Source organism: Pinus tabuliformis, chromosome J (assembly GCF_031772625.1).
Source record: "Pinus tabuliformis cultivar Carrire ecotype Pingquan chromosome J, CPIR1, whole genome shotgun sequence".
In the NCBI taxonomy this organism is placed as follows: Eukaryota; Viridiplantae; Streptophyta; class Pinopsida; order Pinales; family Pinaceae; genus Pinus; species Pinus tabuliformis.
The window spans coordinates 1,520,773,049-1,520,845,137 of NC_142295.1; the positions used below are offsets into that span (position 1 = coordinate 1,520,773,049).

The 72,089-nt window shown below is 38.7% G+C and overlaps 1 protein-coding gene across 1 annotated transcript; it reads right to left on the reverse strand.

Moving 5' to 3' along the window:
- Positions 1-42,711: 42,711 nt before the first annotated feature.
- Positions 42,712-48,142, reverse strand: LOC149233283 (uncharacterized). Its single transcript, XM_089379719.1, has 8 exons — positions 47,580-48,142; positions 46,280-46,352; positions 45,905-46,160; positions 44,236-44,394; positions 43,889-44,083; positions 43,662-43,799; positions 43,319-43,551; positions 42,712-43,211 (listed from the first exon to the last, which is right to left on the reverse strand). Exons 1-8 carry the CDS (start codon positions 47,737-47,739, stop codon positions 43,040-43,042), a joined length of 1,386 nt encoding a protein of 461 aa, XP_089235845.1. The 5' UTR covers positions 47,740-48,142; the 3' UTR covers positions 42,712-43,039.
- Positions 48,143-72,089: the final 23,947 nt, after the last annotated feature.

Here is a 72,089-nt window from a genome sequence, read left to right on the forward strand (position 1 = left end):
GCAAAAACATCTTGGATCATATATGGTCATTTTTGTGTGGTCTGTAGTTCTCTATAGCAGGGCTAGCACAAGGCTTTCCCTAGGGTGTGGTTCAAAAAATTCCCTATCATTCTCTCATAACAATTTCAAAGGTAGGATCCCCAATCCCTTATCCAAGCCATAAGACTCTTCACTCCCTCTCTCAAGTTTATCTTGGAATTCTAACCATGGTCCAACCATTTTAATTTTATCTATGGCCTCCCATTCTCGTTTTAAGTGACAGGATATGTTTTTTCAATGAGTACGAGTTCACCAGGTTGTGGCTTATTAATAGGAGTGTGGATGAACTAGGGCCCAATTGGGAGCAGAAATCTCAATGGATAGGTTTCAGGGACTGACCCCACAACCCATTCAAGAACTGACTCAAGTGGAACAATAATTGGTAGATGAGTGGTGCACCCTGACTAACTTTGAAGTGTTATTTGAGGTGGCAAAGTAGTCACCTAACACTAGTCACACCAGGGGAAGATACAACCAATATATGTACACTGTGGACATCTAATAGCACCATAAATTCCTTCTTGGCATGGTTCTCCTTGATAGAAATGCAACCAAGGAATACATGTTTCTACACCGGGATCGCATGGGAAGGAAAATGGAAGCCATGGATAGATTGGGCACATTAAAAGACTCATGGGCCTCCCTCTAAAACCAGGTCGTTCTCTTGTTCACAATAAGGAGCCCATGCAAGTAGAATCTATTGACTCTGATAACTCCTTTTTATGGTTTTCTCTGTTAGACTTCTATTAGTCTTTATGCATCATTTTTGTTTGTATCAGTTTATTATAAGCCCTCGAGGCCTTAGAATTATTATTTTTATATTTATAGATATAGCTAACAAGGTTAGATTTTGGGCTAAAACTCTTTTGAAAATTTTGAATTTTTGTATTTGGTCGGGGCTGTCCAATGGAAGAGTGTATTTATACTAGATTGTAACCCTCTATTAGTAGGAAATGCAAATTTTAACTTGACAATTATATATATATATATATATATGAATGAATGAAAGAGAAAACAAAAGGAAATGAGAAAGTTTAAAGGAAGTCAAAATAAACAAATGTAATGGCTTCTTTTTGGTTGTAGGGTCCAAACACCAACAAAATCAATATGTTCCATGTTCAATCAATATGTTCCATGTTCTTTTTGGACTTCGTTTAAACGTTTTTTTTTCAATTCCTTTTATTATTTAATTTTTTCCATATTTTTTATTTAAATTTTATATTAAAAAAGGTTTTTTTTTGTAACTTAATATTATATTTATTTATCACGAACTTACAAAGATCCTTGATATGATATCTATCTCTATCCTGCCACTGGGGAAAGTGTACCAAAGACAAAATAACTATTTGTCAAGCAAACTCCAAAATTGAGCCAAGAGTAGAAACATAAAACAGAAAAAGATGAGTTGCCCTTGTTATTATGGAAATTTCTGGAAGGTGTACCAAAAGTCTCCAATTTAGCTTTTGGTGACAAATAGCCCTAATAACCATGAAAATAAAAGGAAAAGTTGCTAATGTGCTTCAGATCTGCAAAAACACTATTAGAAACCCTGCAAAAGATGATCTGCAAATATTGAAAAATACCTAACAATTGATAAGACAATAAAACCCAATGGAAATAAAACATTTTTTACTATTATAAATGATACACGTGTTGGAGAAGAATGTAGACTTGGGTCTAAAGCATCCCCCTCCGTGGGATGGGTTCTTTTGTTCCCTATGCCTTAGTATATGATCTCTCTCTCGTTGTTTGCAATGAGCGGAATGGATGGTGAATATGAGAACTCAAAGTGGGAATTTGAATGATTTTAGATGGTAGCGACGACAATGAAATGGTCACGTGTAAAGAGTGAGGAAAAACCTCTCTATTTATAATAAAATGCTACGATAGATCTAGATCTAGAAAAATAATAAAATATTATTAGACTAAATTAAGTTCTAGCCATTAGAAATATTTTATTATATTTAATAGAAAAGTATTTTTGAAATGGTCAAAAAATATTTATTTAGTAAATTAACTCAAAAAATAATAATTTATTGAGTTAATTAAGGAAAATAGTTAAACTAATTAATAAATAAAAATGATTTATTAATTACTTTAAGGAGATATGATCAAAGTGATTTAGAAATAATTATTTAATCATTATTTCACAGGAGAGATATGTAATGATTAAGGAATAATAAATAAATAATGATTTATTTAATTATTCCTATGGATGAGTGAAAATATTTTAATTATTTTCACTAAATGGGTAAATATGAAAATAACATGAAATTAATTAAATGAATTTCTGGGTTATTTTCAAGTGGGTAAATAGAAATAATTTAGGAAAAGTGGTTCTCTAAATTATTTCCTAAGGTGAAAGTGGATTTTTATGTGTAAAACCTATACTACATGGCACATTTCAATCATCCTAGTGGAAAATGACTAGGTGATCACTTTTTAGGCGATAACAGCCCCAATGGTAGGAAAATTAGTTGTTATTATATAAATCAATCTAGTATGACGACAAAGTAACACAAAGAAGATAGTCGTTGCATATTTGGGAAAAACCAACCAAACCAATAGTAACTATAGGAATAGGAAATTTAAACATCATCATATATTTGAAAGCAAATAGTGAAACATGGTAGTATCCCTCGCCTCTTATTTGTCAACTAGTGCTTTTCCCTAGAGAAACTTGATGTGATATTATAAGTCCATTATGTGCAATTAATGATTTGGTTTGTATTTTGTATTCTCCATGTCAAGGATCTAGGATGTGAGGCCATGCAACACCTCAAAGTCCAATATACCATATCTCTCTTGTCAAACCTTGTGCTTAGTTGCATGTATCAATGATTGTATCTCAGGGGGTGCATGGGATTAACAATGCCATATAGAGGCCTCAACCCAAAACTAAGCTCGTGAAACCCCCATATTATCATGTCCTTCACTACCATGATATTTTTCTCTCCGATGAATCATGACTATCAAAGGGAGAGAGAAGCGAGTAGGAAAGAGATTCCACAATATTGAAGGACAAAGGAAATGCAAGACAAAGAAAATGCTAATTCCCTCCTATAAGATGAAGGTTGGGTCGAAGAGCATTGTTGAGATCCATATGCTTGTTTTCAACATAGATAAAGGGATGAGGAAAGTTGAAGCAATATAACTAAGCAAGGATGAATTGCAATTGAAAGTCATGGTGGGAAAAGGAAACAGGAAAAGGATGGTTGTCAATATGAGAATAGCAAGCATTACCACAAGTCGAGAGATGGAGACCACCTCAATGGCTTTGGAGGGGCCTTCCACATAATTGAAATCAATGTGGAGAGACATGCAGATTGGCGGGCATCCCCTTCAAGACACCATTTAATGCTACATCAGTCAAGGTTTCGAGATAGAGCAATATATGACCTGAGAAAGCGATACATCATACAACATCCCATTACATGCCCCCGTAGGTCACCTCATCAAGGAATTTTTTTTATTATTTATTATATATATATATATATATATATATATATATATATATATATATATATATATATATATATATATTTTTTTTTTAGAGTTTGTAGGTTTCTGTGGTGAGGATTTTGTTTTTGAGATTTCAGAGCATCCACGATATTCATTTTTAATTCGACGTTTCGAGTCAATACCATGATTCATCATCAGGAAAAAAGTTGCAAAGAAGACAAGCGAAAGGATGAGATAAATATAGAAGGAAAGATGAGAAGAAGGAAAAGAGCTGACCAAAAGACCTAAGACAAAATTATTATTTTTATTCTTTTTATTATTATTTCCAATTATTATTATTTTTAATTGCTATATGTATTACAATTATCATTTTAAGGTCAATAATATTAAGGTTGATTCAACAATATAAATAAATTAAGTTAATTTATAAAATTAATTTTGGTTGGTTTAAAAAATGGAATTTTATAATAGGATAATTGGATGTATTTCATTTCATTTTTATTTTCATTTATTATTATTTTAATTACAATTTTATAGCTACAAATAATTTAAAATTATAATTTATTGTTATATTTAATTACCAATTATAATTTTGAGGTCATAAAGTTTATTTAAAATATAAGTTGATTAAGTTAATTTATAAATTTACTTGGTTTATTTAAAGAATGAAATTTTAGTAAGTTAATTAGAATATTAAGGATATATTTTATTTAATATAATATTTTATTAAGAATAAAAATAGCCTAAAGTTTAATAATAATATTGTATTATTAGTATTAATTATAATGTTAATAGTAATAATGTTTATTACTACTATTGACAAAATAATTAATGTTACTAATAAAACTATTATTATTAATCTATGGAAACCACATAAATTTGATTAGCAGAATGATAAGGGAGGGCTAAAAAGTAAGTGGAATAAATGAAAGTGGACCATAAGGAGGGGGAGAGGGTGATGAAAATTAAAGGGCAAAGATTGATTATACGAGGGGGATGATGGAAAAGTTATAGAAGAAAACTAACAGAGGTAGGAGGAAAAAGGTGTCAAGAGAAAATGAAAGTGAAACGGTAAGGGGAGAGGTCAGGCGAGGGGAGACATGAAGGTTAATGGGTAGAAGGAGATGACGAAGTATGTTCCTGAGAGAGTAAGGGAATCCAGTTCCTGCTTACTTCCCAACCCCCATCCCTATTGATATTGTGAGGATGTTTTATAATTCCAAGGACTTCCAGTATTTTTCGTTTATATTTATGGTTTTCATTGGAGATAACATTGGTGTTTTCAAGACATATATTGTGACAATTTTTTTTTTGAATGCTCTATCAGGGCTGAGGATCGATTTCTTCCATTTCTGATGTCTACGCCATGTTCTTTTAGTCTAACCTTGAAAGATCTTCCTATCTCACCAATGTAACACTTTCCATAGGAACATATGACTTTATAGACTCCCTTCTGTTGGAGGTGATCAGGGATGTCTTTGACAAATCTCATTCTTTGTCTAATGGTTAACAATGGTTTAAAAGAGGTTTCAATGTCCTTCTTTTTTAGAACCCTAGCCAACTTGTCAGTGACTCCTTGAATGTACAAAAGATATGTCCTCTTGCTCATAACTTGTGTGTTTGTCATAGTTTGCTTGTCTTTATTTCTAGATCTAGCTTTACTAATGTTTTTAATGATGTCCAACTTTTTGTATCCAATGCTTTCAAAGACCTTCTTTAAATATTTGATTTCTTCTTCTGTATGTGAGGTGTCAGATAAAAATGAAATAAAATATATCTAATTATCCTATTATAAAATTCCATTCTTTAAACAAACCAAAATTAATTTTATAAATTAACTTAATCTATTTATATTGTTGAATCAACTTTAATATTATTGACCTTAAAATGATAATTGTAATATATATAACCATTAAAAATAATAATAATTGCAAATTAAAATAATAATAAATTAAAATAATATTTTTGTCTTAGATCTGGTGGTCAGCGCTTTTCCTTCTTCCCATCTTTCCTTCTATATTTATCTCATCCTTTCGCTTGTCTTATTTACAAGTTTTTTCTTGATGATGAGTTATGGTATTGACTTAAAATGTCGAATTAAAAAATGAATATTGTGCATGCTCCAAAATCTCAAAAACAATAATTATATTATTATTCATTTTTTAATTGATTTTTTTTTTTTTTTAATTTAAGTGTGCTTTTAACATTTTGTTTACTAATATTTTTTCATTATTTTTTCCATTATTGTATTTTGTTTTATATGTGTATATTAGTTTAAAAAGTATATTGGCTTTTTCCATAAGTTGTCTTTAATTATTTCTTTTAATTTTCAAGATTTTTTCATATAAGAAAAAATTAAAGATTATTTCCTATAGTTTTTACCTTAAATAATTTTATTTTTTAATTTAAATGCTTATTTTTAACTTTTATTTAAAAATAAAATTATAAATTTTTCTATTTCAAAATTTCCCTTCTTGTTTTTTCTTTTTATATTTTATATTTTATATTTTTTTATTTTGACAATATTTGTTGCAATGTTGTAAGATTTTTTAGCCATGGTTTATAAAATACAACTTTAAATCCCCACAAAAGGAAAGTGCTACTAATAATACTTTTCATTTTCACGATGGAACTTAATATTTTGGTTTTACATGTATTGGTCGTCAAGGCCACAATTTAAAAAATCTTATAGTTTTATTTCTAGGAAAAAAGGGCTACTATTTGGAGTACCGACTTTTGATTCAATAATTGATTTTAAGGTTCTTGTTAGAACAATGCCAATTGCTAAGTCTAGAAATTTCGAAGAAGTTAGAATTTGTGTAACAACCCTTGTGAAAATTCCTTATAAAAATATATAAATACCACGGATGATGGGACACGTATTCCAAACTGAATGGTAGGCAAGACATCCTAGTGCTGTTCATTTGGTTGTTTATGGTTAAGGAAATTGGCAAAGGCAGTGGCTAAGGCATTAAATAGGCAAAAAGGCATTTTGACACATTTATTTATGAAAATAATGGAAATTAAGAGAAAAGGGAGGTGAAAGGTCACAGGTTGCATGTGAGGAGGAAAATGAAGGAAAATAATGGAAAATGAAGAAAATAGAGGCTTCATTAATAAAAATGCTTTTGAGTATCAGTTGGCAAGCTTCTTCCTTTCAGTGTGAACCCTTTGTTTGTTCAATTTTGGAACTCTCTCATTATTCTCTCTCTCTCATACTCTTGGAGACTTAGAGTTTTCTTGGAGCACTCTTGGTGGGTGTGGCATACTTGGATTCTTGGAGCAAGAAGGCAAAGGAAGAGCAGGACAGCGCGTAAGGCAATGGCATCAGTAGCTACATCGTATTTTTTTGCAGGTACCGAGTTGCATGTATGATTTCTTCACTAGTTTTGGAATGTATGGCACATGCATGTGGTTTCTTGGTTGTGACCTATCATTGGCATGGAGGATTGCTTGGATTGATAGTGGATTTCTTAGCTTTGCCATTTCCTGGATAGCCATGGTGATTGTGGGTTTACTTTCATTGGGTTGGTTCTCATGTTTCCTTAGCCTGGGTTGAGTTATTAGTCTTGGAAGCCCTGGTTGAACAAACACTTTGGAATCCCTGTAACAACTTCGGTTGAGTTACTAATCCTGGAAGCGGCTCTAAAAGCCCTTGGTGGGTTGAGTTACTAGTCCTGGAAGCCTTGGTTGGACAAACGTGTTGGAATCCCTGTATAAGTTGTGGGTTGAGTTACTAGTTCTAGAAGCCTTGGTTGGACAAATTCTCTGGAAGTCCTGGAAGGCTTGGATGGAGGCCAATCTGATGATGTTTTTTTGGTGATGTCCGACCGTGAGGCGGAATCACAGTTTGATGGGTTGACGAGGGTGGATTATGGAAGCCCTGGATGAGTTTCGATTGATGTGTTCTATGAGATCCACTTTCTTGCTTGGAATATGGCACAAGGGCGATTGGATGAAGAGAGACTTAGCTCGGCCAATCTATGGTCAGGTGGAACATGGTAGTCCCATCACCGGTTGATTCATTGCATTTATTAATGAAAAAAATCCATTCCCTTGATCTTCATGTGCAAATGTACTGATGTGTGTGTGTGTATATATATATATATATATGGTTGATATGTTTATTGTATTTCTGTTCATGTTATGTTGTTTATATGCACATTTACCCTGGAAGGTGTTACAATTTTAATTTTGAAAATAAAAAATAGTAATGATTTAATGTCACTTCCTAATTTGGGGTTGATTTTAATGTTTTTTTCAAGAACTTTATGACATTAAGGTCATGGTTACAAAATATAGTAAGTTTAACCCTAAAAAAAATGAGAGTGTTACTAGTAGCACCACTTTTCAAAACAAGGATAAAACTAACCACTAAATGCAACCTTTAAAAAAATGAGAACTTTGTAAGGTTGTTGTTTGGTTGGTAAGTATACCTTTGTGGAATTTTGTCTTTGATCTCTCACCCATTTTAATATAGAGATCTCTATCTGAAAAAAGGCTACTAGGCCTCTACACTCAGTGAAGACTTTGCTTTAGAAATATTATTTGGCTCATTTATTTGTGTAACTTGGATATGAGAAAATAGATGAAAAGTGGAAATGGAAATTCTCTGATTCTGGACCAACCAATGGCATGTTTCCAACTTTGTAGGACATTGAGTGTTCTACTTCCATAAATGATTCTCTGGCATTTTTGTTAAGAATGTAATACTAAATGCAACTTCTCTACTCAGTATTATCCTTAAGGCACATGAGGTTGGTTTTTTTGCAGTGACAAGGTCAAATACCATCCAATTTATGGTGTATGAAAGGCTTCAAGGTTTAAGTTCTTTATGGTACCTTGTGTTTTCCATTCTTTTTCAATTTGGTACCAACAAAGGGACACACACTCCAACTCTATATGTGCAAAATTGTTGTAACAACCCTGGTGAAAATTCCATGTAATAAAAGTTAGAAACGATAACCACGGATGATGGGACACTTATTCCAAGCTGAACGTTGGGCAAGACATCCTAGGGGTGTTCATTTGGTTGTTTATGGCTAAGGAAATTGGCAAAGGCAATGGCTAAGGCTTTGGAAAGGAATAATGACATTTTTGGCACAATTATTTTTGAAAATAATGGAAATTAGGAGAAAGGGAGGTAAAAGGTCACAGGTTGCCTGTGAGGAGGAAAATGAAGGAAAATAATGGAAAATGAAGAAAATAGAGGCCTCACCCATAAAAAGGCTTCTGAGGATCAGTTGGTAACCTTTTGTCAGTTCAGTGTTGGAGCTCTCTCTAAAAATCTTGGACACTTAGAGTTTTCTTGGAGCACTCTTGGAGGGTGTGGCATACTTGGATTCTTGGAGCAAGAAGGCAAAGGAAAAGAGGGAAAGTGCAAGGAGGCATCAAGATCAACAACTACATCATATTTTCTTGTAGGTACCGAGTTTCATGTATGTTTCCTTCACTATTTTTGGCATGCATGGCACATGCATGTGTTCTTGGTTGTGATCTATCATTGGCATGGAGGATTACCTGGATTGAAAGTGGATTACCTATCCTTGACATTTTCTGGATAGCCATGGTGATTGTAGGTTTATTTTCATTGTTTTTTTTTTGTTGGTTCTCATGTTTCCTTAGCTTGGGTTGAGTTATTAGTTCCTGGAATCCCTATAACAACTTGGGTTGAGTTACTAGTCCTAGAAGCCCTGGTTGGACAAATGCTCTGGAAGCCCTTGGTGGGTTGAGTTACTAGTCCTGGAAGCCTTGGTTGGAAAAATACTCTGGAAGCCTCGTGACAGCTATGGGTTGAGTCACTAGTCCTAAAATCCTTTGTTGGAACAAATGCTCTGGAAGCCCTAGAAGGCTCAGATGGAGACCAATCTGATGATGGTTTTATGATGTCTGACTGTGAGGTGGAAAAACTATTTGATGGGTTGAGGTGGATGGCCTTTGGAAACCCTCGATGATTTTTTATTGATGTGTTCTATGAGATCCCACATTCATGCTTGGAATATGGCATGGGGGTGAATGGTTGAAGAGAGATTTGGCTCAGCCATTCTATGGTCGGGAGGAACGTGGAAGTCCCATCCCAGGTTTGGATTTTGCATCATTAATGAATGGTTATTTCTCCTTGTATTTATATGAGCATTTTGATGGATTATATGTGGTCTATATGAATGTACTTTCATGAGTATTTTCTGCGGCTATTATGTTGGTTAGGTATGTGTTTTATGATAGCAGTCATGTGTGGCTTTCATCATGTTTTTACTTATAATTGGATGATTAATGTATATATGACCTAATGGATGGAACGACAATTGATGCATTGAGGCATCAATGGTTCTTAGCTATTCTCAGCTAAGTATGAGACCCCTATGCTCAGAACTGTGAATTACACCTATAGATTACACATTTTCAATATGTTTAATGAAATGCATGTCATGGCTAGTAGGGGTCCAGTCAAGGTATTGAACAAATATTTTCTTTATTATTGTCATTTCCATGTTATCTTACTGATTTGAAGAGATGGATCCATTCTGGGCAGTGACCTGGGATCTGAGCCTGAAAAAGTGGCTTAAATCCTGAGGTCGCTGGCACAACACTGACAATTCTGGTCCACAGTAGCTGGGAGGCAGGCTTGTGAGAGCGACTTTAGGTTGTTGGTCGTTCCCTTTCCCATAGCATGAGAGTGAATATGGCCCAAGAGACCTAAAACAACAGCGAGACCCAGGGACAGATTGTCTGAGTGGTTGACTTATCCTTTGATGGTTTTGTTGATGATGTTGGATGTATGTATGGTGTGTTTCTATCGGTTCCTCTTCCTCAGTGTGACTTAGGAGGTTGAATAATATCATAGTGGCCTCTCGTCCCATGTTTACCCTAGTTAGACGGTTGCTTGGGTAGATGTGGAAGGAGAGTGTTATAGAGTGGTATAAGAGCATGGTTCACCCCTTGGACTATATGAGTTATGTGTTGGTCATGCATGCATGTCAGTTGCATGTGTGTCTCTCACACTTGCATTCCATGTGCTTGTTTCATTTGCATGATGTTGTTCATGGTTGTAGTGATGTCGTCATGTGAAATTTGAGGTGTTCTTGTGGAATGCATCATTGTGAGTGTATGAATGGTTACATGTCGATTTATGTCGCTTACATGTATCATTTCAGTATGCTTGGTTACATTCTTGCATGTTTGGTTACATTCTTGTATGCTTGGTTGCATGTATCATTCTTGTAGGTTTGATTTCAAATATTATTCATTCATGCTTGGTCATATGTGTTTATGCATATGTGTGGATGGTTATGCATCACTTATGCGTGTTCATGTTTTCATGTGGTCAAGTGTATAGTGATGTAATGATGGTGGTTGTCATGCATGAGGTCGTGGTGTGTGTTGTTGTTGAGGTCATGCATTGATGACTAGACCCTAGCTAGAATGGCAGTTGCATGGTTATATGCTTATGTACTATTTTTATATATCATTATGATTATGTTATGCATGTATCATGCTAATCTTTTTATCTTGCAGACAAGGTATCCTCCTCAAGCCATACTAAGGTACATTGGTTTATTGTGATTAGCTGACATGATATGCCTTGCAGGAAGAAACATCAAATGGCTAGAAAGATGGTTGACTATAGAGACTCTCCCTATGAATCCGAAGAGCAGTATGGTGTTGGGAACTCTTTCGATTTGGCAGTGACACTGAAAAGCTTAAAGGAAGAGATAAGGAGTTGTAAGGCAGATAATGATAGAATCATACAGTCACAAGAAAAGTTAGTAGAGGTAAATTCAATCATACTTCAGAGCTTGTCAGATTTGGACCGACAGGGATCGCTTCGGATCAGTCATGAGAAGGAGAAGAAAACTAATGGGGCATATGGCAGTAGATCGCATGGTAGTCACTGACCAGATATAGAGGACACGACTTGAGATGGCAGATTGTTGGACACTCCAGAGAGGAGAAGGGACATACACAAGTATGATTCTAGTTTTGATTCAAATAGGCACTATGATCGTCATCAGTATCATCCTTACGAGAGGAGTGATAGGGGATACTTTCCAGATGAATTTAAGAAAGTGAAGCCACCTACTTTTGATGGGGAAATGAAGAAACCACAGGATGCAGAGGCATGGTTGCTTGGCATGAGGAAGTTCTTCAGGTTGCATGATTATTCAGAGAACATGAAAGCTAGAGTAGCTACCTTCAATCTTAAGGGTAAAGTGGACATTTGGTGAGAAGATGTGAAGAATTTCAGATGTATTCATGAAGAATATTTGTCTTGGTTTGAGCGACTATTTAAGAAGAATTACTTGTCAGAAAGTTACTTTGATGATAGGGAAAAAGAATTTTATGAACTTAAGATGGGTTCCATGACAGATGACGAGTACACTAGTAAATTCTTGGAGTTACTGAGATATGTGCCTTACCTCACAGAGGAGAAGGCCAAGATTCAAAGGTTCATTAGTGGGTTACCAATTGCATTAAAAGACATAATTGAGTTCGATGATCCTAGATATTTGGAGGAGGCAATTCAAAAGTTGAAGCATTTCTATGAACAATTGAAGCGCAACATTGAAACTAAGATAAGTTGGTGAGGTAATGTAAAGAACATATGAAAATGGGATAACAAGAGAGCAAGGCCACAGGATTCGAGTAATAAGGAGAATGTTGCACCACCTAAGAGGTTCAATGCATCAGATAGAGGACAGGGACATCGATCTGAAGAAAAGAATAAGGAAGGAGGCTAGAATCCTATAAACTGTTAGACTTGTGGAAAAGATCATTTCAGGAGAGATTGTCCACAGAATTAGGGTGGTAGACCTCAGATATATGGTGCACAAGAGGCGCATATTTTTGGAGACGTGGGTCAAATTATTCCACGTATCTATGCAATCTTGGATAAAACACATGCAGAGCATCAGGCATCTATCATCGAGATGGACAGTAAGCTTTGTGATCAAGTTATTTTTATTTTGATTAACCCTGGATCTAATTATAGCTATGTTAGTCCCGACTTGGTGGATAAGTGTGGTTTGAATAAGGAGTTGCATGCAGAGTCTTGGTTAGTTCAGTTGGCTACAAGTACAAAGAAGCGAGTGCATCATTGGGTAAGAGATTGCACATTTTACTTAAATGGTATGCCTACCGCAACACACTTGAATGTATTACCATTGGGTTCATACAGTATATTAGTTGGCATGGATTGTTTGTATCTACATAGAACCAAGGCAGACTGCTATGAAAAAGCTATTGAGTGTGTTGATGACAATGGAGAACCAAAAGTCTTACAAGGCAAGAAGAAGGCCACATCAGTTAGGATGGTGAAAACTATGCAAGCAAAGTGTATCTGCATGAAAGGGTGCAAGCTATTCGCAGTGCACATTTCTAGTGATAAGGGTAAGGAGGTTGAGAATGCAAATGTGTTGAAAAAGTACTCGGTTTTACAACAGTTCAGGGATGTATTTCCTGAGGACATTATAGAGTTGTCACCTCACAAGGAGGTATAATTTTCTATTGAGTTAGTGCCAGGGGAAACTCCAACATCAAAAGAACCTTATAGGATGAACACACCTGAGTTGGTTGAGTTAAAATTGCAGTTGAAGGAAATGTTGGACAAGGGATACATTAGGCCAAGTGTATCACCTTAGGGCGCACCGATATTGTTTGTCAAGACGAAAGATTGTACTTTCAAATTATGCATTGACTACATGCAATTGAACAAAGTGACTATCAAGAATAGGTACCCTTTTCCGAGGATTGATGACTTGTTCGATCAGCCAAAGGGAGCAATAGTGTTCTTGAAGATTGAATTGAGATCTAGATATCATTAGGTACACATCTAGGAAGAAGACATTTACAAGATTGCGTTCAGGACCAAGTATGGGCATTATGAGTTTGTTGTAGTTCCATTTGGATTAACTAATTCTCCAGCTACATTCATGTGCTTGATGAATAATGTATTGTGTCCATATTTGGATAAGTTCGTTATTGTGTTCATTGATCATATATTAATATATTCTAAAAATGAAAAAGAGAATGTTGAAAATTTAGCAGCAGCGTTGAAATTGTTGAGGGAGCATCAGTTGTATGCTAAGCTTAGCAAATGCAGCTTCTTTCAGACAAAGGTACATTACTTGGGGCATGTCGTCTCCAAGGAAGGCATTGTAGTAAATCCAGAAACGATAAGAGCCATCATGAAGTGGGTAGCTCCTAAGAATGTGGATGAGGTGAGATCCTTCATGGGTTTGGCAGGTTACTACAGGAGGTTCATCAAGAACTTCTCACAAATTTCTTATCCTATCATGTCTTTACAAAGAAAAAGTAAGAAGTTTGAATGGACAGAGGAATGTGAGGCTAGTTTTTAGCAACTCAAGCAGTTGTTAACACATGCACCAGTGTTGAAGATTGAAGACCTAGACATATGAATGCAGGAAAGGACTTGGTGGAGTCCTTATTTAGGATGGATAGGTAGTATGTTATGAGTCACAGAAAATGAATGAGCACGAGCAAAACTATCCCATGCATGATCTTGAGTTGGCAACAATTATACATGCACTGAAGATGTGGAGACACTATCTTCTAGGCAGGAGGTTCACATTGATGAATGATCATAGTGGGTTGGGGTATCTATTTGGCCAACCAAATCTGAATGGTAGATAGGCTCAGTGGTTGGCCACAATAAGCGAGTTCGACTTTGAGATCAGATACATCAAAGGAAAGGAGAATAGAGTGGCAGATGCTCTTAGCAGGCAAGTACAAGTGAATCACTTAGTAGCTATGAGCTCTTATGGGACAAATTTACAGTTAATGATTTTGTAGGCAGGACAAAAGGATGTCAAATAGATGGAGAATGTGCACAAATTGAAACAGAGTATTGGTACAGGTACAGGTACAGGTGACGGTATAGCTACAGGTATAGGTAGTGGTACAAGTACAGGTGCAGGTGCATAGGACTTGGACTATTGTCTTACAACAGATGGATTGGTCAGGTTTCGAGACAGGATATATGTGTTGAATGACAGTGATCTCAAGAAGGTGATCTTGAGGGAGTTTCATGTGAAACCATATTCATGTCACCTAGGTTACCAGAAGATACTGACAACAGTGATGATATCTTACTATTGGCCGAATTTGAAGAGGGATGTAGCAGAGTTTGTGGCGATATGCTTTGATGATCAACGAGTGAAGGCAGAGTGTAAACATCCAAGTGGATTGCTACAGTTGATCGCGATTCTAGAATGGAAATGGGAGGTCATTTCCATGGACTTCATCACAAGGTTTCCAAAGACAGTAAAACAATATGATTCCATCATGGTCATTGTGGACAAGTTGACAAAGGTTGCACACGTCATTCTGGTGAAGTATACATTCTCAACTAGTGATGTGGCACAAATATCCATCAGATATTTGGTTAGAATCCATGGTGTTCCAAAGAAGATTGTATCAGACATGGATGCAAAGTTCACTTCCAAGTTTTGGAAGGAGTTATTTGCATATTTGGGCACAGAGTTGGCCTTCAACACAGCCTATCATCCACAGACAGATGGACAAACAAAGAGGGTCAACAGGATATTGGAGGACATGTTGAGGATGTATGTGATGCATCAATAGCGGAAGTGGGAAGAGTATCTCCCCTTGGTACAGTTCACATACAACAACGGTTATCAGGAGTCATCACATCAACCTTGTTTACACAAAGAATAATAAGATTTTGTGTGTAGTTCTTTTGATTCATCACATTGAGAGATTTGGGTCAACATATCAAACTAGCCAGTGTGGTTCATCATTAGAACAATGATGAGAAAAATTGTCTAGACTCGGGGAATAAATAGGGCAGAGATGCAAGAAAAAAATAAAACAAGAAAAATTAAAAAAATCAAAACAACCAAGGTCAAAGGTCAAAATGGAACATTAGGAGAAAATAAAAAACACTACTCCCAAATTACTAATATATTTATTTTTATTTTTTATTTTTGTTTACAAAATCGGTTGCTTTATATATTCAAAAAAGGATGGAGGAGACTTATCTCTGAGTTTACAAAAGATGAAGTCACAATAGAAGCTTGAGACTGTATTTCAGTGTGGCAGTACACATAAATGCCTTTGTTGTTCACAGACAAGTTCCTAGAGCAGGTATAGATTCTTATGAACTGAGACAACAACAAGTTGGTTTTACAGAACATCTAGTCAATGGTGATATGGCTGATATGACGGGCGTTGGAGGCCTCAGGCTGGTTGTCTACTGCTATAGGTCTGGTGCTGGAGGAGCTGGTGCTTGGTCCATGTGCACTGTTAATCTTGTCCACCATGAACCTGAGGATCTCAACTGACTCTTGAATATGAGCGCAGGTGTTGGAGAGGGCGTTGAATTGCTCCTGTAAAGAAGAAACACGATGAAGAAACAGATTAAGATCAGCTTCATATTTAGCTGTGAGTATCCTTGTGGCAGCATCGATTTTTTCATCTAACAGGCGTTGGTGAGTTCTGACTTGCTCGAGCTCGGCTTGGAGGTCCCTGCAATGTAAGCAGTCTTCGCTTCTGTCCATGAGGAAGGCTTCAACTCTCGCTTGAAGCGGCTTGGGAAGGAGGCACGCTCTTACAGCCGTGAGATGGATGAAGACAGCACAGAGAGGGCAAACAGCCTGAGGATCAGGCGCTAAAACAGTAACGAGAAATCCGCAGCAGTGAGAAACAGGAGGAAAAAAGGGACAAGGAACTTGGAAATCTGAAATGGAGCGAGGGAAGCAGACCAAGGGAAGTCTGAGAGAACATTCGGGGCTCAGCTGATCCACAAAATTACTAATATATTTATTAATAAGTAAATACTCAAGTAATAAACCACATCATATAACTATAACGTATCAAGATTTAATATTAATTAGATAATAATTTAATTTCTTATCTTAATAACTAAATTTAATTTATTATAATAATTATATATTCATGATGAGATTGCCTTTCAGATTAATCACATCATTGAGATTTGGTTGATGTTTCGAACCATCTAATGTGGTTCATCCTCAAAACAAAGGTCAACCAAATCTCAATAATGTGATTAATCTGAAATACAATCTCATTATCAATATAGATCACAAAAGTCTGAAATCTAGAACTGTATATTCAATTAATAAATCAAATATTAAAATATAAATTATATTTAATAATCTAATATCAATATATCAACAAAATAAAGTTATTTAATAAACGATACAACCGTGAAATAAGGGAAAGAAATCGAACCCATACAAATGAATATAAAACTAAAAAAGTGAAAAGCTTAGGTAAAATAAAAGAAAACTAATAAATATATAGGCAGGCATATATATATATATATATATATATAATATTATACATGTATATGTATTTATAATGTATATAATAAGAAAAGAAATCAAACAAATACAAATGAATATAAAACTAAAAATGCGAAAAGTTAAGTTCAAATAAAAAAAACTATAAAAATATATAACTAATAAATAAATATATAAATATTTAATAATATTATATATAATATTATACATGTATCTCTAATCTATAGAACATATATTATAATAAGTAATACATACTAATGAATAAACATAAATATATTATAAGTATATAATCAAACATACGTATTATGTTCATTTATAATACTACATATATTTTATTTTATATATATATATAAAAGTTATTTGTTTTTAGTTTTTTTTCTCTTGATTTTTTATTTGCAATTTGACTTTAGCTTTTTATTCTATTAGTATTAGTTTTATATTCATTTGTTTTATTTCCTTATTCAATTAATAAATTGATATTAGACTATCGCATATAGTTTATATTTTAATATTTGATTTTTTAATTGAATATATAGTTATTATAATAAATTAAATTTAATTATTAAGATAAGACATCAAATTAATATGTAATTAATATTATATCTTACATTATAGTTATATGGCGTGGTTTGTTTTTTTAGTATTTATTTATTAATAAATGTGTTAGTAATTTGGGGTTGTGTTTTTTCAATGACAAGATGGTTTAAGAGGAGGAGAGGAGGAGCGATGGCGGCGCCTTGAGGTTAGGGTTTCTGGGCACTGTTACAGACACAGAGCTGGAAGCAAATAGATCGAGGCTAGCGGTTTTGCTCATAAGGGGACAAAATCTGACCCTACAGATGGTCAACGAGGGGTCCATTGGGACCCCTTCTTTCAAACAAATAGTCATGCAGAAGCAGAAACTAACAGCGCAGGAAGGAGTCAGAATTTCAGGATACGAGAGACTCAAGCAGAATAGCGGGAAAAACAAGGAGAAAAAACAAGAAGAGGGCAGAGGACCCAGCAGCAACCCTCAAATCAATGAAAAAGAAGTTGAGGGACTGGTGAATAATGGAAAAAATACCACAACAGGACAAAGACTCGCGGATCATAATGAGAAGCAGTCAAAGGAGAAGGGGGAACAAAAGGAAGACCCCCAGGGGAAAGAAGGAACGGAAGGTGAAACCAGCTCGAACCCCAGCAACCACCCAACAGCGAGCGGAACCTGCAAACCTAAAAAAGCAGAGACCCTAAGAGTTGTCATAGTAGATCCGGAGATCCAAGCTTATCGAGAACACATGGCAGAGCATGCAGTCATTTGCAAGTTTATGGGTTTATGGCCATCTGAAAGAGCTCTATGCCAATGGATACGACAACACTGGAAACCCAAGGGCGATGTGAAACTACACTTAGGAGCAAAAGGCTTCTTTACTGTAGTTTTTACCAACCTAGAGGACAAGGACAGAATTTTTTATGGAGGCCCGTATTTCTTAGCTTCAGCGGGTCTCTACATGCGGCCATGGAAACCAAATTTTGTTCCAGAAAGGGAAACTTTCACTCAGGTACCAGTATGGATAAGGTTGTTTTCTCTGCCCATTGACTACTGGGGTATCTCAGCACTGAAACAAATTGGGGATCGGCTGGGTACTTTTGTCAAGGCCTCAGAAGCGACCATACAAAGAAAATACACCTCATGTGCAAGAATATGTGTGGAAATGGACGTCTCCGGTGCTCTACATGAGGGTCTATGGCTAGAATACATGGATGAGGATTACTTCCAAGCAATAGATTATGAACAAATTCCTTTTCACTGCCGAAAATGTCATGAGCATGGACATCTAATGAGGGAATGTCATCTGAACAAACAAGAAGAAGTCATTAAAACAGAGCAAGCAGACAGAGGCAGAGATAACTTTGTAAAACCCAAGATAAGACAAAGAGCCAACCGAAGAAGAGCAAACAGAATAGAAACAGAACGAGGATACCACAGGAATACCTTTGAAGTCTTAGAGTTAGACACAGACTCAGAGGATCCGAATAAAGCTCTCACCTCCAATGGTGGGCCAATCGATAGTACAGGGCAAACTACAAAAGAAACAGAAGAAAACATGATAAGCACCGAAGTCCAAATGAAGGAGCAAACAGAAGAACCTGAGGAGGATGCAGATATGCTCACCAGCGATGGAGGAAGCGATGATTTAGAACTGGAGGAAGTTCTAGCAAAGGAAGGAATGAACCTACCAGTCATGGCAGAAAACTGGAAATCTCGAGGCATAGAAAATGTGCCGGAAGAAGAAATCAGAAAGGTCAATGAGCTATTCATTGCGAGGCAAAAAGCAGAGTTAGAAAGACAAAGCAGAAAGTTAGGTATAGCAAGAGGAGCTGGGAACCCACCAAAGAGGCTTCTCCACAACTCAACAAGATCTAAGCAAAAAAAGAAGAGAGGAAGGAGAACAAGTGGTGAAGCTCTGCAGGAGCTTGGAATATTAATGATAAACTCAGGGAAGATGAAGGCTCTAGATGCCTTCTCTTTTTACCAATAATTCTTCTAGTTAATCATGAAAATCATATCATGGAATGCAAGAGGGCTAAACAGCCAAGCAAAGCAGAGAATTCTGAAAAGAAAATTTCAGAAAGAAAAACTGGATATCTTTTTCATTCAAGAAACTAAAAGCAGTAATACAAGCATGGCTAACATCAAAAAGCAGCTTGGAAACCACCTTAACTACATGGAAGTAGAAAGTCAGGGGCGAGAAGGAGGTCTAGTCACGTTGTGGGACTCAAGAGTGCTTCAAATCATATCAGCAGAAGCAACCAGAGCTTTTATAGCCGTGGAAGCCCAGCCCATAGGTAACTCTGAATCCTTCTTATGTATAAATGTTTATGGACCCCAGAAGATAGAGGATAAAATAACTTTTTTAAAGTCTCTGTCAAGTTTAATTTCTAGACATCCTCACTCCAAGTGCATCATGGGGGGTGACTTTAACATGATAACTACTCTTCTGGAGAAGAAAGGGGGAATAAGAAAACTCAGCAGGGATGCTGAATTATTTACAAATTTCATTGATAGTGCCAAACTGGTGGATATCCCACCTAAGAGTGGCACTTATACATGGAATAATAGACGAGGGGGAGATAGGCTGATTGCCTCTCGTCTGGACAGATTTATCATCTCAGAGAGCATCATTATGAATGGTATTCTAGTTGAGTCAGATATCCTTCCAAGTGGAGGATCTGACCACTGGCCAATATCTTTAATAGCAGCTATCCATGGTACCCCTAGGAATAAACCTTTCAGATTCGAAAATTTTTGGGTGGATCACCCCAACTTCCTCAATCTGGTAGAGAAATGGTGGTCTGAACCAGTGATTGGAGGGGGTTCCAAAATGTTCAACCTTCAGAAGAAACTAAAGTACACAAAAGCCAAAATCAAAGAATGGAACATTACGGAGTTTGGAGATATCTTTAAGGAAAAAACCTTGATAGAAAACAAACTGGAACAGATTCACAAAGCGTGGGCTTCAGGGCACAACAGTGAAGAGTTTGCAGAGCAGGAAAGGGTTCTAACTAGTCAGTGGCATACACGCTGTCAGCAGGAAGAGACTCTTTGGAAGCAGAAATTCAGGATTCGGTGGCTTAAAGAGGGTGAGCAGAACACCAAATTTTTTCACAGATCTGCACTAGATTACAGAAGTGCGAATAGAATTCTGGAACTCAAGAATGAGAATGGTGAAACTTTAAAGTATCACCAAGACATAGCAGCTTTACTAACCAGGCACTTCAGCAGTATTGCCAAGGAACCGTCAGCAAACAGAGAGGATGCCATCAAGGAGCTCATCTCAGCCATCCCCAAAACCATCACCGGAGCTCAGAACTCAGCTCTAAGCAGAGAAATAACCTTAGAGGAAGTGGAGGAAGCTATCCGAAGTATGCCTAGTGATAAGGCCCCTGGACCGGATGGTTTCACCATTAATTTTTACAAAGCTTGCTGGAACCTAGTAAAGCATGAGATATGGGAAGTCGTTGAGGACTCTAGAAAATCTGGTACCATCCTCAAATCTCTCAACTCAACCTTCATAGCGCTTATCCCAAAGATGGAAGAAGCAAACTCTCCTGAGAAGTTCAGACCAATTGCTCTGTGTAATGTCATTTATAAAATTATTTCAAAAGTTATAGCTAATAGACTCAAGCCTATTCTTCCTAGCCTCATATCAGAAGAGCAATCCGGGTATGTCGAAGGGAGACAGATCTTAGACAATATTCTTCTAGCTCAAGAAATGATTCACACCCTGCAAACTAGGAGATTAGCAGGAATGCTAATGCAGCTTGATCTATCGAAAGCCTACGACAAAGTCAGTTGGCAATATCTAGAAGCCATTCTAAAAGCCTTCGGTTTTTGCAAACTATGGATCAATTGGATCTTAGCCCTTATTAATTCATCCAGATTTTCAATCCTTGTCAATGGATCTCCCTCTGAACCCTTTTCACCTACTCGGGGAATCAGACAGGGGGACCCTCTCTCCCCCTTCCTGTTCGTTATTCTTATGGAAGGTCTCAGTAGACTTATAGCCAAAGCAAAAAGAGAGGGGAAAATCAAGGGCCTTCAGCCTATCCAATCTCTGCCAGCAACAACACACCAACAATTTGTGGATGATACGATGTTACATGGAACTCCCACAGTGAAAGAGGCTCTAGCTTATAAGAAAATCCTTGATCTTTTCAGCAAGGCATCCGGAATGGAAATTAATTTTTCCAAATCCACAATTTACTTCTTCCATACTCATCCAGCTATTCAGAAGCACCTCTCTAATATACTTGGGTTCAGAAAAGGGTGTCTACCTTCAAGATATTTGGGAGCACCGCTAACTCTCAAACCCTGGCAAAAAGTGCACTGGGAGAGAATTATAGCTAACCTGGAGAAAAGGTGCAAGCACTGGACGTACAGAGCACTTAATTTTGCGGGGAGACTAGTTCTCACAAAGGTTGTTCTGCAAGCTATACCTCAGTACTTTCTCTCCATGCTGTCGTCCCCCAAGGGCATCCTCCAACAGATTAGAACAATCCAAAGATCCTTTTTATGGAATGGTAATGGGGAGAAGAAAAAATGGGCGCTTGTAGCATGGCATAAACTCTGTAAACCAAAAATTATGGGAGGCCTAAATCTAGTGGATCCTTCAATCATCAACATGACTTGTGGAGCTAAACTCTGGTGGCGATGGATAAAAGAGCCCCATCTCCCCTGGGCAAGACATTGGAAAGAGAAATATACCCCCGAACACAATAGTAATGATCTTATTAGGCTTCAGGAGGTTCCTGAGGGATCACCCATATGGAATCTTGCTCGGAAAAATCGCAACTTGGTACAGGAAAACAGTTTCTGGGAGATCCGGAATGGGTATTCAGTGGTTTTTTGGGAAGATGTGTGGCAGCAGCTCCCAAAACTGGAAAAGCCCGAACTCGATCAGCTCAAGTAGAAATGTCAACACGAAGTTCGTTACAGAGTTAACCAATACTGGGACTAGAGCAGCAAGGATCCCATCTGGAGAGAATGGATAAAATTTGACTTGGATAACAGCAATGGGGAAGATGACAGTTCAAAGCATCTAATTGACCAATTACTCAAAAGGAAAATAAGGAAGACGGACGAACAGGACCAGCTCAGATGGGGAATGAAGGGTAACGGAAATTTCTCACTCAAGGAAGCTAGGGAACTAATAGAAATTACAGAGCAAAGGGAGGTTTCACCCTGGAGTCATAACGTGTGGGACGGCCTGTTTTGGCCAAAAATCAAAACTTTCCTCTGGCTTTTAATGAGGAAAAAAACCTTGACTTGGGAAAATCTACGCAGCAAAGGCTTTCATGGGCCATCCAGATGCCCAATGTGCATGGCAGAGGAAGAAACAATGAATCATTTATTTAATTCCTGTGACTGGGCTTGCCATATATGGAATTGGGCGGAGGGTGTAATGCTAAACTCTAACAGAAATAGGGAGTCCATTCAGGATACTATACAAAATTGGCAAAAAAACTTCTCAAAAAACTCCAGGGTCAACAGCATTTGGAAAGTTATGCCCGGGTTTTTAACATGGACCATTTGGAAGGAGCGTAACAGGAGAATATTCCAAGATGAATACAGAAACACAGAGCATGCCATAGACACTCTCATGAGAAATATTAAACAGTTAATTCAAGTAAAAGTAAAAGAGGAAACTAATGAGAAGCCGTCATCTAGTGACTTACGGATTCTAAAACTCTTCCAGCTGCACACCAACCAGAGCATGGCTACGTCGAGGAGCCAGCAAAGCCCGCAGTCTGAGTCCAGCAGTTGGATTTACCCGCCGGTGGGCTGGCTGAAGTTGAATTTTGATGGCGCATCCAGAGGAAACCCTGGGATGGCGGGCATTGGAGGAATCATAAGAGACCATAAAGGAGACATTCTTCATATTTACTGCAAAGCACTGGGAGAGGGGACGAACAATGAAATGGAGTTTGCAGCTTTAGAACAGGGACTACGGATTCTAAGAGACATGCAGAATTATACAGCGGTGGTTGAAGGTGACTCAGCCCTGGTAATATCTGTGGCTAAGAGAATCTATAGCGGAACCAAAGCAAGCAAAGCCACGAAGCATTGGAGATTAGCAAAGGTGACGGAAAACATAGCTGAGTTGATCAGCGGTATGAGAGGGTTAGTCTTCCAGGCGGTGAGGCGCAAAGCAAATGCGATTGCGGACCACCTAGCAAACCATGGCATCGATAATCAAAATAGGGAATGGGACAGCTGTTGGCAGCAGGTGAACTGCCCAGACTTGAAAAGGAAGTGCATCCAGCTGGCCGAACAAGACAAGGATAATGCCAACCGGGCTCAACCGGAAGGCGTTCTGACACCGGGTTTCTCTTCATGATGAAGAACAAAGAAGTGGGCACGGACATTAAAAGTTGGCAGAAAACAAAAGGACAGGTAATTCCGGTGCGTTTATGGCAACAGAAGGGGAATAAAGGAAACAAATCTAATATGATGGGCCGCAACGATCACCGCCGTCACCACAGCAAGTTGGAGGACACATGGCATTCTCTGATTAGAGAAGGAGGAGGCAACATTAATGTGAAAGGTTGGATACACCACTCGGAAAACACATTTCAAAGAAGCAACAATTATGTCATTACATCTACGTCGGTTCGGGCAAATCAGGTGGTCATGAGCAATATCCTCCAGAGCAACTATTTAGCAGCGAGTGGAGGCATATCCAGGAACAGAATTTTGCACTGCATCGCTCTGGTTCATCCATTTTCGACTGTCAATGCCAGGTCTTACGCTGCAAGTGTTAGGATAAGTATGGAAGGTGATGGCTGCCGCAGTGTTAAGGCGAACATGGAACTCCAAACAGCAAGGGGGATGTATGAAACCAGGACAGTGGCGAAGAACAAATGCAAGCTGTCTGAATTGGAGGCCTCGGTGAAAGAAGAAGAACGAAAGAGGTCGGAGAAGGATATAGCGCAGGAAGTCGACTGGCTTCAAGATCCTGGCACAGTCACTAAGCGCGCAACTCAGTTTGTGCGTACTCAAGCGGAAAGCTGGAGAGTCAAAACCCTGCTGGCGCGTGCTCTGGAAGCAACGGAAGATAGTAAAAAGCTCCCCCAGAATGACCAGGTGATCCCGGAGGCACAGATGAAAAGTCTATACGCCATTTATGAAGCTTTGGATTTCAAAGTCACTGCAGTGCATGAGATGGTTGACTCACTGTCCAAGAAAGTTACGGTGCTCATAAAGCTCCTCAGGCAGACGCTCAGTCCAGATGCAAGACAAACTGGAGGCCTGCCGCAAGAAAAGCAGGAGGAATGCCGCAGCTATCACTCCCTGCAAGCAAGAGTTGACAGCCATGTGCTGGAACAGGCCTTGGACACGATGAGCAGGTTCGGGCAGTCTCCTTAATTCTTGGGTTCTGTTGTTATCTCTCATCCTTCTTCCTGAATGCTCATATATCCTGATCGGTTTTCTTTGGTCTCCCCAAAATATGGGATTTTGTTATTACCATAGTCTATGCGGGTTGAAGGATTGCGGTCCTCGTGTCAGTATTTTCTATTCACAAGCGTTGTTAGATAGCAGAAACAGCCACCCTGCGTGGTGTGCAGGTGATAGCCATTTTTGTGGTTTTTAGGGGTGGGAATCAGAATGTTTGGCTTATTTTCTTCAGGCCTCGATCTGCTAGTGCAGAATTTTTGTACTATAGTTTTTCTCTGTTAATATAAATCTCTGACTTACACACAAAAAAAAAAAAATTGGGTTGTGTTTTTACTTTTTTCAACTTTCCATTTTGATATTTGACTTGGGTTGTTTTGATTTTTCTTTTTTTTGGGTTTTTTTTCTTGCAATTCTACCCTATTTATTCCTTAAGGCTAGATCACATTTCTCATCATCGTCCTTATGATGAACCATAATGGTTGGTTCAAAATGCCAACCCAAATCTCTCAATGTGATAAATCTAGAAGAACTACACAAAAAACATTATGAGTCACAAAAGCCTAAAGTCTGAAACAATAAGATTTTTCTCACACACCATCCATGATATCCATGTGCAAAATTGAGACATTATTATAAGTCAAGTGGATAATAACATAAAACATGATAATTACATGTAGCCTGTGAGTATAGTAACTAACCCTAAGGCCATCAAAATTATCTTGCCTAATAGTGTGAACATAATGAAAATATGGAAATAACATTCTTATAAGTTGGGACATTCTTATAAATCAAGTGGGAAACAAAATTAAACATGATAATTGCATGTTACCCATGAGTATAGTAACCATCGTTGGGGCCACTCCTTCCTAGTAGTGTGCCCATAGTCAAAGTGATCTTCCCTTATTAGGCGGCCCAACACCAATTTCCCAACAACCAAACAACCTCTTACAACAATATAGAACCCATGGATGAAAGATAACACCCAATGAAGGGGAAAAATATTGAGAGATGAAATCAATGAGGTAATATTCGAATTTGATCAATCAAGGATGAATTTTCGCAAAGTGAGCATGTATGGTTCAGGGGAGGGAGAAAAGGTTGCCCAATTAACCAATAGTCCAAGTGGAGGAAGAGGAATGAATTGGCCCAAAGGAAGCATGTATGGTCAGAGGGAGGGGGGAAATTCTCAACTAGTTATCCAATAGTCCAAGTGGAGGAAGAGGAATTTTAAGAATAGAAACTTGGCTAAAAATTGCAACAACGAAATTTTATTGCCTATTGATCTTGGAAGTTAGAGTGAAATTGGAAACACATAATTTAGAGTTGTTTCTAATTGGGTTTAACTTGGGTGGTCAAGAGGAATAGTTGTTATCCATTACACCCATGTTCAAATCCTAAAAGTGATATGTTAAGCTCCTGAAAATAGTAATCAATGTGGCATTGGAATGGTAGCAACAACCTCACTCTTTCCTTCAAGCTGAGAAGGAGTCTGATTTCATTCCTCGAGTAGTCCCCAATGCCCAAAATTCTTACCCAAATTAATTTAGAGCTATTGGACATAAAATATTAAAGGGAATTAATTTCTATGTTAGTATTTAACACAAAATTTAACATAGTCATAGAGACATTCACCATTGCAAGCCATTAACAAAGCTTAAAAAAACATTGCAAATTGGGCATATCTAAGAACATTAATAACCTTACATAGTATTTAACACAGAATTTAACAGTGATAGAGACATTCACCATTGTAATCCATTAACAAAAATAAATAAATAAAACATTTCACATTCAAGAATTACTCCAAAACTATAGAGAAATCTAAGCATAGAGATATGTTTAGTGTGGAAATCCAAATGGGAAAATTAGCTTTGAATGGGTGGTTAGTCTCTTTTGGCAATCTTTAGTTAGAATAATTTCATGGCTCTTTCTCCCTCCTCCTCTCCTTGGCCAAAAGACCCATTGAGAATTAAAGTGGAAGAAAGAAAAAGAGAGAGTTGGGTGTAAGGAGAAGTTCAATAGGCATGACCCTTCAATTCTCATTCATAAGCATTCTCCTATTATTTTTTCTATTTTAAATGATTCTATGTTTTATTCTCTCTTTTTTTTTTATCTTATTCTTCTTTTAAATTTTCATTATATTACATGCTTTTATTAACCTTCAATAGTTGTCAAATTAGCTTGCAAATATTGAGTCTTACAACCATTCATTGGCTCAAATCCAATCTAGATGAATTTGTCGTATGTCTACTTCTTTAAGATGTGGCTCTAGCTCTAGTTCATGGCATAGCTTTTACTTTGGATCTAACTTTGGCTCTAACTTTGGCTAGTGGCTCTAACTACGGACTCTATTTGTGGATATGGATTTGGCTCTAGCACTGACTCTCAACCCTAGCAATCTCTAGATCTAAATTCTACAATTAACGTCCATTCCCATGAAGACAAGTTGAACATTAGCCTTCTTAATTAATGTGACCCCAACATGCTACACCATCATATAACAATTTCACAAGAGGAAGTGTCACATGCCTTCTCATGGTAGCAACTAGGATAGTGGGTCTTGCAAAAACCTCTCCTTGAATTGGAGATAAAAGAAACTATTTTCTTGTTTTATGCTTCACTTTCCACACTATGCTTAGTTGTGTGATTTCTATGGTGAATATCTAAGTGAAGTCACCATCGCTTTGCTTGCTTCTAAGTTCATTGTTTGATTGGAAAACCATTTAGGCTTGTGGCATGTGGCTTTCTTCTCCTAACAAGATGTCCCTTGATGGCATTTCTTGAAATAGAATGGAGCTTAGGATGCCTTTCCTTCTCTTCCCCAACCCTTATCCATGATAGCTGATTTTCCTTGATAATTTCAAGCCAATGCCCCTAGTGTGTTTTTCAAATTCACCAACATGTTGTTGAGAAAATTCTGAGAAAGGCGAGCTTACCAAAGTGGTCTCGATCATGGAGCTAGGTTGGAAAATGGCAATGGAAAGTGGTCTTGCTTCTCAATACTTATGGACGATTGCTTGGGATTTTTTCAAGGCCTCCTCCCTATTTTCCAACTCTTGTCTATTTTATTGCCAATTATCCAACTTGATGACCTTCTCTCCCAAGTGTACAAACTAAACACAATGCTTGTGCTACTCTACCATAGCCACAGTAACAAAATCTTGGCATTCAACAAACTACTTTAGCAATGGAAACTTGGAAGATGCCTTAAGGGTTCTTCTCCATCTATGTCATCCTCTAGTTGAACATGTAGACCTTCTTCAATTATCAGTTCTCTTATTGAATTTGAGCATTAACAAGCCCTAATTCTACAATTTTTTTTCCTTTGCACATGTTGAGGTATATAATGCTCTAGCAATTCCATCATGGTCAACGATTTCAACTATTGTGATACCTTATGATTTGTAAATGAGGGACTCATATCCTGTTGATTTTTTGGGTAGCATAAGATGTGCTCTAGCTCCAAAATTTTGTGAAGGGGATAGAACACATGAGATCTCCAAGACCCAGAAATCGTTTGGTGAAATTCCACCCGGGTTGTATTTTATTAAAATAATTAATATTTTTAATGGGGTCCTAAGTCTAAACTTAGGAAAATTAAAATATTAATAGGTATTAATGAAAATATGGGTGAGAAGCTTCTAAGAGACGACGATCAAGTCTAATTTGATCTTAGCCATTGATTAGAGACTAGATCACGATTGTTGATATCTCAACAGGAAAATTATAAATGAAGACTTGAGAGTCATTTGGAGATACACCCAGGCAAATACTCAGTAACCCGAGGGAAGTCGATTCTCAAGAAGTAAGAGTTTGATTTCAGAGGGAGAGTTGCAGGGTGAAGGAAGAGGAGTGTATAAGCATCAATCAAATACTGAGGAGGAGTGGACGCAGTGCATCAGAGGGACAGCGTAGAGGGACACCTCAGAGAGGCAGCACAGCAAAGGGCATAGTCCTCACGCAGAGATGGCGTAGATGTGACGCAGTGGAGGCAAGAGGGTCTCTTAGGTGTCAAAATTTCTCCAAAGGGTGGAGAAAAATTATTTCAGGTGTTTTCACAAAGGTTTCTCTATATTCTGAAAATCATTCCTTGTAAAGAGATTGTTTCTGAAGAATAATAAATAAACCCTCTTTTGCAGCAACAGTTTTCCCGCATTGGGTTTTCGTGAGGGCTATTGTCCAAAAACAACTGTGTTGATCTGATTGATTCGTGTGCTTGTATTTCATTGTTCTTTTCTCTATGCTATTATGTGACAACTGCAGTAAAATTTACTTTGATGTTTACTAAAGAGTTTTGTAAATAACTTATTGTGGGAAATAAGTAAGAGAAATAAATCAGTTACTGCAGTAGAATTTCATGTTAGAAATTTACACATGGTATCAGAGTTGAGATCGGGCAATGGGATTAGAGAATCTTTAATGAGTCGTGAACATTATGCTAGAGCAGCAACTCAAAAGGACTCACGCAGTTCTCTCGAGAAAGAGGAAAGCACGAAGAATATAATGGATCACGATAGTTCTGTGTTGGCTTCCAAACTGGAAGAAGAAGTTGCTTGCTTGTCAAGTTCTGCTTCCTCTGAGGTTTGGTATATTGATAGTGAGGCTTCTGCGCACATGACAGGAATATGAGAATGTTTCTCAAGCTATCAAGAAGAACAGATGAACTTCCAATTCACCATGGGAAATAAGGAAAATGTAAACCCATAGGGAGATGTACTGTAGTTTTTCAAACAGAAGCAGGGAATCGGTTTCGAGCTACCAATGTGCTGCATGTGCCCCGATTGGGAATGAACTTATTCTCTGTATCTCAGTTACAGAACCATGGTTATGATGTATACTTCATTGGGAAGAAATTATATGTCAAACATCCAATTTGGAAGAAGGCCCAAATTGGAGTCAGGAGTAACATGTAGTATAAGTTACAGCTAGAATCTCCAATAGCACTAATAGGCAGCAATGGTGAAAAATACTTGAATGAACTATGGCACAAAAGGATGGGGCACTTACACCATGGGGCTCTAAGCATTCTCAGAGGAACCGTCACAAGAGTTCCAGAATTAAGTACCAAACGAGACGATGTATGCAGAGGATGCGTACTAGGCAAGTACGCCAAAGCAGCTTATTCCATAAGTAACAATAGGGCAAAGAGTGTTATGGGATTAATACACTCAGATTTTTGCGGACCCATGTCCACAAAAGCTCTTAGTGGTGCCAAATAATTCATCACCTTCATTGATGGCCATTCCAAGAAGACTTGGATCTACTTTCTAAAAACCAAGGATGGGGTTTTGACAGATTCAAAAAGTTTAAAGCTTTGGTTGAGAATCTAATAGGGAAGAGGATAAAAGTGTTGCACTCAAACAATGGTGGAGAATATATTGATAAAGACTTCACTGAGTTTTGTGCAAGGGAAGGCATCAAAAGAGAATGGACAACTCCATATAATCCAGAGCATAATGGAGTAGCAAAGAAGAAGAATAGAACTATTGTTGAAGCAATGAGGGCAATGTTGTATGATCAGGATATGCCCTAAAGCATGCAGCACAACAGTATATGTTCAAAACAAGACTCCTCACAGGGCATTACGTAAGATTACTCCGGAGAGTGTCTTCACCGGCAAGAAGCTTGAAGTGAGGCATTTCACAATATTTTGGAGCTTGGCATATTGCCATATTCCCAAAGAAAAGATGAAGAAGTTGGATCAAACTGCAGAAAAATGATATCTTGTGGGATATAACGAGAATGCTAAGGCATATAGAATCTACCTTCCGGGAAATAGAAATATCGTAGTATGACAATATGTAAAGTTCATGGAGGACAGAGCTTTTAGGAAATCCCAAGAAATTCCTTTCGAAGAGCAGTCAAAGGATGATCCATTGGTCCAGCCACTTCGACCAGTAGAAACCAGCACCAGTATTTCTCCAAGGCATAAGAATCCATAAGCATCAAAAGGAGAGGAATCTCAGGAGGAGGAGAAAATAGATCCACCCACTACCAGTGGAAGAACGAGCCGAGAATTTCCACAGATACTACAAGACGTAGAGGATTTCATTGGAGCTCCTAGGAATGTGAAAAGGGAGTGCAAATAACCAAATAGATACCAAGCTTTGGTGGCTCAAATTGGAAAACCCTCTAATTTTCAGGAGGTCATTCAGCATCAAGTATGGGTAGATGTTATGGTGGAGGAATACAACTCCATAATGACCAATGATGTCTGGGAAGGGTACCTAGACCTCAAGACAGATCAATTGTAGGTTCAAGATGGATCTACAAGGTCAAGTATGTTGCAGATGGAAATGTGGAAAAATACAAATCCAGGTTCATGGCTAAGGGGTGTGCTCAAAATGAAGGGATAGACTACGAATAAAACTTCGCCCCAGTAGCCAGGTGTACTTCTATTAGATCTGTGATATCCCTTGCAGCACAGGTGGGGTGGGAGATTGTTAAGTTATGGTATGTTCTATGCTTATAACAGTTTACTTCTTTTCCTTATTATATTCCACAGATTAGCAATCACATGTACATAAAGTAAAGTGAAAATAGAACATTAAACGATCGACAGAAAACAAGCCAAGACAAGAGACGCAAGATGTGGCGGCTAGCCAGGGACAAACCCCACAATGTGTGGGGAAACCCCTTGATCAAATCTTCTTTTATCTTCAATAATTTAGCAGAGAGAAATAGTACAAAAAATCTGATTCATATCAGCAATAACAAACCCTAGATCAGTAGCATCAGCAATAGCGACTTCATCATCAAACTAGGGCAGACGATATCTCACAAATTGACCATCGGATCGGCTTGATTCCACCACCAAAAGTTGTGGCTTCCAGAGGAGGTTCAGATGAACCTACAGCGCAGTTCAGATGAGGATATCTTCTAGTCCATGCAGGTCAAACATTACTTCTACAGTTGCAGCTTTAGTTTTGGCAGCTTCCGGCTTCAAACTAGGGCAGTTGATATCTTGCAAACCGTTCGTCGGATTGACTTGATTCCACCACCAAAAGTTGTGGCTTTCAAAGGAGGTTCAAATGAACTTACAGCGCAGTTCAGATAAGGAAATGTTCTAGTCCATGAAGGTAAAAATTTACTTCTACAGTTGCAGCTTTAGTTTCAGTAGCTTCCGGCTTCAAACTAGGGCAATCGATATCTTGCAAACCGTCTGTCGAATTGACTTGATTCCACCACCAAAAGTTGTGGCTTTCAGAAGAGGTTTAGATGAACCTATAGCGCAGTTCAGATAAGGAGATCTTCTAGTCCACGCAGGTCAAACTTTACTTTTGCAGTTGTAGCTTTAGTTTCAACAGCTTCCGGCTTCAAACTAGGGCAGTTGACATCTTGCAAATCGTCTATCGGATTGACTTGATTCCACCACCAAAAGTTGTGGCTTTTAGAGGAGGTTCAGATGAACCTACAACATAGTTCAGATGAGGAGATCTTCTAGTCCATGCAGGTCAAACTTTACTTCTGCAGTTGCAGCTTCAGTTTCAGTGGATTCCGGCTTCACATGTGTGAGGGAGAGACCCTTTTCTGCGCAGTAGAGAAGAGACTCTTTTCTGCGCAGTGGAGAGAGAGAGATGTGATGAGATGAGTGAGTCCAAATGAGGAAAAGTCCTCTTGTATTTATACACAATGTTGGTGTTTGAATAGATGTCACTGTTAGGCTTCTGAGCCTACATGAGTTATAGGTCGGCTTGATAATAATTCCATAATCAAAATAAATTCATATCTCCATGAATACTTATTGGAATCGGATGATCTTTATATCAATCCTACACCTCTCAACGAGAGGAATCTAATAAAAATATTATCTGCCATGAATGAGATGACCCACATGAATTTTTGCCCTAGTTTCCAATTTTAACACTCCCTCTCAACTAGGGAGAACCATCTGCAATATGTCTATCAGTCGTTACTATTCATCCATCAAATGCACTACCCTATACAGCTTGTCCCTTGCCCTGCTCTGCTCTATTCTGCATGTTCTGCTTTGTCTTGTTCTGCCCTGTACTGCTTTGTATTGTTCTGCTCTATTATGCTCTGCTCTTGCATTGTTCTGTTTTGCTCTGCTTTTGTCCGAATTATGAAGAAGAAGAAATGATCGAGGATATATCATACTGACTCAAAGTCAGTCTTAGAGTATGTACCATTGGTCCTAGACCAGTCTCAACCAACCCGAAGTCAGCGTCATAGTGAGTACAACTCCACTGGTCCTAGACCAGTATCATCCTCCACTGACTCAAATTCAATCTCAAAGTGTGTACCATTGGTCCCAGACCAGTGTCAACCAACCCGAAGTCAGCTTCATAGTAAGTACCACTCCTACCACTGGTCCCAGACCAGTATTGCAATCTTAGAGAGTGTATCACTGGTCCCAAACCAGTCTCAACTGACCTGAAGTCAGCGTCATAGTATGTACCACTCTCACTGGTCCCAGACCAGTACTGCACTGACACGAAGTTAGTCTCAGAGTATGTACCACTGGTCCCAGACCAGTCTCAATTGACCCAAAGTCAGTGTCATAGTATGGTACAACTCCTACCACTGGTCCCAGACTAGTATCATTGATCCCAGATCAATGGAGATCATCCTAGCATAGGGAGTACGGTAGATACAACGATGCGTCCATCAGTACTACTATGGTCCCTAACTTCATTTCTCTGCTCATTGATCAGATGAGAGGTACTTCCCATGAGTCCCAGACTGCATGGGTAGGATGCCTCGACAGGAGAACTAATCAATCATGTCCTCATAGGAGAACACATCAATCCTGCTACAATCGCCATGGAGAACACATCAATCCAGGCCGCCATGGAGAACACATCAATCCAGGCCTCATAGGAGAACACATCAATCCTGCTACAATCGCCATGGAGAACACATCAATCCAGGCCTCACAAGAGAACTAATCATCCTGCTACACAGGAGAGTGAATCATCCTGTTCCACAAGAGAGCGAATCATCTTGTCCCACAAGAGAGCGAATCATCTTGTTCCAGTGCGCACCACCAGGGGAGGGTGAGTCACCCTGTGGTCATATGTTGCTCCAGTAAGAACCGCAAGCCCTCAGAGCTCCCAGAGCTCAATGTATGCAACATACAGGACCCTTGTACAAGGATTTCTTGACGACTCCAAGTCGTTTGGGAAAATCACATATTAGATCTTTCCTTGGGGCTTTGACAAGGTGTATCGACCTGTACATCATCTTAATGTGATGGAACCTCCTTGCTCATCGACTTATCATATCGCAGATGATGTCTATCTGCTGGAGCAATCGACGAATACAATATTCCTCGATAATTGAATCCCACCTTTGGTTGTTACAGAGAATCACAGTGGTATGTGTTCAAACAGCTCACTGAAGAGCTTCCCCAACCAGGCAGCTTCATACGAGATCATACTCATAGATATGTATCCAGTCTCGATAGTGCTTATGGCAACCGACTTCTGCTTCCTGCTCATCCATTATATCGAAGCAGAATCCAAAGAGAAACAACACTAAAAAGTGCTCCAGTGATCCTCCACACTACCTGCCTAATCATCATTCGAATAATCATGTAGTTTCATATTTTCGACAGTGTATCTCAATCCATGAGAGATTGTGTCCTGAAGACATCTCAAAATATTCTTGGCAACAATCTAGTGAGGCTCAACCAAATATGAGCTCATAATGCTAATTGCAAAACATATGTTCAAACGGAGGTTCACCAAGAACATCAACGTGAATGAGTTTTTGAAACTTAGAGGCATTTCCCAAATCTGGTCTGACATCACTACCATATAACTTCTGAAAGTTAAGATCCTCGAGGTAGTCACAGGCTTGCAGTCCACCATACCAAATCTTTTTAGAATCTTCACCACATAATTTCCTTGAGATATGAAAATTTCCCTTGGCTTCTGCCACACTTCAAGTCCTTGGTTCTTCATTTCAAATTCAAAATCCAACTCCCTCTTACATTTGTGAATGAGAGGGTATGCACCTGTTAGAGAGAGGTCATCCACATACAACACCAGTATGAGAGGCTTGTCATATTCAACCTTAAAGTAAAAGTTAGGATCAGCTTCATTGCTAGTGAATCCCAACTTCATCAAGTAGCTATCGATCCTCTCATACCATGCTCGGGGTGCTTGCTTCAGCCCATAGAGAGCCTTCTTCAACCTACATACATGAGATTTTCAGTCATAAATCTCAAATCCTTCAGGTTGCTCCACATAGACCTCTTCTTTGATCGAACCGTGTAAGAACGTGGTCTTGACATCCATCTAATGTAGGTTCCATCCTTGTGAATCCACAAGGGTTATGATCAAGTGGATGGTCGTATATCTAGCAACAGGTTTAAATATCACATCATAGTCTATACCTTCCTTCTGAGAGAAACCACGAGCAACAAAACGAGCCTTATACTATTCCATACTTCCATTTGCTATAGCTTTATCTTGTAAAGCCATTTTGAAGTAAAAATTGTCTTCTCCTGGGGTCTGGGAAGTATTATACTATTTCGTACTTCCATCTGCTACAACTTTATCTTGTAAAGCCATTTTGAAGTAAAAATTGTCTTGTCCCGGGGTCTGGGAACTACTTCCCAAACATCATTCTCCATAATGGTCATAGCATCCTTCCATACTTGATGCTTGACGGCATCTGAGAATGATGAAGGCTCATTTTGTATGATTGTGCTTATACTGGTTAGGTATCCCTGATCCCTGTTGGGTTTCTTACTTTTACGGAAGGTTCCTGGGGGTGCAGCATTTCCTTCAACATCATCAAGTAGCCCCCTAAGCCATGAAGGCCTCTTCCTGGAAGAGGAAGGTTCAGGTGGATAAATAGGATCCATCAATTCTTCCACATCAGGCATTGTTACATCATCTACCCATAGAGACAGCTTCCACAATCGTACGGTGCCACACCATTTTGCTCTGGAGTATGTGGTGTAGTAGTCTCCCTCTTAATGCCAACCTTAGGTATACTTGAGTGAACCAACTATAATATATCAGAGGTCTTGCTTAGTCTTGAGGGGAATGGTCCCCTTTTGGGCTTTCCTTCGGCACATCCTGGACATACACCTTCTTTCTCTACTCGGAATTCAGGCATCCCTGTCACCATTTATCTTACACCGGGTAGAGCTTTATAATGAGGGGGGGCAAACCTCCGATGCCAAAGTTCAGACTAAAGAGATGTGTCATAAGACATGACACCTAGACTTCCATCAACCTGATATAATGAATCAACACGAAACCCAAGAGCAAAGGCATATTTAACATTATTTTTCCATATACGTACCTTGCCATCGCTGAAGGTTACCTTGTAGCCTTTGTCTTCCATTGTCGTGATGGACACCAAGTTATTTTTGATGTTAGGTGCATTTGATACATCCTGGAATTTCTAGCCTTCTTGAATGGTTTTCCTCTTCCTTGAGTCCCAACTCTCCTCTTACCTTCGCTATTGAATTTTTCATCCCTTTGATTGCCATCAAAGGTATTTTGATCATCGTCCTAGCGTGAGTCCTTTCTATCAAGGCACTCCCTTGCATAGTGACCTGCTTTATCGTAGATGTAACATCATCCTTTTCTTCCACCCTTAGGTCCAACCTTTCCTTTCGATTTAGTCCCGAAATTATTTCTTTTCTTAGCATGAGAAGAAAAGGCAACATGAGGACCTTTAGGCATGGGCATTTCTTGCTCTTCTACCCTTGTTTCTTCTTGAATGCATCTAGCCATTAATTCCTCGAAACCAGGAATTACATTATTTTTCAAAAGAGTAGTCCTGAACACGTACCATTCGGATGGTAATCCTCCAAGAGTCGTGAGTGCCATTTCTCTGTCAGTAATAGTCTCCCCAATAGATAGGATATCGTTCTTAATCTCGGTGATTCTTAAGAAGTATGCTTGCATACTCTCATCTTTACCCTTTTCTTCAGCTTATTTCTAAGAAACAAAACTTGATTTGCATCATTAACTTTAAATTAACTCACCAGTCTATCATAGATTTCCTTGGAGGTGTTTAGTTCAGAGATGTAGGCCACCATGCGCTTGTCGATAGAGTCCCGGATGATCTTCTTCGCTTTAATTTCTCTGTTCTTCCATTTGTTCCTGGCAGCAGGAGGTGCATTTGATGGAGGCTCAACAATATTGCCTCTCACATGATCCAAAAATCCTTGATCCTCAAGGGTTAGATCGATAGACATATTCCATCCGTGATAGTCAGCGTTCTCACGGAGCTTGTCTTCGGCAGGAAAAAGTGCGGAGGACCCCATCGTTCTTTTAGGATAGCCTTGCCAATCTTCTCTTCGGTGATTGCTCTTACTCTTGCTCGGTCTTTGTCTTCACCTCAGCTTTGATTCCATGTTAAGTTATGGTATGTTCTATGCTTATAACAGTTTACTTCTTTTCCTTATTATATTCCACAGATTAGCAATCACATGTACATAAAGTAAAGTGCAGATGAAACATTAAACGATTGACAGAAAACAAGCCAAGACAAGAGACGCAAGATGTGGCGGCTAGCCAGGGACAAACCCCACAATGTGTGGGGAAACCCTTTGATCAAATCTTATTTTATCTTCAATAATTCAGCAGAGAGAAATAATACAATAAATCTGATTCATATCAGCAGTAACAAACCCTAGATCAGCAGCATCAGCATTAGTGGCTTCATCATCAAACTAAGGCAGACGATATCTCACAAACCGACTGTCGGATCGGCTTGATTCCACCACCAAAAGTTGTGGCTTCCAGAGGAGGTTCAGATGAACCTACAACGTAGTTCAGATGAGGAGATCTTCTAGTCCACACAGGTCAAACTTTACTTCTGCAGTTGTAGCTTCAGTTTTGGCAGTGTTCAGCTTCAAACTAAGGCAGTTGATATCTTGCAAACCATCCGTCGGATTGACTTGATTCCACCACCAAAAGTTGTGGCTTTCAGAGGAGGTTCAAATGAACCTACAGCGCAATTCAGATAAGGAGGTCTTCTAGTCCATGAAGGTCAAACTTTACTTCTGCAGTTGTAGCTTTAGTTTCGACATCTTCCAGCTTCAAACTAGGGCAATTGATATCTTGCAAACTGTTCGTCGGATTGACTTGATTCCACCACCAAAAGTTGCGACTTTCAGAGGAGGTTCAAATGAACCTACAACGCAGTTCAGATGAGAAGATCTTCTAGTCCACGCAGGTCAAAATTTACTTCTGTGTTTGCAGCTTCAGTTTCAACAGATTCCGGCTTCACATGTGTGAGGGAGAGACCCTTTTCTACGCAGTAGAGAAGAGACTCTTTTCTGCGCAGTAGAGAGAGAGAAATGTGATGAGATGAGTGAGTCCAAATGAGGAAAAGTCCTCTTGTCTTTATACACAATGTTGGTGTTTGAATAGATGTGAATGTTAGGCTTTTGAGCCTACATGAGTTATAGGTTGGCTTGATAATAATTCCACAATCAAAATAAATTCATATCTCCATGAATACTTATTGGAATCGGATGATCTTTATATCAATCCTACACCTCTCGACGAGAGGAATCTAATAAAAATATTATCAACCATGAATGAGATTACCCACATGAATTTTTGCCCTAGTTTCCAATTTTAATAGAGATTCACCAGATGGACATCAAGACTGCGTTCTTGAATGGGGTGATAGAAGAAGACGTATACATTGAACCAGAGGGTTTTGAGACACATGAAAAGAAAATTTATGTGTGTAGGTTGAAGAAAGCCTTGTATGGGCTTAAACAAGCGCCTAGAGCATGATACGGTCGAATTGATGGTTACTTGCAGAAGATGGGATTTATCAAGAGTGACACATATCCCAACCTCTACTATCTGACTGTAGAGAGTGAGCCTCTAATTCTGGTGTTATATGTGGATGACCTTTTTCTGGCAAGTTCATCTAGGCTCATGAAAGATTGTAAGGAAAACCTAGCTACAAAATTTGACATGAAGGATTTGGGATGGATGCATTATTTTTTGGGGTTAGAAGTTTGGCAGCAGAAAGGTGAAATTTTCCTTGGACAAGGGAGATAAGCTACAAATTTTTTAAAAAGGTTCAGAATGCAGTACTGTAGACCCATGGCTACAACAATGATTACCAACTGGAAGAAGATTGATGTGTCTGAAGATAATGAAGTAGAGCCCACCTTGTACAGGCAACTCATATGGTCCCTAATATGGTCCCTGATGTATTTTGGTCAATACCAAGCCAAACATTTGTTACGCTGTCAACACCCTCAGTCAGTTCATGGTAGAATCGAAGAGGGCACACCAGGCTGTAGCCAAGCATGTTCTCAGATATATACGAGGAACAATCGAGCATGGATTAATGTATACCCGAGACAATGATATCAATCTGAGTGGATTCACTGAAGCAAATTGGGCTGGAAGTTTAGTAGATCAGAAAAGTACCACTGGGTATTGTTTCAACATTGGATCAAGAATGACCTCCTGGTGTAGTAGGAAACAAAAGGTCGTATCTCTAAGCTCAGATGAAGTTGAATATATGGCAACTAGCACAACATTATGTGAAGCCATATGGAGAAGAATGGAAGCGACCAACATTTTGAGTGATAATAAGAGTTGCATCAAGCTCTTTGAGAATCTAGTTTTTCATGATCAGTCAAACCACATTGACATCAAGTATCACTTTATCAGAGGCTATGTCTAGCAAGGTGCCGTAGAGTTACAATACACGTCGAAAGGAGAATGGGTGGCAGATATTCTCACCAACGGGTGGCAAACATTCTCACCAAGGCTCTAGGAAGAACAAAGTTGTTTATTTCAAAGAGAAGATGGGGATGATTGAGAATCTGTTTCAGTAGCAGAAATGGATAGTGCAGTACTTAAGAGGGAGCTGCAACACAGATACAATAGTGACAGTGGTAGTGTCATGGGCAGCAATACAAAATTCAATATCGAGCGGATGAAGGGAAACAAGCTAAGCATCAGCAGCGTAAAGGACCGATGTCATGGATCAATGTGATACTTCTACTGAGAGGTATTGCTAGAGCACATTTCTCACTAAGAGAGAGTGTTGTTTTTTTGGGCAACTTCGGATGTGCTCTAGCTCTGAAATTTTGTGGAGGGGCTAGAACACGTGAGATCTCCAAGACCCAAAAATCGTTTGGTGAAATTCTACCCGGATTGTATTTTATTAAAATAATTAATTTTTTTAATGAGGTCCTAAGTCTAAAATTAGGAAAATTAAAATATTAATGGGTATTAATGAAAATATGGGTGTGAAGCTTCTAAGAGACGAGGATCAAGTCAAATTTAATCTTAACTGTTGATTAGAGATTAGATCACAACCATTGATATCTCAACAAGAAGAGTATAAATGAAGACTTGAGAGTCATTTGCAGATACACCTAAGTGAATACTCAGTAACCTGAGGGAAGTCCATTCTCAAGAAGTAAAAGTTCAATTTCAGAGGGAGAGTTGTAGGGTGAAGGAAGAGGAGGTTATCAACATCAGCCAGAGATTGAGGAGGAGGGGATGCAGTCCATCAAAGGGACAACATAGAGGGACATCTTAAAGAGGTAGCACAGCAAAGGACGTAGTCCACATGCAGAGATGAAGAAGAGATGACAGAGTGGAGACAGGAGGGTCTCTTAGGTGTCATAATTTCTCCCAAGGGAGGAGAAAATTATCTCTAGTGTTTTCACAAAGACTTATCTATGTTCTGAAAATCATTCCTTATAAAGAGATTGTTGCTAAAGAATAATAAATAAACCCTCATATGCTGCACTAGTTTTCCCACATTGGGTTTTTCCGGGGACTATTGTCCAAAAACAACTGTGTTGATGTGATTGATTCTTGTGCTTGTATTTCACTATTCTTTTCTCTATGCTATTGTGACAACTACACTAGAATTTACTTTGATGTTTACTGAAGGGTTTTGTAAATAACTTACTGTGAAAAATAAGTAAAAGAAATAAATCAGTGAAAAACAAGAGAAATAAATCAGTTGATGTAGTAGAATTTCATGTTAGAAATTTTCACATATCCCACTTGTTTTTTATATCTCTCACAATTTTATTTAGAGAGCTCTATCTTCTTGTTGACTCTCCTTTCTTATGCATGGGCACAATTGCAAGTTTGAACATGACTAATGTCAAATGTAATGTTGTGACCATCACCCCCTCAATAATCTCCTTGCAATTTTGTTTGGCTTCACAATGCAACAATGCTTGGAAACCACTAGTTTTTGGCATGTGAAGAGACAATTGTCCTCTCTTCAAAGTCACTCATTCTTGGGAATGTTGGAAACCACAAATTCATTTGGTGTCAACTCTTCCTCGTAACCAAGCAAGCTTGTGAGATTCGGCCTAACTTGTCTCAAAAAAGTAGGTTGTGACATACCATGGACAACAACCTTGGTATCAACCACAAAAATAACACTAAAAATGAAAAGATAGTTGTCTAATTAAACACCAAGTTGAAAACCTACAATGCCCAGTGTCATGGTGTAAGGTCACCTAAATACTTAAAACATTTGAAACCATGGATTTCAAGCCAAGTGAAATGTGTAAGGACTCATTTAAATTAGAAAATGCCATAGATGTGTTGACCTCATAAGTCATAATTTTAGGGAGATGTGTCAAGACCAACATAAATAATATTATTGCAGAATGTGGTGTAATCAATTGATTAGGAGGTCTGCTTAGTCTAAAAAATGTGTCATTGTAATCATCATTTTTGGGGATTTTCATGACTAACTGCTAAATATCCCATACACCCCGAACATTGTTGAACATTGCTTATCTATGTTGCAAAGAAGTTATGGACCCACATATTAAATAATGCATTTGCTCATTGTTACTTCTGTGTCTGCATTTTCCAATATCACTTCCATTTATTTGTTGATCATTCTTACCAAAATTTCAACAGTGCTTTGACAGAACTATATTTCAGCAAAGTTAAACAATGTTATCCCTAAACAGAGTTTCGACAATAGAACCCTACAGCATTGTTTTGTAGCACTATTCTTATGATGAAAGTTATTCAAATCACTACTCACTCACTAAAACAATTGCAAGATTTGGAGTCGTGTATTTGTAAAAACCAGAATTTAAAATTAGATGTCTAATTAAACACCAAGTTGAAAACCTACAATGGATAGTGTCATCGTGTAAGGGCACCTAAATACCTGAAACATTTGAAACCATGGATTTCAAGCCAAGTGAAATGTGTAAGGACTCATTTAAATTAGACGATACCATAGATGTGTTGACCCATGTCATAAGTTAAGATTTTAGAGAGATGTGTCAAGACAACATGAATAATAATAAAGATTATCGCAGAATTAGTGTAATAAATTGATTGGGAGGTCTGCCTAGTCTTAAAAATGTGTCATTGTACTCATCATTTTGGGGATTCATGACAAACCACTAAATATTCCATACACCCCAAACATTGCTGAACATTACTTATCTATGCTCCAATCATTGTTTCTTCTTTGTGTCTGCATTTTCCAAAACCACTTACATTTATTTATTTGTTTTATTTTCTTCAATTGTAGTGAAATTTCAATGATTTCTACAGTTGTTTGTTTATTCAAAGTGCACCAGTCAGTGTTTTAGATCACTTGCCATTGAATGGTTTGCAGCAACTAGCTTTCTCGATATATGTATTAATGATTATTATGGATCTCTTGCATTTGAAAGGTTCATTGTAGAAGAAAGTTTCCTTTGTGGGCATGTAATGCTCTGTTGCATTGATGTTATCATTGACAATTTAGTTACAATATTCCAATGATTTGAATTTTTGTGCACTTTCAAAAATGTTAAAAATGGATACATAAAAGAAAAAAGATTAAAATGTATATTCACTACAAATGATTGTTTCCCCTGCAAGGTCTCAAAGTAATTTCATTGTGGTTCAATAGCCCCAAAAATAGTTATTAGCAATACTATCCATTGTGACTGTCATCCTAATATATTTCTTACAAATGCAGCATCTTATCCAAACTATCAATAAAGCTGAGTAATTTTCAGGAAATGCATTTCAATAACTAAGAAAAGGATGTCTTGAAAGTACGATATTACTTTCGGTTTTCTGCTAGTATGTCAAAAAAACCAAAGCTTTACGAGACTAAGAAATGCCTTAAATCTTGACTTGGACAAGAATGCCTGTTGGTAACAAAAAAATTATTCCTCCGCCATAATCTTCGGAACCCTCCACAAATATAAAATAAATTATCAAAAAATCTACCAAATATTCCTTTCGTCAATCTCTACGTGATGGTTGTCATTCTAACAAACGGCATGAAATCAACCCCTTATTCTGCCAGTTAAAACCACGTGCCAAAACTAGCTTCAACTGTTCTGAATGCTCTTGTAATAGTTAGCTTTGTTGTCAATAAGAGCCTTTACAGTCTCTAAACCCATTGGATCTCCCTCCTCAATAACTTTCAGAACAGTGCCACCGCCCGTAAATAAATAGTATTTGACATTGTTCAATGCAGCTTCATAGAGGGCTGGATGAAGGCTGGCACAGAATGAAAACATTGTTAACGCTCTATTCATATGAAACACTTGCATGAGATTCATATGAAACACTTCCATGAGATAAATACTATAGCGATGAAAATTTACCTTTTAAAAGTCTGAAGGGTATCACCACCTCCAAAGAATTTTTGAGCAGAACGATTTTTATCAATGACCTCATCCATTTTGCTTGTACCGTGCCAGAAATGTGGCATGAATCCCATCACAGCATTAACAAATATTGTCTTAGCTGAGTTCATTGCTTGTTTAGCCTCATCTCTCTCAAATGAGACAGGGTCAACATCAACAACATACTTGTAAGTCTGGCCTGGAGCAAAATCCTGCCACACATCGACAATGAAAGAATTTCACATCAGATCACATCATAGCTGATTGATATTTCAACTCAAACAGTTCTACTACTGCCAGAAAAGAAATCTGTAGTATATACCTTGACATCAATCGTTCTAAATTTCCCTTCAAATCTACCATCCAAAGTATCAGTTTCAACCAGAACCTGCAACTCGAGAATTTTTTTGTGCACCTTATCCTGTTCTACCAGCTCTTTTGCAAGTTCAATATCTGATTCCTACACAAAAAAGGGAAAACACAAAATAAATAAAACAAAACAACAACTCCATAGAGACATTTCAGACTGGAGAGAAAAAGAATACATACCTCAACACCAACAATTTTAACTCCATATTTAGCACATAGATAAGTATTGTAAATAATACCACCCAGAACCAACTTATCAACTTTCTTGTACATCTGTTTTAATGGACCAATCTTAGTATCATACTTTGCACCAGCAACAATTGCAACAAATGGTTTGCTGGGATTCAAGACAGATTGCACATGATAAAGTTCGCCCTGAGAAAGGATACATTGTCAGGAAATTCAAATCGGAATTCTTCCTTTTTGCTAAATGACAAGAAATATCGAACCAAAATCTGTTTTCATTGAAATAATGACTCGAATAAAGTAACAGGATACCAAATAAAATTTAAGGAAAGAACACACACCTGCATGCATAGTCCTGCATATGAGGGAAGGTATTTCGCAATATGGTATGTGGAACCATGAGGCTGCCATGAGCCAAATGCATCATTAACATATACATCAGCTAAAGCAGAGAGCTGAAGGACAAATCTGTTAAGCTTCTCTCCTTTGTCTTCCTCCCCCTGTTTCATGGGAGAGATAAAATTATTATCAAGGAGATAATTGGCTTCAGAAATTATAAAAGAAATGACTATATTCAATCATATTCAGCTATCCTTTGTCTTCCTCTCCTGTTTCATGTAAGAGCTAAAATTATTATCAGGAAGAGATATTTGGCTTCAGAAGTTATAAAGGAAATTGCTATAGTCAATCATATTCAGCTGATCAGTGATACCAGACACATTGGTTTACTTAATAATAGAGCCATATGAAACATAGAGGCCCACTCAATAAGTGTCTAGGTCCCCAGGTTCCTGTTCCCCAAGGCAGTGGGTCCTACGACCAGCTAGTAGTAAAACCCAGAACGCCAACCATATCAGTAACAGTGCATTGAATAAAAATTGCAGTGGGCACATCGAAAATGGACACTAAAGGTCCACTCAATATAATTGTCAAGGCCCCAGGTTCCTGTTCCTCCAAGTTAGGTCCTACATCACATGCCCCATATTTTAGAAGGATTCATTTTCAGGAGATCAGCTAGTAGTAAAACCAAGAACGCCACTTATATGAGTAAACAGTGCATTGAATAATAATAGTGCACTGGGAACATTGAAAATGGACACTGGAAGAAATCCAACTAAGACTAGGTCTAATGCACTGGGGCATTTGGAAGCTCAAGTATATGCATACACACAAAAACATTAGCTAGAGCATGAACCTGAATGACAATTCTTTAGAGCTTTTCTTCTGTCTTCATCACCATATTTCATAGCTGGTCACTGCTACCAGCCCCATCACAAGTCAACTCAATATGTCAACTCAATATAAGTAATTGAGGTCTCGGGTCTCTGTTCATAAAGGCTTTGGGTCCTAGATCACAAGTCCCAGACTTCTAAAAAATTTGTCTTCCTGTGACCAGACATAATCAAGTTCAGATCACCAAAGAGTTCATTGCACCCAGATAAGCCAGGTACATTCGCTGCCTGGACGAAGGTAGGGTGATCTGTGAACTCTTTGTGTGCTCCTGCACGCATAACAGTACATTGAATCTAGCCCACGGGGCTTTGGATTGACGGTGAATGGGTGCGCTGTTAAGGCACTCCTTGCGATAGGTCACTGGTTCAATTCCCCGTGGGTACTTAGTTTAGTCTTAACCTAGAAAAAAAAAAAACAGTACATTGAATCTAGACATAAATTAGCTGAATTGACAACGGACACTAGCACAGATCCAACTAAATCAGGCTCTGCAACTTGACACTGGAAGAAGATATCTCAAGTTCACCCAAATGGGCTCAAATACTTGAATTCCACCTCAAATGTTAGAAACCAAACAAGCAACCTTTATCTTTGTAACATCAAGTTACATATCAGACATTCGTTTGGTTAGGCCTGTGCTAGTAACATAAATTCATTTTCAATAAATGACTAGTCCAGAATACTACGACCCTGAATTTAGTAATTTACTACATATTGGACAAAGGAAATTAAGCCGGGAGAAGCAAAAAAACACAGGAATCATGCTAAAGAACTCACTGCAAACCACCGAGTATTTGGCAGGTAGATTCCACCAATCTTCCGACTCTTAAGGTCATGGATCAGCCAGTTGATGGAGGTGTCAATATCCAGAATTCCATTTTTCTCCGTTGTATTGAAGCGGGGAACTACAAATTTGATGTGGAGCTTCCTTTGCAAATAAGCAACAACAGCATCCACAGATTCATCCTGGACAGTAGAGATCGTTTTTGTCTTCTTATCATACGGGCGTCCAACGTGAGTCATGATAATGGGCCTGCACATTCCAGTTTCAGTTCAAATGAGCTCATCACTACAACCTATGCACAATAAGCTGAACTAAACACAGGATTAAGGGCTGTAAAATAGGTCTAGAAGGTAAACAGTTGAGCCCACCTTCCACCTCGCTCGACTATGTTGTACATAGTTGGTAAAGTGACATCGATTCTGTATTGATCTAGTATTTTACCTGCACCCACCACCATTAAAAACCTTTGAGGCACCTTCTAATGAAACAGAATCCAATGATAACACCTTAGAACATACTCAGAACACTAGATCAATACAAAGAACCCGCACCCTTTTAGGTTAACGAATCAATAACAGAACTGGCATAACAAAACTGTCAGGCAGACTACTACCAATGGCCATTAATTTTAATTTAAATATTCAAGATCTGAGGCTAGAAGTGATTCAAAAATTAAAAAAAAATTGCTGCTATGAAACCCTGAAATAACCGTTTACAGTATAAATGGAACCTGGAAACTTAAAAATTCCGGGAACTAAAAAGTTTTAAAACAATTTTTTAATATAGTTTCACAAATTTTACAAATTTCCAATGTTGTTTTACAAATTTTGATGTACATTTTATAAACGAGTCATGATATATAATACAAGGAAAAACATATATTAGTGCTGAAGCCTAGGACTGCCTCTCTCTTTAAGTGAGGAAACAGGAGGGCTAGAGAAAAGCATTACACAGACAAGCATTACAAAGGAAAATAATTGGCTCAAGTATGCAGGTAGGGAACATCAAGATATAAACAGATGTAGCCTAGATTAAAGATGGCCAGCTCTCATGGTCACACTAAAAGATGCGCCATATGTAAAAATGCCAACTTGTACAAAGGAATTATGCTGAAGTCCAGGACTACCTTTCTCTTTTAAGTAAGGAAATTGGGGGGCTAGAGAAAAGAAGTTCAAAGGAAAGACAAGCATTTCAAGGGAAAATAATTGGCTCAAGTAAGCAGGTAGGGAACACCAAAATCAAACAGATGCCGTGAAGATTAACATGGAAAATAGCAATTAGAGATAAGAGAACGTGGAAGAGAAAGTATGGATGCTCTAGGGAAGAATTACAATGCTAAATATGAGGCGAGGTTCTCAGGTGATAAGGTATTCAGTTCCCCCTGCTACCTCTGAAGAATCCTTTGGAGTGGATGAATTGGTAGCAAAAGAGGAAGACACTATTCAGCAAGACAGTTCGAGCAAAAAACCAGTCCTCAGTCTCATAAAAAATGGTAGCAAGTTTTATAACTATAATAAGTGTTAACATGATAGTTCAGATTATTCCAATAAACTCCAGATGAAGCAAAATGCCCTAAAATTGCACTGAAAAAGGACCCTGAGAATTCAAAAAGAAGGGGAATTGATAAACATTTGGGGTAATGAAACAATGAAAGAACTGTATACTTGCCTTTCTTCACAACGTTGTGATCGACCCTGAGAAGAACGACCTTGTCTCTGAGATCAGCATCCTGCAGCAGAGGCAACCTCGGATCGATCTCCACTTGGTCAATTCCATCGTCCACGCTGTAACCCACACCCAGCCCATTCTCTGAATTATACTTAGCCATAGTTCTTGATTAGTATCTCCTTGATTACTGATCCCTTGCTTGTTATGGGCATCGACCCTCTCGCTTAATTTATATATGCTCGATCCAGCCATCTTTACCAGCGACGCCCCCAAATTCGTCGGTATTTGTCTAGGTTCCGTGGGATTTCAGCCCCCAAATTCGTCGGCATTTGTCTAGGTTCCGTGGGATTTCAGCCCCCAAATTCGTCGGTATTTGTCTAGGTTCCGTGGGATTTCAAGTAAACCGCGGCGTGGAGAACTTGCGTGCGGGGAAAGTCTTCGATGCCGAAAACCTTTTCGTTTCCAGTGATCGTGTCAACTCTGGCTTCTGGAATTTCGCGATAGCCGTGAGGCACAGCTCAGCAATAACCGTTTGTAAACCATTAATTTCAAACTGAAACCCCTGGGAGCCCGGTATTGCCCACTAGGGAGGAACGATATAACTGTCTTTACTGCCACGTGTAGTGAACCGTCCCTTCTGCTTAGCCACCATCAGTGTTGAATAAATGTTTGGTCATCGGTGGACCTTCGTGTATACGGCGAACCAAAGTCACGCCCGCTTAACATCTAGAAGTTTGACGGGAAGAAATATTTGACTCAAATATTTTAATTATTAATAATATTTAAAGTACCTCTAAGTAGTGGGAATTCAGGGTGATAATGTCATTTCTTTAGGTTCAAATTTTGTCCAATTATATTTTGGAATGGTTTGTGGGTTATTATATAAGGTTAGTTGGTAAGTTCTTATGGCGGAGATGGTATATTTTAATTATCAATTTTGGGTGGCAATGATGATTTTATGCAATAGTTACTCATTTTCTTTGGTCATCTTTAATTAAAGTCCATGATTCTTGGTGTTAGTAATGTTTTATATTTTAATTATCAAATAATAATCAGTTAATTAATTTTATTTTTTTAAGAATTATGGGAATGAGTAATTTATTAAGTCACATAGGGAATGAGTAATTTATTAAGTCACATAGGGTAAGTTATCAAGGGGTGTTTTTTGAACATTTATTTATCTTGTCTTATTACCACAAGCCAAATTTCACTTGAGATTTGAACATGAGTGGGGAGACTTACCTCCTAAGTAATCAAGCGATTGCCCCTCAACTTGTTAAAATTATTGTCGTTATTGCCCCTCAACTTGTTAAAATTATTGTCCTACATTTAAGATAGAGCAAAAGCATGTCTGTGGACTAGTGGAGGTTCATCATCATCTAATTAGGCTTGTTATTTAATCCTTTATTGTGTTAGACAACATTTTTTTATCTTCTCCATTTCAAAGCATTTAGCATTATGTTAGAGGCAAGGCATGTTGCCTTGATTTCATATAAAGTTGGGCTTTTTATTTGTGTTGGCAATAACTAGAAGAAATATGCTTTACATTTGTTGGGATGGGGTCCCCTGGGTTAGTTTTGGGGTTAAAATAACCCAAGTTTTGATGTATTTGTTGTAAGCATTGTAAAGTCTCTGCGATTTGTGGATGCAGAGCGCGTAGATGATTAGAGGTAAAAGGGGTTTTAGCACCTTGGTTATGTAAAGGTTGAGTCAGTTTTGAGATCCACCCATGGTCCGCGGACCATGGGATTGTATGTAAAAAGCTATAAATAGCTGTGTCTTAAAGAGTCTAAGGCATGTCAGGTCATAATTTGAGATGTAATGGGTCAATAGAAGAGAAGTGATAGCACAGAGAAGTGGGTTAGATATGAGAGAAAGGCTCTACAGTTGAGTGTGCAAAGGCCTAGGTAGCATTCGTAGCTGAGTGCGCAAAGGCCTAGGTAGAGTTCGCAGCTGAGTGCGTGGACCCTTGCAGCTGAGTACGCAAGGTAGTTCGAGTTTGTAAAGATGAATTGAAGATAAATAAAAAAAGTTACCGAAGAAATCCTATGCATATCTGTTTATCTTTGTTTACTTCTGTTTACGATATATGTGGTGAATGAATAATGTGTTTATGGAATATTGATCTAATGATGTGTGATTCTCTTAAATGAGTCTTAATAGATGTACGCAATGCATGTTAAGCACTTTCGCGAAGACTGTGATAAATTATGTTCTGTTTACTAAATAATTTAAGTAGATCTGCACGAACACTAATTAAGGATTGTTCTCTGATGTGCGTATGTTGATAAATCGACTATTAAGGGTCCGCAAAGGTTGGTCATATAGCTTCACGAAGATCTGAAGGTTGTTTTAGTAGAGTTGCAGTATCGAGCCCTAAGGTCTTATCGATCTGTGTGAAGGCAAATCTGAGGCGCTAAAAGACATCACACTCGTCTTTGGATGCAGAAACTTGGTTCTTGCATCCCCCCATACTACTTCGGGTGAGACTGCAGCCTGCACTATGCGGATTGTTGCCGAAAGGTCCAGTAGTGTATGGATTTGTTGGTTGGTGCAACTAACTCTGAACTTGGGCCCCTAAGCCAACAAATGGTTTCGTTGTCGGGACCGGGATCTGTCTGAAATAGATGTGTGATGTCGCATCACTGAAATTCGACCAAGAAAGAAATTGAAAAGTGGCTAGATTGGAAAATTCATGAATTTGCGGCCCAGGAAAACAAGAATCCATGCCTGTCGAAGGAATAGTGGTTGAACAGGTACTTGTACACAAAGATACATGAGATCTTCTTCTGCACTTTTCCCATTGAACTGTACCAGTGGTTAGCCAAATTGACAACCAGCCAAGGAAGGTGGAAGCTTGATAATCCTATAGTGTGGACTCTTGAATTAGTGCGACGATTAGAAGCCCCTGAAAACCAGATCACGCGGGTTGTTGATCATTGGCTCGATCAGATTCTGGGAGGATTTGTTACAAAATTCGCAGTTGATACCCCAATCAGCTACAGCGAAGCAAAGCAAAGATTTTTCAAGGGATCGTGAGGTAAGTATTTAAGGTCTTTGAATAATTGGATTAAAATGTTGTTGTGTGAAAAACGGGTTATGCCATTGCCTTGATGTTACACGAAGTGGAAGACTTCAGAAATCGTGAAGGATCAAGATCGGAGTATAGTCCATTGATTGGACCTCCTTTGAGTGACGACAAAGGGTTGGAACGAACTCCGTCACAAAGTGTTGTTCAGTTGATAACACAGGGTTTTCCGCGAACACATCAGCCATCCACTCCGCCTCCACCTCCACCTCCACCACATACACCTTCACCCACACCTCCACCACCACCACCATTCAACATGTCGAACATAATGAAGCTGCTGATTTTCAAGGGCATAGGGAGTGAAGATACGGAGCGATTTTGGTTTGTTGCGAATATTGTGGACAACGCAGCAGATTACTGATGACAACATAAAGAAGGCACAATTGGTTACTGCTCTGCAGGATCGTGCACTGACTTGGTATATTAAGTATTGTTCTAATAATCCTTTGGCATCGCTAGCAGATACTAAAGCTGCTTTAAACAAAGAGTTTATTAAGCCTAAATCTGACTCGCAATCAGTAGTTGGATTTAAGGAAATCACGATGAGGGTTGATGAGATTCCTTGGGAATTAGATCAAAGGTTGAAATGTGAGATTTGAGAAGCTAACATGCAACTCACAGATGGTTAGCATCGCGAGTGGTTTATAACTTCACTTCTACCCCACCTAAGGATTGCTCTATCGCAACAAAATATAGGAACTCAAGTAGAAGCCCTCGAAATCACAATGAGGTTACATGCAATGCCCATTCAGGACACGACCTTAGGGGTAGAGCAAATTCACTTTCAGTTATAGAGCCTCTGCTTAGAATTGCAGAGCTTGAAGAAAGACAAGGAGACTAAACCAGAGGTATGTGCGGAAGTCTGGTGTCTAAAGTGTAAGAGCCAGGGGCACGATAAAGACCATTGTCCCGTATTTGTGAATTATATTACAGGAGTAGGACTAAGTCCCTTGAGGTCAGAAGCTCTAGCAGGACCAAGTGTGGGGTCTGCACTATAGTTCGTTATTTGTCAGGTTGTTGGACAACATGCAACGGATAATTTCCATTTGCTTCAAAAGTTCGTCTAGGCACCACAACAATTGTTCTGTAGCTTCTGCAAATCAATGGGACACGACGAGCACCACCATCGCTTCTATGAACTAATGATGGAAAGAACACCTACATACCAAATGCAAGCAAAAACTCGACCTCTAGAGCAAGGTGCTGGAGGAGCACGTGGAGGATATCAAGGTAGAGGATGAGGTCGAGGAGGAGGATGGCTTGGTAGAGGTCGGGGTCAGGTTACCTGTTACAATTGTGGAACACCAGGGCACTACGCGCGGGAGTGTTAGAATCAGACATGCTTATCATGTCAATATTGCAACTAGTTTGACCACACTATAGAAGAATGCCTGGTGCTGATAGCTAAGATGCAGGAGAAGAAGGCACAACCTCAACAACCTACGAAGAACTTACATATTATGAGAGTTGAGTCCTGCGAGGAAGATAAGAATGTGAATATAGTGTTGAGGAGCGGAATAACAACTGGCGATGATAAGGGTAAACGGCTTGAAGAGGACAGATGGGTCCGCAAGGCCCTAGAGAAGGAAGTTAGCTTTGATCTCGAGCGTGATAAGGAAACATTTATGGAGACCAAGAAAATCTTCATTGAGGCATCCACCTTGGGAAGTCAGGACAAGGTGCAAGACACCAGCACGCTTACAGAAGTTGGCCCCTCTGTTCTTACTATGTTTTTGGAAACCTGCATAAAACTGTTGCGCGATAGCAAAGCTGTAGAAGGCCTATAGGAGTTAATAAAAAAATGTGCCAACAAGGAGAAGGTCCCTGATGGACATCAGGTGGTCAGGAAGATTGGAAAACATAAGGAAAGAATAGGGCATGAGATGAGGCTCATCGCGCAGATGGGAGATTATGAGATGGACCAGGTCATTTTGGATTTGGGGTCTGATGTGAACGTTTTGCCAAATCAAACATGGAAAAGAATGGGGAGACCTGCGTTGCATTGGTCTCTGATTCAACTCAGAAGGGTGAACCAATAGAAGATCATCCTTATGGGATGATTATACAAAGTCACAGTTGATATCGAAGGTGTGAGCATGATGGCTGACTTTGAGGTGATAAAGATCATTGATGACAGTAATCCATACCCTGCGCTCTTAGGAATTGACTGGGCCAATGACATGAACGGGGTCATCAATCTGAAGAAGAGGAAAATGTCATTTGAAAAGAAATCGCTTCGAGTTATAGTGTCGTTGGACCCTGCAGAAGGAGCGCGCTACACTGAACCAGTCCGCGATTATGAATAAAGTGAGGATGAACTAGACCAAATCTATAAAATAACAACATGAGACCAGGACTAGATAAATCCGATGACAGATGGATAGATTGCATCAGATTGGCAGAGTTCCTACATCTTTGATTCAGATGAAGGGTTGGAGCATTGGCAGAATCGTCTGCATGAAGTATCTACATTGCGCTGTAATATGATGACGAAATTGTTACGCTATGTTTTGTCGAAGGTAAGGAATTTACCTTATTATGATGGTTTAACTAATGTGGATAAGTTTTTGGATGCATTTGAATGTGAAGTCCCTGAGGATCACCGCTTCCAAGCATTAGATTTGGCACTACGCGCTACACCTGCACGCTGGTGGGGTACGCACAAGGATAGCTTTAATGGATGATGATATTATAGAAGAATGATGAGGTTACAGTTTGGGCGCCCTAACACTAGATTTACTAAGAAATATAGCGGCAAGAATCATCTGTGAGATTAACTAGCAAAATGGACTTAAGCACGGGGGATAGAACCACAGTTGGAGTGGGTACACATATTTTTCCATACTTTGGATACAATTCCTATGAACTGGTATTTGGAAACAGAGCTCCGCTATGGCACCACAGAGTGGGATATATTGAGGGAAGGATTCTTGTTGACATTTAATTTTGAAGACGGCTTCACCAGTATCGATGAAGCCCTACAAGAGATTAAGGCAATTATCTTCAAAACACCGCAAGAACCTATGGAGTAGGTCCAACCAGACTGGAATACCCAGCTACACCACGCACTGGAATGCTATAATGTGATCGTTGAAGAGGAGGATGATGATCCAAGAAATATTAATATTCCAGAGGAAGAAGGGCATCACGAAGTTGAGGGTCCAAAAATAGACAACCCGGGCATCACCGCGCCGTTGAAGACAAAGCAAGTAAACATTGGGACTGAAGTAGAACCAAAGTTTGCCAAGATTGGAGATTATTGGGACGACGCTACGATGGATAAAGTTGCTGAGTTACTTCGCGAATATCAGGATCTATTTCCTAACAAGTTTTCATATTTGAAGGGCATAATTGGCGATTTGGGCATTATTAAGATTACTTTGAAGCCAGACGTGAAGCCTATTAAGCAAAGACCATATTGCCTTAATCCTAAATACAAGGAAAAGGTTCGCTAGGAGTTAGATAAGATGTTGGAAGCAGGCATCATAGAACCTGTTGAAGAATATAATTGGGTGAGCCCTATGGTGGTTCAGGAGAAGAGGTAGAAGGGTGAGATAAGGATTTGCATAGATCTGTGGAAGCTTAATGATGCTTGTGTCCATGATCCATTCTCGATGTCATTTGCCGATGAATTATGAGACAACGTTGGAAGGCAGGAGGCCTACTCGTTCATGGATGGGTTTTCTGGATATCTTCAGATTAAGATCGAGCTTGAGGATAGGAGCAAAACGACCTTCGCGATAGAATGGGGTTGTTTTCAATACTCTGTGATGCCATTCGGACTCAAGGATGCGCCTGCAATATTTTCTTGCATAGTCATCATAGCATTTAAGGAGTTCATTCATAAGTTCTTGGAAGTATACTTTGATGACTAGACAGTGTTCGGACTAGTAAAGTGCCATGTAGCAAGTCTACGCCTGACGTTGGATACATATCGCAGATATCAGATCACGTTGAATTTGAAAAAACACCTATTATGTGTTCCCTTTGGAATTTTGCTAGGTCACATGGTATGCAAGAAAGGGTTGATGGTGGACCCTGCAAAGATTGTGGCGATAGTGAATTTGGAGGCCCCGAGAAGTGTTAAGTAGCTACGCATGATGCGAGGACATATGGGATATTATAGAAAATTTATCAAATCATATGCTCAGATTACCGCGCCTATGGAGAAACTACTGAAGAAGGACGCAACATTATGTTGGTACAAAGAATGTCAGTGCATCTTAGATGTCTTGAAAGAAAAGATGATATGATCACCGCGCCACTCTTGGTATTCCTATATTGGAAGAAGGAATTTCACGTACATGTGGATGCCTCTTGTATTGCGTTGGGTGAAGTGTTAATGCAAGCCGGTGAAGGAGAAATGGACCATCTTATAGCCTTCATGAGTATGAGATTATCGAAGGTCGAGAAGAATTATTCAACGACTGAGCGTGAAGGATTGGCCATGGTGTACGTGATACAAAAATTCAGGCACTATCTGTTAGGAGGGCATTTCAAGATGTACACGGATCATTCTACCTTGAAATTCCTGGTCAATAAGCATGTGTTGGGGGGAGATCTGTAGGTGGTTGCTACTATTCCAGGAGTATGACTTTGAAGTAATTTTGAAACCATGAAGGTTAAATGTAGGGCCTGACCATCTGTCGCAGATCAAAACAGGAGAGGAGCCTAGTAATTTGGAGGAAGGGTTTCCAGATGCACAAATCTTTGTGGTGCACCTAGCAATAATCATTTTGCAGATATTGTCCACTTTTTGACTAAGGGGATGGCACTGGAAGGGTATACAAGTCAGCAAAAGAAGGAACTAGTAGTGCGCGAAGCAGAATTTTCAGTTATTGCGGGACATCTGTATAAGATGGGTGTAGATGAAATATTGTGAAGATATGTGCCATAATTTGAGAGAGATAGCATTCTCATTGAAGATCATGGAGGGGCTATAGGAGGACATTATGCAGGAAAAGTGACTGCACAAAAGATTTTGTGCGCAAGACTATGGTGACCAACACTGCACAAGGATTCCAAGGCATATTGTAAGGCATGTGATGCATGTCAGAGAATGGGTAGACCATCACCAAGAGATGAATTTCCATTACAACCTCAAGTATCATTGCAACCATTTGAAAAATGGGCAATTGATTTTGTTGGGCCAATTCAGCCCCCAGGAAAGAAAATTGGTGTGCGCTATATCATCACCGCGATGAAAGACTTGATCAGATGGGCAAAGGCACAGCCGGTTAAGGATTGTACAGGGGCTACAACAACAAAGTTTTTGTTTGGGTATGTCTTAACCAGATTTGGCTGCCCGAAAGTGTTGATGAGCGACAGAGGTACACACTTTCTGAACGAAACAATCAGCGTGTTGACATAAGAATTCCAAGTCTACCATCAGAAGAGTACACCGTATCAACCATAGGCCAATGGAACTGTTGAATCCTTCAACAAGATTTTGGAGAACGCATTGACGAAGATCTGCAACCCGCAGCGAAATGACTGGGATGTGCGTGTACCTGTAGTGCTATGGGCGTATAGGACTACTTGCAAGACGCTGACAAGACAAACATCATTCAGGTTGGTCTATGGGGTAGAATTTGATATCACAAAATCAACCCCTGATAGGCTACTGATTAGGTAGATCTTGAGTAACTATTTCAAACCTACTTTTGGTTGAGGCTTAGCCTCCTCAACCTGAGAGGGATCTCTCAAAGGATTAATGATATTGATAATGGATTAGATGGCTAAATCTATTAAACAAATGAAGAAGTGTAAGTGTTTGAAATACAATTAGGAATTATCCATTGGGCTTATGGAGTTAGAAAATATTATTATGATAACAGTATCAGCTAAACATGGAAGTCAGGGCATCAAAAGTTCAACATATAAGTTAACACATAGAGACATGTAGGAAAACACAGTCCATAAATGTATGAAGGAAGTTAGAGCATGTCAATGAGTTCTAAGTATCATACATTCATACTACTGCACATAAGGAAATAAGGAAAAACATAAGCAAGCCACCATTGAACTCCTTCTGAATCTTGAGAAGTAAAGCCAAAGTCTGCATTCATAAAAACATAATCTTCTACAATGGCACAGTATGAGTCTTTCTCTAAAAATTTCCAACCCTTTTTACATTAGATCTTCTCCTATATATAGAGCTCTTTACATGACTTATATTCCTCCTCTAGGATGAGGAAAATTCGAATTCTACCTGACCTGACACCTATTGACACTTAAAACTAACTATTAAATGCAAATGACAGCTAACTAGCAGTCCTAGAGACCTAAAACAATTAGGAGTGTAACTCCTCATTATGATTAAAACAACCTTATCTAGGAATTAAACACTCCTTTTGACACCTATAACTCCATGAATTCGAATTTTATGATGCTCATAACCCTCCAGCTGGCCCTTGATGACTCATCCTTTTACTGTTCCTAGAAACTAGGAGACTGTTCCTTGCTCTGTTCTGGCTGAAAAATAGGTCTTGGGACAGAGCTCATATCTTCTCATAAAAAATGTATTTGGAAAAACTAAAGGAGGATTTTGTGAAAATATCCATGCTGAACAAAAACCTCTTTTTTTTTTTTGAAACACCTTTCCTACCGCCTAGAATGTGTCTTTGAAAAACATGTGTAAAACAGAGAAATATGCTTGTGAAAAACTGCACCTACAACAGTTTCGTAGCGCAAGTTTGGTCCTTCATTTCTCCAAGATCATAATGGATTTGAAGAAAGTAGAAGAGGTTTTTGTACTTAAGTATCTTAGGAATGAAAACCTCTTTCACTTTTCAGAGAGGATTTTTCAACTGCTCAGAAACTCTTCTAGAAGTTGACTGGTAAAAACAAGAAGACGGTTTGACTGATAAGTTGACTGATAAAGTTTGGAGTTCAAAAATGTCTCTCCTCTACTTGTTTTTCCCTTGCTGAATCTTGAAACCTTTTAAATGATCCTTTGTAGAGATTCCCCTTCAAGAATATTTGCCTTTGTCTTTCAACATTGGTCCATGAAATCATAATGTGTAGCTACAGCAGTTTCGTAGCACGCTACGAAACTGCTGTGTAATTTTAAAAACACAGCTTGAGGCCAAAAATTCAACTCTCTTGATCTTTCCTTTGCTTGAAATGGCCTTTCCATCTGCCATGAAGTTGTTCAAAACTGAAAACAAGACACCATTCTTTTAAGGTAAGCATCAAAAGGTAATTTGACAAAAATTAGGACTTAGCCTTACTTGTTGTGTGATTTCTTTTAGCTAACTTGCTCCTGGTTATTCTTCTTTTTACCATTTCACCTGTGAATTATTCTTGTATCTTTTCTTTGATCTGACCTTTCCCTTTTTTTAGCCTGCTAGGGTGTGTCTTGAATTACTAATGGTCTTGTGGGCTCCTTTCTTTCTGTAGACCCCTCCATGGAATTCCTGCAACGTGAATATTAAAGAATCCTGCACCGTCTCAATTTCGATCACTGCATTGCTTGCAATGGATAAGGAAAGCTCCCTCCCTTGATCTTCAAAGAATTCAAATTGAACGCCTATCAATGTGCTCCTCATGCATGAATCCAAACCTAAATCATAACTGAAAACACTTGGCACCTTTTTTTTTTAAATTTGAAACTTGAGCGCACCAAGACACCTAACGAACCTAATGATAAGAATGAGTAGTTGAATGTGATAGGCAAGGTGTATGGACTGACAATTGGTGATGAAAAATTAACGAATTTTGATGGAAAAGACAGTTAGACAAGATCTGGCACAAATCCCTGATTTCGTAGTGCAACCAGTGTAAATTCTGTGTTTTGCGCTATGAAATCTCCTAGTTACGAAACTGTCTAGGTGTTTTCGTAGTGCACATAGTGTATTTTTGTGAGTTTGCGCTACGAAAACTCCTAGTTGATTTCGAAATGCATGTAATTTTTGAAACAGCCTTAACACATGACACTTTGAATAAATGTGGGACCAATGGTGGGTAAAACAAGATTGTTGACCATATTTAACAAAGGGAACAAGACTCCTAGGACTTAGACACTAAAGCAAACATGGAAAAACTAAACCCGGACTAACACCTAACCTTTACAATCAAACTGATGTGAACAATTTAGAAATTGCTTCTTAAGTGATAACAGTGGCTCCACTTGGGATAGTGTGCTCCTGTAGTACACTAAGAACTCGCAGGTCTAGTGCTTTATCCTCTTATGACAAACGGACATTTGCTTGACAAGCATCCCCTTCAAGCTTCTTGGGCCTTCACCTCGGGCTTAAGCTTGATGATCACTGTAGGAGAAAGAAATCTATATCTACTAAAAAATGCTCAGTCAACCTTGAGCTTATTTGCATTTTCCTACCTACCTACCAGCTGCAATTTCCGCTTTAGGTCAAGCAACATGATATTTCCAATAAAGCCAATCAACGATCTGATCTGACACTTGAATCTCTTGACTGCATTCAACCTCAAAATAACCATGATAGTGAGATGACCAAATCAACTTATAATGTATATGATCTTCATCATGCAAATGAAAATGAAATACTGATGTGCAAAACTTTGCCATGTATTCATTTATAGGGTCAAAGAGGACATGGTTATTTTGATGATCATCATAACATTCTATATCTTCAGACAACTGATCCTCAGCCACACAAAATTCCTTTGATATGCTATCCAATTGCTTTTCTGAATGATGCCCACAAACAATGTAATTTTCTTCATTATAAAGATCATTCTTTGATGCAAGCTGCTGCAAGGAATTACAAAAATGAACAACCTTTTCCTCTGCCTGAGGATTATAAAAGCTATCTTCCAGTACTTCTTCTTGGTGTTTGCAATCAATTTCATACTCGTTGTGATCAAAATCTTGGCAAGTTTGCTGCATCTTCTCATTCATATCAGAGGATGTAACATGGTTTTCATAAGTAAACCCCTGCTAATTTTCATGTTGCATTTCATGGGATGTTATACTTTCTTCTTGGTGTTGAAATGCATTGTTATGAAGAGCCTCTAAAATTTCTTCATCCATAAATTCATCATCATCATAAAAATCCTCCAAATACTGAATAAGACTTAAAGAATGTTTACAACAATCTTTGAGCAACAATAAGGATGCCATTCTTTATACATCTCATAGAATTCATCATGAAAATTAGCAAGCGAATATATTGAACCATTTTCCAAACCTTTATACCAAGACCATGCTTTTCCTTCTAAAGTGGTTATAAACATCTTCATGAGACAATCTTCAGGAAAATGAACCTTAAGAGTGCGTACATGCATATGGAACCTAACCAAATGAAGAGCAGCATTTTTCTTCTTTTCATCTTTGAATATTGGAAGATCATCTAACCAATCAACCTTTGGCATAGGATTTGGAAAACCAAGGATATGAGACCGATTCATAGGGGCATACCTGGCATTCATTCTTGCAATGGAACTTATCTTGAAACTTCATCAAGCTACTAATCTTCTAGCAGTGGAGTCACCTTCCAATTTATTATTTGATGTGTGGAGTTGCCAAGGTAGTTTTGTAGCCTCAAAAAGATGTCTGAGCTCCTACTACCTTCAGAAGTTCAGCTTCTTGATTTCGGGAATGAACAGACTTCAGGCTCTCGGCAGACGCACCAAATTGTTATCACAAAATCAACCCCTGATAGGCTACTGATCAGGTATACCTTGAGCAACTATTTCAAACCTACTTTTGGTTGAGGCTTAGCCTCCTCAATCTGAGAGGGCTCTCTCAAAGGATTAATGATATTGATAATGGATTAGATGGCTAACTCTATTAAACAAATGAAGAAGTGTAAGTGGTTGAAATTCAATTAGGAATTATCCATTGGGCTTATGGAGTTAGAAAATCTTAGTATGATAACAGTATCAGCTAAACATGGAAGTCAGGGCATCAAAAGTTCAGTATATAAGTTAACACATAGAGACATGTAGGAAAACACAGTCCATAAATGTATGAAGGAAGTTAGAACATGTGAATGAGTTATAAGTATCATACATTCATACTACTGCACATAAGGAAATAAGGACAAACATAAGCAAGCCACCATTGAACTCCTTCTGAATCCTGAGAAGTAAAGCCAAAGTCTGCATTCATAAAAACATAATCTTCTACAATGGCACAATATGAGTCTTTCTCTAAAAATTTCCAACCCTTTGTACATTAGATCTTCTCCTATATATAGAGCTCTTTACATGACTTATATTCCTCCTCTAGGATGAGGAAAATTCGAATTCTACCTGACCTGACACCTATTGACACTTAAAACTAACTATTAAATGCAAATGACAGCTAACTAGCAGTCCTAGAGACCTAAAACAATTAGGAGTGTAACTCCTCATTATGATTAAAACAACCTTATCTAGGAATTAAACACTCCTTTTGACACCTATAACTCCATGAATTCGAATTTTATGATGCTCATAACCCTCCATTTGGCCCTTGATGACTCGTCCTTTTACTGTTCCTAGAAACTAGGAGACTGTTCCTTGCTCTGTTCTGGCTGAAAAATAGGTCTTGGGACAGAGCTCATATCTTCTCATAAAAAATGTATTTGGAAAAACTGAAGGAGGCTTTTGTGAACCAATCCATGCTGAAAAAAAACCTCTCTTGGTTTTTTGAAACACCTTTCCTACCGCCCAAAATGTGTCTTTGAAAAACAGGTGTAAAACAGAGAAATATGCTTGTGAAAAACTGCACCTACAGCAGTTTCGTAGCGCAAGTTTGGTCCTTCATTTCTCCCAGATCATAATGGATTTGAAGAAAGTAGAAGAGTTTTTTGTACTTAAGTATCTTAGGAATGAAAACCTCTTTCACTTTTCAGAGAGGAGTTTTCAACTGCTCAGAAACTCTTCTAGAAGTTGACTGGTAAAAACAAGAAGACAGTTTGACTGATAAAGTTTGGAGTTCAAAAATGTCTCTCCTCTACTTGTTTTGCCCTTGCTGAATGTTGACACCTTTTAAATGATCCTTTGTAGAGATTCCCCTTCAAGAAGATTTTCCTTTGTCTTTCAACATTGGTCCATGAAATCATAATGTGCAGCTACAGCAGTTTCGTAGCGCACTACGAAACTGCTGTGTAATTTTAAAAACACAGCTTGAGGCCAAAAATTCAACTCTCTTGATCTTTCCTTTGCTTGAAATGGCCTTTCCATCTGCCATGAAGTTGTTCAAAACTGAAAACAAGACACCATTCTTTTAAGGTAAGCATCAAAAGGTAATTTGACAAAAATTAGGACTTAGCCTTACTTGCTGTGTGATTTCTTTTAGCTAACTTGCTCCTGGTTATTCTTCTTTGTACCGTTTCACCTGTGAATTGTTCTTGTATCTTTTCTTTGATCTGACCTTTCCCTTTTTTAGCCTGCTGGGGTGTGTCTTGAATTACTAATGGTCTTGTGGGTTCCTTTCTTTCTGTAGACCCCTCCATGGAATTCCTGCAACGTGGATATTAAAGAAGCCTGCACCGTCTCAATTTCGATCACTGCCTTGCTTGCAATGGATAAGGAAAGCTGCCTCGCTTGATCTTCAAAGAATTCAAATTGAACACCTGTCAATGTGCTCCTCATGCATGAATCCAAACCTAAATCATAACTGAAAACACTTGGCACCTTTTTTTTTAAATTTGAAACTTGAGCGCACCAAGACACCTAACGAACCTAATGATAAGAATGAGCAGTTGAATGTGATAGGCAAGGTGTATGGACTGACAATTGGTGATGAAAAATTAACGAATTTTGATGGAAAAGACAGTTAGACAAGATTTGGCACAAATCCCTGATTTCGTAGCGCAACCAGTGTAAATTCTGTGTTTTGCGCTACGAAATCTCCTAGTTACGAAACTGTCTAGGTGTTTTCGTAGCGCACATAGTGTATTTTTGTGAGTTTGCGCTACGAAAACTCCTAGTTGATTTCGAAACGCATGTAATTTTTGAAACAACCTTAACACATGACACTTTGAATAAATGTGGGACCAATGGTGGGTAAAACAAGATTGTTGACCATATTTAACAAAGGGAACAAGACTCCTAGGACTTAGACACTAAAGCAAACATGGAAAAACTAAACCCGGACTAACACCTAACCTTTACAATCAAACTGATGTGAACAATTTAGAAATTGCTTCTTCATGATAACAGAATCTATAATGCCAATGGAGTATATTGTGCCTATTCTGTGCATAGAAGCTCTCATAGGTATGGCAAATCACGAAGCCCTGGAGGAACGACTTGCACAACTGATGGAGCTTGAAGAGGACCAATTATTGGTAGGATTCCATCAGCAAATACAGAAGGAATGTGAAAAAGCATGGCACGATCGCCACATCAAACTTTTCACGTTCAAGGTAAACGATCTTGTCTTGTTATATGATAATAAATTCACTAATTTTCCAGGGAAAATTCAGATGCATTGGCTAGGGCCATATATTATCAAAGAAATTACAGATGGAGGCACAGTTAAGCTCACAAAGCCGAATGGAGAACCTTTTCCGGGAAGAGTGAATGGGAGAGGATTGAATCTGTATATAGGGGATCCTGCACAATGACTATCTAGCGACAGGACAGTCTTAGTGCTCCAAGTAGTTGCAAGGGAGCACGAGACTATAAACTACACTGCCAGGGTTGGAGGATTATGCAGCAAGCAAGCTGTGCAGACAATAATAAAGTTGCTTCCTAGGGAGTTGCGCGCAAAAAGCTACGTCATGGAGTAAGGTGCCACACAGACTTGGAGTCATTGTTCATGACTTGACATCCAATAGATAATTAAGAGGAGCGGGTTGGCGGCATTTAAAGCAAAAATCATTGAAGATCTGCGGCCAAAATAGCATTAATTGTCAAAATTTGGGGGGAACGGTCGGAATTGAATTCAAAACCCCTTATAAATTCTGAATGCTGACCCAAAAAAGAACACTTTGCACCCTTAGAGTTATTGAAATTTGTTGTCTGTCGCTCATGAGCCGAGCGTTTTGGGAGGAATTAGTCGCACACACAGACATTTCTCATGAAGCCCATGAGTTGTTTATGGAGAGGATGACTGCCACCAACCTTGCCGAACCCTTGAGCGTAGAAGAAGTTGTATCTGACGTTCAAGGACCTAAAGTATCCAGTGTTGAAGCTACACCTACGCTTCCCACAATGCCGAGCTCACCAAGGCCAAAATAGCCCATGGCGAAAGAAAAGCAACTTGCAGCAAAGGAAAAGCAAACAAAACCGGTGTAGGTACACACTTCCCCAAGGAAGCATAACGTGGCACCAACACAAAAGAAAGATAAGAAACCGACAAAATACAAGCAAAAGGTTGTAGACCTAAAGGCAAAAGAAGGTCAGGGAACCGAAGACATCAACGTTGAAGGAGCGGATCCTATAACGAAGCTCCCTGGGTATATCCCTTCGAGAAAGGGAAAGGCGAAGATCACAAAGAACCTATAATTGAATAAATTCACCATTTCCACACCCCTGCTACATGAGCAGATCCCGTTTGAAGTTCCTCAGCTTTCGCAGATCCCACTATTGAAGATGGAGGATTGGGACCTCACGGATCACACTAAGTTCCCACACTTAGCGACAGACAAATACACGAAGAGAGTGTATTATGAAGAAATAGGTGTTACAGTGATCGAAACATAGGAATGGGTATGTGGTGTTGAGCAATCAGGATTGCTCAACTTGTTATGGGCGCCACATTACCACCACACCCCCATCAACACAATTTGTGTGCGCCAACTACTCACTTCGGTGCACGATGGGTGTTTATGGCTAGGAGGGCCTATCCCTGTCACTGACATGCTAATCCACAGAATTACGTACTTACCATACGAAGCTATGAACCCAACCAAGGAGTTTGGAAGAAAGACGAGGGAGAAGGAGCTTGCAGAAAGAATGAAGAAAGAGTACGAACTCATAAAGAAGTTGCATGGGTACTCAATTTTATCTATCTCAGACCCCGCAGTTTAATTGGTCGTGCATATATTAGTAGGAAAGGTGATGAGGAAATGCTGCGTGGATGACGTTACAGTGCCTGTAGTGTCCCTAGCTATAGAGTGCGCGAAGGGCGTGTAGTTCAATTGGTCCAAATATCTCCGTCAGGAGTTCCTCGTGAACTTCCTAGAGGTCCAAGTTGAAACCAATCTATTTCACTACGCTTGGTTATTGTTGTCCATTATGCATGTTGCATGGGAATTGCTAGAGGACAACCAATTTCCTCTGTTTGAGGAAGGATTGTCGGAGGTAGCGCAATTTGCCTCCTTTTGGGCTACCAAGGACCCCGCGCAGATCACAAAGATGAAAATATTTTGGGTCCTGATGGAAGCGAGTCTCCGCATGCCCGTTAACTAGCATCTGAGGTTGTCCCCAACCTTGTACACACAACTGTCAGCCTATGCAACATTCAAGGTTGACTTCCATACGGTGTATATCTAGGCATGAAAGGATCCAATGTAGAAATGGCATGAATTGCCATATTTGGTAATAGAAACGAATGTGCAAGAGGTGGTAGCAAGATGGCTCGTAGAATGGCGCACCCTTTAAGATCTCACTGCTAGGCCAGGCATGGGTGTGGAGAGTGTTGTCATGAAGAAAAGGAAGGAGGCAACTAAGCAAGTTGCGTAGAACCTGGCTGCACAGAAAAAGAAGGATGTTGCAGAGAAGGCTCGTGTTGAGAAGGAACACGTTGCTAAGGAGAAGGTAGAACAGGAGCAACGCGAGTCCCAGAAAGGTGACAAGTCACCTTTGCTAGAAACAGAAACAGAAGAGCTTACAGGACAAGGTGGTAGAGGCGAGGAAGGGCAGTGCACCCCCTTCATTCTGAAAAGGTGTGAACTGGAGCAACAAGGTGGATTGCGGAAGAAGAAAAAAGCTCAAAAAACACAGGTTGATCCCATGGTGCTCACAGAAAGTGATCTGGATGAGATCAGTGATAAAGTCAGGGACGCCGCAATAGAAGTACTACAGCAGTTGGAAAATAGTACATGCAGACATTGGGAGGAGTTTAGAAGGATCTCCGAGAGTTGCAACTCCAAGCAACCAAGATCCAAGAAGATGTTGGGAAGGTGAGTGGCGCACAAGGCAGTTTGGCATGGGGTAAAAGTACAGCCGCAGGCCACAGGATGTGCGAGTCTTCCCCTTGCCTGCAGGTTCAGTCCATGCCGACACTGAGGAATAATGCACCCTCCTTGACAAGGTCCCAAATATGGGTTTGAACCTTGCCACAATATCACTGGAGTCATTGCATGCATTACTACAGGGAGTCGTGGAAGAGCTTCGCATCACGTAACATCGAGCACTCAGTGCTGTTAGCGAAATCAAAGTCAATAATCAACAGTTGTTTGTTGAAAAGACACAGGTTCTACAGGAGAAGGAGACACTCTAGGCACACAGTTCATGACTGGAGTCAGCAGTCATGGAGGCATGCAGGACAGTGCCTGAGCTTCATATCCCCGAGGATGCACAACCAGAAGCAAAGATCAGAAAACTAGTTGCTGGTGTGCGCGAAGCCAAAGCTGAGGTTAACCAAGTTCAGTTTGAACTCAACATGAATATCACCAAGATGTAATTAAAGTTGAAGTCCATGACCTCGCCGGAGGTTTGGGAGCAGTGCAGAGCTGCGATCAAGGAAGGGTTGGCCACTCTGGATGCCACAGTTGCTGATTGCACAACATTATTTGAGCAAGCAATGGAGTTGGTGACCAATCTGTAGGAAGATCCAAACTTGCAGACACTAAATACAGAGGTCGGAGAGCTACAACGACAGTATGATGAAGTTAGGGCAATGACGCGCTCCATCGCACTAGCGTAGAGCCTAGCTAAATTACAGGAGGGAAAGTATCTCCTTGCGTAGGTAGAGGAGGCACAGAAGAAGGAGGCCTTGCTAAAGGCCATGTTGCATCCATGGTTGGAAGAGGCTTATCAATTCATGACAACCATCTAGGATAAGCTTAATGGCTTGCAGCAAACACAATAGACAATGAGGCTGGCCACAGAAGGACCAACTATAGAAAAGTTAGTCGAGGAGGTCAAGCAGGTAGCTACGCACAACATTTCCGAGGTTGCAGTAAGTCAAGTAGAGTTGGGGGATATTCGTAGCAAGATCGAAGTGCCAACTGAGTGACTCGAGGGCGATTCACGATTTTTGTGTTCGGGGCCTATTGGGATGGGGTCCCCTGGGTTAGTTTTGGGGTTAAAATAACCCAAGTTTTTATGTATTTTTTGTAAGCAATGTAAAGTCTCCACGATTTGTGGATGCGGAGCACGTAGATGATTAAGGGTCAAAGGGGTTTTAGCCCCTTGATTATGTAAAGGTTGAGTCAGTTTTAAGATCCACCCATGGTCCGAGGACCATGGGATTGTATGTAAAAAGCTATAAATAGGTGTGTCTTAGAGAGTCTAAGGCATGTTAGGTCATAATCTAAGATGTAATGGGTCAATAGAAGAGAAGTGATAGCGCAGAGAAGTAGGTCAGATAGGAGAGAAAGGCTCTACAGCTGAGTGTGCAGAGGCCTAGGTAGAGTCCGCAGCTGCAGCTAAGTGCGTAGGGTAGTTCGAGTCTGTAAAGTTGAATTGAAGATAAATAAAGAAAGTTACTGAAGAAATACTGTGTACATCTGTTTATCTCTATTTACTTCTGTTTACAATATATGCTATGAATGAATAATGTGTTTATGGAATATTGATCTAATGATGCATGATTCTCTTAAATGAGTCTTAATAGATGTACATAATGCATATTAAGAACTTTCATGAAGACTGTGATAAATTTTGTTCTGTTTACTAAATAACTTAAGTAGATCTGCACGAACACTAATTAAGGGTTGTTCTCTGATGCGCTTAAGTGGATAAATCGACTGTCAAGGGTCCACAAAGGCTGATCGTAGACCTTCATGAAGGTCTGAAGGCTGTTTTAGTAGCATTGCAGTACCGGCCCTGAGGGCTTATCGATCTGCGTGAAGGCATCTCTGAGGCGCTAAAAGACATCACACTCGTCTCTAGATGCAGAAACATGGTTATTGCACCCTCCCATATTTCTTTGGGTGAGACTGCAGCGTGCGCTACACAGGTTGTTGTTGAAAGGGCCAGTAGTGTAGGGATTTGTTGGTTGGCGCAACTAACTCTGAACTTGGGTCAGGACCCCTTAAGCCAACAACATTGTTGTTTATTAGATAAATGTACATGAATATCTTATTATAGGGTATGTGTTTAATAGTTAATGGTTAATTGGTTGTGGTGAGAATATACTTGTTCTTAGATTCCCCCCTCCCATTTTTTATGACAAAGAAAAACTCTCACTATCAGTTCTTCACATTACTCATTTCACATGCTTACCTAAAAATTGTTAATCATTAGGTCAAATATGCATAAAATATCTACATCTTGGAATTGTTTCAACAACACAAATCTCTTTATAACTTTTTTTATTGAAGGTTATGACTCTTAGTAAATTATAAGCTCCAATATATTGTGATCCTTTTGCCAATAGGGGCAACCACAAGGAAATGGTGCCTCCTATTAACACAATATTTGATTGGTTGTATTAAAAATATGCATGTTTCTTAGTCTTCTCCCCTCCCCTTATAAAAAGATTAAAAAAAAAGAAGCTCACTAGCACTATATGGTTATTTTATTAGAGATGTGAATTTGTGCACAAGTATTGATCCATAAGTTTTCGTATATATTCCACTGGATAGTTCTTCACAACAAATTTGATAAAATTATGCTTAAACTTAATTCCTTTCACATAAATGGGTAAAATGATGAAAATAATTAATGAAAATGTAAATGGGTTATTTTCATGTAAATCAATAAAATTAATGAAAATAATTTCTCAAGGGTGGTGATTCCCCTCAGGCCTTAAATATGCCTGAGACATGGCACCAGGGATGGCGAGAATACACGGCTTCCTTAAATGTTATGCATGTTAGAATACGGGAAGGGGAAGATGAGCTCCAACGGATCCATTCCCCTTTTCGGGAATATGCACCTAAGGAAGGATATTTGTTTATCAATGTGGAGAAAGAGTCAATAGAGAGTAAATGGTGGTGGAGGCCTTTGAGGAAGCTGAAATATCCTGCCAAATATCACCTTTTACTATGGTGCCTTTTGAAAAATAAGGTTCCTACAGGTGACAACCTTAAGAAGTGTAGTTATTTAGGTCCAAATTAGTGTCCTCTATGTAAATCGACTAAAGAATCAATTAATCACCTTTTCGTTTCTTGCTATGTTACTTGTCTTGTTTGGGCTTATGTTCGTAACTCACTTTCTATTGGTTGCCAATGACAAGGAGAATCTCTTTCTTCTACCTGGGTTGTGTGCTGGAACACAGTCAGTCCCTAGAATTTGAGAAACTTTCCCCCTATCATAAGTTGGGGTATTTGGTTGGCTTGAAATTGTTTGGTGTTTAAAGATGAATATCTAGGTGTGGATCGTATCACAACTTAGTCTCTTGTCATCTTCAACCTCATCCATGAAGATGAAACTCCATCACGTCCTCACATTATTGTCGGTGAGCAGATTGAAAAAACTTGGCCATGGGCCTTCTTTGATGGATCATCTCGTGAGGTTATTTGTAGTGGGGGAAGTCCTCTATATCAATGAAAAGCATTTCTTCAAACTCAAAAGTGGTATGGGTCATCGTAAAAATAACTTCACCAAGTTGTATAATTTGAAGCTCCTCTTAGTCTTTGCCATAGAACAAGGGTGTCAACAACTATAGGTCTTCAGTGATTCCATGGTGGTAGTCAAATGGTTCAATCAACAGTCTTTTTGTCACATTCATACATTGAGGCCTATCCTGGAAGAGGTTTTAATGCTTAAAAAGAATTTTGATTTCATTTCTTGCCTTCATATTGCAAGGAAAGGAACTCAATTTCTAACTCCCTTTCCAAGGAGGCATCACAACGAGCTCGAGGAACTTGGCAGATATCAGAGAAGATAGGCTTGGAACACTTTGTCTTCTATCATAGGCCTTTCACAGAAGGCATTTTGGATGATGCAGCTTAATCTTAACTTATCAGTAGCATATTTTTTTTGTTTTTTATTTTTATTTTGCTTTAATGTCCTCCTTTAGAGAGATACCAAAATATATATTTCAAGAAATGACTTATAATGATATGTATGTAGCCTTCTTAAAAGACTCCGTAGAGGCATGAAAGTTTATATGATTTTGGGAGACTGCTAGATAGAGTGATCTAACTATTTTTAGTGGTCTTATGACTTTTTGGTTTGATCCTATAGCAAGAAATTTTCATACCTTAATGAAAATTATGATTTTTCATTAGGGAAAAATATTAATGAAAATAAATTAGGAAAAATGGTTCCTTAGGCTATTTTCGCAAGTTAATGTTGTGAAAGTGGGTTTTGACTTGGTAAATCCATACTACACATCTATATTTCAATAATCCTAACAGATTTGGCTAGACGGTCACCTTTTATGTCATAACACATAAAGCTTGAATCTAGAGGAATTTTATATCATTAGAAAGCTCTTAATGAGAAAAAGATGATGGTTGCTTAAGAAATGAGATTAGAGTTGATTGAAAGAAGAAAAAAATTTATGATCCAAACTTCTTAAGGTCACCTAGGGGGTCAAATGCATTACATGGAACCATTCATCATAATAGATCTTGTAATATTCTAGAATCTTAGATTATGTAGATTTATGTTCCTTCCATTTTAGATTAATTAATGACTAGCTTTGCTCAAATTTATGAAATAATTGAAAATAAGAAATGAAAATAACAAACACATGAACACACCATTCATATAAATGAACACAATATTTATCTTGGGAAACCCAATATGAGAGGAACCCCTAGTAGAAGGTGAGGCCTATCTTCTCCTCTCTTTGTTTTAGATATAAAAGTTCACATACAAAGGAATGGGAACTCCTATGGAGTTTCCTTTTGACATTGTGGCCTGATTTTCCACTACAAGATCCTCCCCATTGATGTTATGCTTTAGAAATAGCAATCTCTAATGATTTTTTCAACTATGGAACAAGTATAATGCAAAAGAATGGAACCGTCTTCTCCTCCTAGCGACCATGTATGTAACATAACTTGATAGTCATCTAGGGTTAGGGGTTTGACTTCTTCAAACCTCAATGTGATTATATTTTGGACCTTCTATAATATTATTAAAATTGCTTTTTTTTTATCCACACATCTGTGAGTAAAGGGGACTAACATGGCATCCACTTGTACTATTATGGTCAACTTGCAGGAGGCATAACTTCTACATACGAACTTTGATTGGGGTCATACTTGGCTTTTATAAAGGTATCAATGTGTAGATTAATATCAATGGTGTGTGCACAATATGAAGATCCTTAACCCCAAAAAAATGTCATTTGATGCCTCAAAATGGCCCCAAAAGGTACCAAACCGCAATTTTCCAATCTAGGACCTACCACTAAAATGGCCCTGCAAGTTGATTTTTTCAATTTATTCCACCCATAAAGTGTTGAGATATAAGAAAAATAACATGATGACCCAATTGGATCACATAATTAATTAAAGGGACTAATATTTATTCAAATGTTATTAACTTGTCTCTTTGATTCAAAATTCTTTAAGATAAAGTCAATTGGATCTAGAATGGGTTGTTAAGAGGAAGATTGTTATTCTACCCCCCCCGACCCCTAAAGTTCAAATCCCACTTATGACATATTTTCTCTATGTGAACCTATATTTAATTGAGGTGTGAGAAAGACCTCACCATACATAACGGTTGAAGAGTGGGATGTTAAGGTATAAGAAAATTCTAGTGGGTTAGCTTGAGTGGTTGAGTGTTGCTAATTACAAGTAGGAGGGCATGGGGTCAAGTCCTTGTAATGGTTTCCCTTTTATATAGTATTGGACCTCATTGAATGTCCTCATTAGATTAGTTTTCTAAAGCTACAACCAGTCAATTCACCCCAACTACCATCCTTGAAATAGGGGAATGCTCTTAGAGAGTTTCTTTAGGATGTGCCTTCCATCATGTAGGAATTCTCTTTTTATAATGAATTAAATGGTATACTCAAAATTATGCTCATTGTGTTGTATTTCAAGAGTGAGAGGAGGCCATGGAGGTTGATTGAGCTATTTCAAATGAACACCAGACATGATGTGGGACATTAGACATACAAATGCGGCACTAATTTATTGAATATCTATCAGATGAAATTTAGTGTTCATTCCATTTTTGTTTACAATCTAAATAAATTATAAACAACATTTTCTCACCTTAATAAAGCATTTTCCTCACATGGTTGGATGAAATTAATAACATACATTAGGAGGATTTGAAATTTTCAAATCCTTGATTAAAATGTATGTCATTCGCCTAACCTTAATTAGCACAACACCTTGGAAGGCATTCTTTAACATATACACATATTTTTTTCATGCATTAGAGTCTTTTTTTGTAATCATTTAAATGTTGTAACAAAAATT

What these genes read in the sequence shown, in the direction of transcription:
- LOC149233283 (XM_089379719.1), bottom strand. Translation starts at nt 47,739, where the DNA reads ATGGCTAAGTATAATTCAGAGAATGGGCTGGGTGTGGGTTACAGCGTG. An exon ending in ATGCAGGACTATGCATGCAG is followed by an intron (nt 44,084 to 44,235) that starts GTGTGTGTTCTT and finishes ATCCTTTCTCAG; the next exon opens with GGCGAACTTTATCATGTGCA. An exon ending in ACCCTTCAGACTTTTAAAAG is followed by an intron (nt 43,212 to 43,318) that starts GTAAATTTTCAT and finishes ATTCTGTGCCAG; the next exon opens with CCTTCATCCAGCCCTCTATG.